Source organism: Anguilla anguilla, chromosome 10 (genome assembly GCF_013347855.1).
Source record: "Anguilla anguilla isolate fAngAng1 chromosome 10, fAngAng1.pri, whole genome shotgun sequence".
Taxonomy (NCBI): domain Eukaryota; kingdom Metazoa; phylum Chordata; class Actinopteri; order Anguilliformes; family Anguillidae; genus Anguilla; species Anguilla anguilla.
Window position 1 is genome coordinate 38,713,527 of NC_049210.1, and position 69,701 is coordinate 38,783,227.

Consider the following 69,701-nt stretch of genomic DNA (forward strand, 5'->3'; position numbering starts at 1 on the left):
TTCAATTCCTTCTTTCATCAAAAAGGTTTTGACTCCCTCTTGTGGCAGTGTGTGGGATTTCATTTGTGGTGAATGTATTTTTGGTGCACATACCAAAATGTCTGTTTGGGACGACTTCCTTTGTCTTTTGGTTTGTTGGCAACATTCCACTACAACTGAACTCACTGACAGAATGTAATTGGAACGACTTGTCTTATGTACTATGGGATATTTCATGATTAATTCAACATTTCATATTTTACATCACCGGTAAATGTATCCAGTTACAGAAACAGAAATACTTAGTGTCTTAAAATGGCCTTTGCTCTGATTGTAGATGGCACTATAACATGTTTGCTCTTTGCTAAAGCATGGCTGGGCATAACAGTAACAAACCCAGGACCGAGGGTTTATTCAATGATGAACTGTTGCCTTTCTTTTCTACTGTGCAACTGGCCATCAAACTATTCTGCTTTAATATACAGTAAATGTACGGCAGTGACAGAGACGTGCTGAGAACACTGAGGATTACAGAAGGTTAATGTTCGTAGAAGGGAAATACTGCTATTTATATTTACTATATGAAAGGTATACAAGAGAGGACAGGATCAGAAGATTAACTAGGATATTATCTTTTTGGGTTTTAATGGCAGATTGTATGCTGCAAAGCGTATTACTGCCACCTACAGGAGACTAAAATTTTCACCCTGCCAACACACAGTGCATTACACCTTCGTATGTAATCCAGTAGAGTACAAATAGGCCAAGACTATATATCCCTCTGCTGTTCTGCCAGAGCCAGCATATTTTTCTACCATCTATAGCTGGGACTCACACCTCACATCTCAATTGACAGACATAAGAAATGGATGAGCCTTTGACTGCCTTTCTTTAATACAAGTGCTGCTACCAAGCCTGAGCAGATCACCACTCGTTCGGGCCACATATCTTCCAAACACCCCAAAGCCCATCAAATCGCCTGGAATTCTGCAGTAAATACAGAAAATTATTCCCGAGACTTTCACCAAGTGTGACTCCATATTGAGGAATTAAAAACTGCATGGTTGGTTCTCCTGCTTTCTGGAGCCTTTGACCCATCTGTGTACACCGGGAGTGAACCTGGATATGCCATTCCCTGCCTCTTAATGCCAACATGTGCCACAGCTGCTCTCAATGACCAACTAGCCGCCAGTCTCCAAGACACTGATCAACAGGTGATCCACTGTTACGACCCCACTTCAAAAAGGCCATTACAAATTAGTTTACCAAAGAATTAAAAAGAAAAGCATAAAGAAAAAGGAAACCTGTGGTTGACTGTAGGGCACTAACATTCCAGTGTCCCCCCTTATATAGGGAGACAACCAGAGAGGTGAATTACAGGGTCTTTTATAGAGCCTACACCAGGTGTTCCTGAGCAGGAATCACCGCTGATTGGCCACACCGACATAAGCACACCTGAAATCTAAAACTAAGCGGGTGGAGTCAGACAAATCAGCCATGGACAAAATATCCACATTGCCCTATAATCAAGCGCTGAGTCAAAGGAATCTCGAATTGAGGGAGTTCCGAAATCAGGAAGAAATGTTGGAAATAAGCTGAAAGGAAAATATGTGCTGAAGGATACTAGCAAGCACCATAGGATAGGTGACTGCTAGAACCTCCAAATTAAATCTCACAAATAAACAGTTTGTTTTCTGAACGTAAAATTAGCTGGCTAAATTAAAATGCATGCCACCGCTATGTACTGTAAAAGAAAATGTTGAATAGTGTATGACAATTGGAGGTAGCATTTACCTCAAATTTTACCACAATTTATTATTATTATTATTATTATTATTATTATTATTGATGATAATAATAATAATAATAATAATCTATTTTGGGGATTTCACGGAATATAGTATGCACAACTATACTAATTTCCTCGTAGAAAATTATTTAATGGCTTAAAGTTAATTTGTTTGATTCCTGCCACAAGCATTTTTTCTCTATACTGTGGTCTGTCAATTGAAGCTTCATTATGACAACGATGTCCCTGTAGAGGCTATAGTTTTCATAAATTTTGGATCTGTAAAATGAGACATTTATTTTGATTTGTCCTTCAAATAGAGACCACCTTATCAGTTCATATTCATTGTAACCAAAATCAAAGTTTCTTAACATCTAAGCTCCTTAAAATGGTTATTTGGAGCATAGTGTACAACTCCGGTCCTAGGGTATAGATCTGTGTGCTGGTTTTCGTTCCAGCCTTAGTTTTAGTTTTCTGACAGCTCAGTAAACTTCGCTGGTTCACTCCTGTATGAGCACAGCAACGTCTTTAGGACACACTTGCAGTAAGCAGTTGTAGCTGGTGCTCATACAAGTGTCAGATCTGTGTCAGATGATACAGCTAGATATATAATCAAGATCAGAAGTTGGCACTAAATTCTGAAACGGACTCATCCTTGTAGTACCTTTAGTGGGTAAGCTATTATTGCACGTCCACATCACAGTTTTGCGTTCCACACTAACCAGCTGATTGTTCGGGGATCTCCGTTTCGGCCAGGGCTTCCGAATTTTACTGTTGTCACGTGATCAGTGCCCCTGTAGCAGTGCAGGATGGTCGCGGAAAGAAAATGGCGGATTTTGAGGAGCTAAGGGTAGGAAAAATACTATAATAGCCGATAGTCTTAAGCCTGGTTTATTATGTCAGCATCACAGTATAGAGTGTTCACACATTGTTTTCTTTTAAGCAATTATATTCACGGTTTCCATTTTTAATGATGAACCGGATGTGTACTAGATCGTTTTGGCCTCTGCTCCTATTGAAGTAGAACTGATTAAACTATACGTTTGTTAGCAAACTAAGCATAATGCCACTACTAGCAACCCAACGAATTAACGTTAACTGATGGTTGAATTTACCAGTGTGTTATTAATCAGCTTTAAACACAGTTTACTAGTTATATAACATTTCCATCAGCAATACAGTTCGACACCGTGAACTTTATTATAGGTTGTTTTGTTTGCCAAATAATCTGTTACACTTCGAAATTTCTACTTTTTTATGAGCAAGCTATATTGAAATTATTAGCATGTGAGCTAGCCGGGCAGATCATGTACTGTAGTCTGTCTGGCTAGGTGACTGGCTGAAACCATACGTGTCTTGCTGAAAGCTTATTCATATTTAACTTGATGAAGAAGGTCATTTTGTGTCATTGGAATCATTTAAAGTACGGAATGGGGTGGAATTGTGGAATGTTTAGTTATGACTTATGTGCCCTGTTTTGAATCTGTTTACTAGCTTGCTACTCTTTTGTTTATGCTGGCTAATTTATCCAGCTGTTGGTACAACTTAACGTCAGCGTGTCTAGTCTCGGTCTTGACTATAGTAGCATTGAGCTAGCTAAATTAATAGTATAGAAAAGAAAAACACTAATAATTAACTCTAGTCTAGCTGCAGATTAGCAAGCTAGTAAACGTTAATGCATACTGTACACCACTGTTCCACAATTCCTCGTTGTCCCACGGTAAAGTTTGCTGTTTTATTTTGTTTACGTCAAAAATAGCTAGCTAACGTTAACCATACCTCTTTAATAGCCAAGTTAGCTAGTCTAGCGAACGTGTTTTCTACATTGATCACATAACATACGTTTTGTCTACTGTGTTTGTTTTCCTCCGAGCTAGCTAATGGGTTTGGCATTATTCTTAACATTTTAGATGCATTACGGTCACATTTGGTAAGGATTTGTAAAGGAAAAAAAGGATAAACACGTAAGAACAATCAAGCATGGACCATATAATGAAGGGTCAGTCGGGGTTTTCTTACTTTTCTTCTGTGGGTTTCGGAATGGGTTTGATTGGGAGGGTCATGACTTCAGATACGATAGAGGGAAAGACTCAGTGCAGTCCTCTGTTCATGTCTCTAACTAATTGCAAACTATCTATGTCGTTAGATATATCTGGGTATAAGTGGGTTATATACTAATTAACTGAGTTAACTTGGATAGTTGTTTGGCTGGTCTTGTTCACCTCTGGATTGATACTGAGTAAAAAATGCTGATTGTTGCCATGCACACTCAGTAAGACTGAAAAATTATGTGTGACTATGCCATTGATTAATGGCATGGGAATGGAATTTTTGGGAATTGCATTAACGGGATCTGTTTAACTGCAAGCCTCTTGCCTTTTCTGCATTTTCATTGCTTTCATGAACAATTCCAGTTCTTGAAAATCCTGTGGCCTCAACGACAAAGAGGGAGGCCACAGGAAATTTTCATACGGTTCAATTTCTACCTCGGACACTTGAAAAAAAGATAAAATTGTGAGAACTGGAATTGTTCCATTTTGCCTGAGTCGGTTTTGGTGGGATGGATCTTCATTTTTTTGTTGCCATTCTTTTATGCCATTTGACTAATCAACTATATCAGTGCCATGTTTTTATGTGTCTGTCTATTTAATTTCCAGAATATGGTATCGAGTTTCCGAGTGTCAGAGCTACAGGTATTGTTGGGCTTTGCCGGACGGAACAAGAGCGGTCGCAAGCATGAGCTGCTCCTGCGGGCCTTGCATTTGCTAAAGAGCGGGTGCAGTCCGGCGGTGCAGATCAAAATCAAGGAGCTCTATCGACGGCGCTACCCCCGAACTGTAGACAGTCTTCCCCACCTGTCCTCTCTCAAGCCCTCCGTCTTTTCCCTGGAAGGCAGCCCCCCCGCCCTGGACCCGGAGCTCGCGCTCGGCGCCCGGCAGCCGCGGGGCTCCCTCCCCGCGCCGCAGCACCTGGTGGTAGCGGCCCGCGGCTCAGCGCTGCTGCACGACGCCAAGCCCGGCATGGACATGCAGCAGTCGGCGGCCCCCGTCCCCCCCGTCCACCCCGACGTCCAGATGAAGCCCCTCCCCTTCTACGACGTCCTGGACGTCCTGATCAAGCCTTCGAGCCTGGGTTAGTGGCCCTTGTATGGAGCATGCCCGAGAGTGCGTGGAAGCCCTCTTGCCCTGTGTTTTTTGGCCAGTGCGTTCAACAGCTTGGGCATGCCTGTGTTTACCTTCTGTATTTCAGCTCCACTGAAGTATAGAGACTGATGGTCCGGGGCCGTTGTGTCAGACTGATTATCGGAGATCCATATGGACATTTGCCCGAGCATGTTCAGCTCTCACATGACTGCAGAGGGCTTGGAAAACCTTGTAGAGAAAAGCAGGCAGCAGGTGTCCGATACTGTTAGGATTGTCTATTTTCCCAAGGAAGTGCCGTGTCAGAGGGTTCTTCGTGCCATCTTATTATGCTGGTCTGAGCTGGGAGCAAATATTAAATGAGGCCTCTCATCTGTTAGTGCTGAAAACCATTGTGCCCCACCAGCATTTTGGGTTTTTTAGAATGAATTGCATTTGCATAAATTCCTCTCACAAACACAAAGAGATTGTTTTCGACAGAGTTTTTGTTGAATGGTGGGAAGCTTACCTTGTGTGTAACACCTGCTGTGGAAATTTTAAAGGCATGGTCATCAAAGTTGTTCTGAGATGATGATAATAATAATAATTTTGATAATAATACTTATAGAAATGCATGTTTTTCATGAACTAGACCATTTCACAGTTTTGTGTGCGCTTTGAGTTACAAACTGCCTATGAAATGTACTTCATGAAGTTTTATTTTGCCACATAGTTGGCATTTAGGGAACATTGTTTTGATATCTCATGGCAGGGGCCAGTAGTATCCAGCGCTTTCAGGAGAAGCACTTCATCTTCGCCCTGACCCCACAACAGGTCAGAGAAGTCTGCATTTCCAGGTAAGGGTTCTCTTTCCTTAAAGCTCCTCAAGTAGTTCATTATTAGTTGGACACTACATAAAACATTTTTTTAAATTCTGTTGTCATAGGGATTTCCTCCCAGGTGGCAGAAGAGACTACATGGTCCAGATTCAGCTGAGGTAACACAAACTCCTACCACAGCACTGCCATGTAGAGACAGCAGGTGCACTGTAAGGATTAGAAATGTTGCATTGTTACCTACTGGGTGTTTCAATGTGCAACTTTTGTCACAGAAAATAAATTTTTACTTGATCGTTGAAAAACTTTAAATTTCTTCAGATAAACTATATTTTTGTTGCTGTCTCCCACAGGTATGCATCAGTTTGAGGCCATTTAAAAAATATATATTATTTTTATTTATTTATTTTTTGCTGTTCCAGTATGTATTTGTGTGTTCTCCAACTGTCTAATATATCTTCTTTGTTTGGTGTCAGGTTTTGCCTTGCAGAGACCAGTTGCCTTCAAGAAGACAATTACCCCAACAGTTTGTGCATTAAAGTGAACGGGAAGCTTTTCCCTCTGCCGGTATGTGACAACTGCCTCTATTTACTCAACATATTATTCAACTACACATTTAGTGTGAATACTGAGTTTTTGGCTTTGACGTCATTTACTAAAGTGCACAAAACATTGTGAATTCTTCAAATGGATCACTATGTAGAATTAAAAATGGTTTAATAGGTAAAAAGTAACTTGACTCCTGTTTTCTGGTACCTCTGCAAATGCGATTGAGTTATGAATGGTCCTTGCTTTTGCCGCAGGGTTATGCTCCTCCTCCAAAGAACGGAGTGGAACAGAAGAGACCGGGCAGGCCTCTCAACATCACTTCCCTGGTCAGGTTATCCTCTGCTGTGCCCAATCAGATTTCAATCACGTGGGCCCCTGAAATTGGAAAGGTAAGGTGCCATTTTATAGTTCTTTCCATTCAGGGTTTACTTCAGAGTAACCTCCAGCATGCTGGGCCTTCAAACGCCCCTCTCCCATGCATCCAAAGCCACGTAGACGTTTGGCCAGTTCAGAATGCTGAAGCGTATTGCTGATGAAATACCCTTCTCTTGCGCTTTCCTTGCAGACGTACTCCATTTCTGTGTACCTGGTGCGGCAGCTTACGTCTTCGCTGCTGCTGCAGAGGTTGAAAATGAAGGGCATCCGGAACCCCGATCACTCAAGGGCACTAAGTAATACGCTCAGTCAGCGCATCATAAAAATAAGTATTGCTATACTGATGGAAGAGTCTGTTTAATGCTAATGTTCGGATCACACATTTCAACTCTGGCTGATCTTTTGGCTATTAGTTGTTGGAGGAGTGTTGAATCACAAAGTACAACTCAACGTTTGTTCAAAAGTTTACCGTATTCTTTGCTACACAGTATCTGTTCAGCTGTTGGACTCACAGTGTTGAGTGCTGTTAAAGAGCTCTCCTCACTTCTTCCAGCAGGCTTTGAACCTCAGTGTCTTTCTCGTTTGTTTCAGTAAAAGAAAAGCTGACCGCAGACCCCGACAGTGAGGTAGCCACAACCAGTTTACGGGTCTCTCTTATGTGTCCGGTGAGTTTCCATCACTTAAAAAAAACCCCCATTGTAAAAGATGCGCTTTCAGCATGTGAAGTTGAACAGTTTTTGCGGTTTTGCAGCTGGGTAAAATGCGGCTGACGGTGCCGTGTCGAGCGGCCACCTGCTCGCACCTCCAGTGCTTCGACGCGGCGCTCTACCTGCAGATGAACGAGAAGAAGCCCACCTGGATCTGCCCCGTCTGCGACAAGAAGGCCGCCTACGAGACGCTCATCATCGATGGGTGAGCCGGAACCGCCGTCCGCTAACGCCGGCGCGCGGCGTTTCTAACGACGAGGGGCCCCTCCGCGTCTGAGCCCGTCTCGTTTCTCCCGTAGGCTCTTCATGGAGATCCTCAACAGCTGCTCGGACTTCGACGAGATCAAGTTCCAAGAAGACGGGTCCTGGTGCTCCATGAAACCCAAGAAGGAGGCCCTGAAGGTGTCGTCGCATTGTATCCCGAAAGTGGAAAGTAAGCACTGGATCAGAAGAGGCGGTTCTGGAAGTTTGTAATGCAGCATTTCCTGCAGGAAAGCTGCTAGCCAAGGTGCTAAGCCAGTGGCGCTCAAATCTGGACCTCAAGGCCAGTAGTGCTGTTACTGCTTCCCCTCTAATCAGCACTCATTTAAGCCTGGGACACCAGCTGAGTTAAACCTCTGGCCAATCAGTGGCATTAATAGTGTTAATGCAACGCTATTGCTACAGACACAGTCTGTTTGTCCAGCCATACGCTTGTTAAGGACGTATAAATACATCAGAAATGTGAAGGTATCGTGGTGTAGATTATGCATGTAGCAGAGGTCTGTATTTGAGGCATGGCTGTATTCAAGCAGACTCTTTAGGCTGCACTGCTGCTTGTCCTCAGGCTCCAGTCTGGTCAGACAGTGTGCCGTGGTGCCCCCCAGCGAGCCCAGCAGCGCCAAGAAGCCCGACATCATCGACCTCACTCTGGAGAGCTCTTCCGAGGAAGAGCCGGAGGAGGAAGACCCCCCACTCAAGAAGAGGTGCCTCTACATGGCGAAGCCTGAGGAGATTCATGGGAAGGGGTCAGTTACCACAGCTGACTTTTTCAGGCCCCATACTACCATATGGAAAGTGCTAGCATAGCTTAAATTGCCCGATACTTCATATGGAAAAGATAAACCTTTATTTGTGTTTCTTTTTTTTCCCACACATTTACTTCTTCAGGGTTTTGACCTACCAGCCATCAACGATGCGAGTGCCAAACATCCAGACCTTGGACACGTCCTACCTAGCGTCCTCACTGGCCGAATACGCAGTTCCATTCCACCACTCTACCTTATCCACAATTCCTGCAGACATGCAAAGTAAGACCTTTCAAGCTTTAAGCAATTTTTTTTCTGTTTCTGTTTCTGTGTATGCTAAGTGCAAAATTGATAGAACTATATCACACTGGAGGAATTACGTTTTCTAAGTGTACATGTCTGCATCACATGAAAAGTTTGCTACGTTATCTCTCCCGTGGCTGACACAACTTTTTTTTCCCCCAAATCTAGATTTTTTCTCGTTATTTCAAGGAGACCCACAGGTATGTAAAATACATCCACCCAAAATTTGACATCTGCAATTAGTGATTGACAGTGTAATCATACCATCATTAGCTCTGATGCTCAGTTAGCCTCCCTCTGTGCGAAGAAGCACAAGCGCTTGACCAGACTTTTCCTCCGTGTCCAGCAGCACTACCGCACACCGGTGTCTCTGGCCCCGCCCACCCTGCTGAGCCCCGCCTCCGGCGGAACCCTCATGCCCGCCTCGAGCCAGTACGACGGCCCCGCCCACAGCACCAGCTCCTCCCACAGCGAGACCGGGGTCATCACAGGAGGATGCGGGACCATCTCTGACATCATCTCCCTGGACTAAGCCACGCCCACGGAGCCTCCAACAGTTCACAGGGCTGTACGAATATGGGCAGTATGCTATCGGAACTCGGCTGTGCATTTACCCCCTCGCAGCGGCGAAAGATGGTTATTTTATATTTAAAAATAATAATTGTGTACATTGCCTTTTCACTGAAATGAAATTTCCAGGAGTTGGGTAAAGGAGGACAGCCTGTGGCCTGTTGAATGTTGAGCAGTTGTGTGTAAATGTATTTTGTTTCGACGGTCGGTTCCCAGAACGTGTGACGCAAGCACTCGGGGAGCCAGCTCAACTTTGACGTGATATTAACCGATTAATACGATGCAACTTTCGTTTCTCTTTGTCTAGGCCAAGTCTGTTATATAGCAATAAAATGAGCTTCCCGGACACGCGTGGCACACACGTGTTGGGGGGGGAAAGGCCTCTCTGTCTGCCTGAGGTCATCTGCGGAGAAAAGTTGTCGGTTGCTTGGATTGTACCAGCAGTTCAGCTCTTTGCACTTATATGGTTTGTTTGTTTGTTTGTTTGTTTGTAATGGGTATTACCGCATTGTGTCAGCAGTTAATTTTATAAAGGGACTTCAAGGACTGGACTTGTCTGTCCTCCAGTGGATTAAACATTTTCCCAGTTAATAGAAACTGCTGCGTCTGTGCTTGGTGCAATTGTGTCCTCAGCTGTCAATCATGCATATTCACCGTTTCCCAAATTAGGTAATCCAAGTGTCCCTTACAAAAGATGCAGTCATACAGTGCTGATTTTCTTTGCCTTGGATGAGTGTACATTGACAGCTACAATTGACAGGGAAATTCACTCATACACAAGTACTGTACGAGAGTTAACATAACACAAATGGGTTTATTGTGTGGAATCCTTTCCTTTTGTAAAGTAAGGCCTTTGTTATAAAACAGAAAGCGTCAAGTTTATGTGGGTCAGTCGGGGGGGGGGGGGGGGGGGGGGGGGGGGGGGGGGGGAGTTGTGCATTCCGGCTGTGGTTGTCATAGAAATATGAAACAAGCATTCTAATTTGATTTAACATTTTATCAGAGCGAAAAGAAAAGCACAAAGGCAGCGAGGTTTCGTTTTTTCTGTAAACGCCCACACGAAGCAAGCTGCTCATTTTTATTTGATAAGGTGACCGCACAGAAAAAGAGTGTTTCAATGGAGCTGTAGCCTGTTTTTTTTTTTTAGAATAGTTTTATCGTTTGCTTTATCTTCCCTTTTGTAGTGGTTTAGCGTTTATTACTCTGCAGCGCAGCGCAGTTTTTTTTTTTACATTTGAATCGGAGCGCTACGCTGCTAGCGCTACAGGGCTAGCGCGGCGGGGTCTGTGCAGCAGGGAGTTCCCGGCGCTCACAGCTTGTCCAGGTAGTTGTCGAGGGGCGGGATCCCCTCCTTCAGGCCCTTGCGCTTGCGGGTCTCGGCCACCACCTGGCTGGGCCGGCTGTTGTCGTCGTAGGGGTCGCCCGGCAGGATCTGCCAGTGGTCGAACACGCACTGAGGGAAGGCCTGACCGCCCGTGTTGGACCGCAGGTCCGCCGTGAAACCTGTTCGAGGCACGGCCTCCGTTAACAGCACTTGTATGAGGTCTCGAGCGTCAACATTACCAACCATTTTCTGGTCATTTACACAGAAAAAAAACAATTTGGAGTGACTGCAACCAACTTCACAGGAGTTGAACTTTAGTTTCAAACCCCTAAAGCACAGAACTGCTCCTTATCAGATCGGGTGTAGCTGCTGTAGTTTTCTGCAGTTCTCCAGCCTACTGGATCAAACACGACCTGCTTAGATGGTTGCAGTTGCCCCTTGTTCCGCTTTGAAAAAAGGCTTTTATGTTCAAAATGTTTTATTTTTAGTATTATTTGTGTGCGGAGTGTTGGTGAACTTACCAAATGATTCGTTGACGGGCAGGTATGCCTTCACCACAAATATGGGTGTTCCTGCAACCTGGGACTCTTCATAAACGTGGCCTCTTTTCCTGTTCAGGACACCGTAGATGCCTCCGACGACATGTTCTGGGCACTGTAAGGTAGGAGTTTTCCACAAAATTAAAGAATAAAATTATCTGAACCAAATTACATTATATTCTCCAATTGCTCCATACAAATGCACAAAAGAAGAAGGGGAAACTTCACCATTAATAACATTGCCTTGTGCCTTAAGATGAAATTTAGCTTTGGCTTGGTATGCATACTCCAAAGTATGGAACTATTTTCACACTGGAGAAGCCACCTTTCTCTACAGTGTGACGCACTGCTGTCAGTGCTTGCCATCCCGCCTCTCGAACGGATGAACAGTGACTCAACATCTGAACACAGGAGCCTTTGCAGATCAGTTTTAAACAAATTACTGCAACTACAGAACAGTTGTTAAATGATTAAATTTGCATGAATTCCCCTGGGAGAAAAGCAGAACTATTCTGCGTACTGAAAGAGAGTTTGAATGATACTGAATCTGAAATTGGTTACGAAACCAAGAAAAGCAAAATTGGCAGATGTTCCTGGTTATTAAAAAAAATTTTTCGGTACAGCCATAAGCGGTGTGAAGCTATAAGTCCCCTTCACTGTGCTTGTCCCTTATTTAAATGGCATTGTGATGGCACAGGATTGATGGCGTTCGATCACCTGGATCTCCACCAGGTAGATGGGCTCCATGAGCCGGGGCTGGGCAGTGAGCACCGAGGCGTACAGCACCCGGCGGGCCGTGGGGATGATCTGGCCCCCGCCCCGGTGGATGGCGTCGGCGTGGAGGGTGACGTCGTGGATGTCGAAGCGCACCGCCCGCATGTTCTCTTCGCACAGGGCGCCCTGAGGGAAAGAAGTGATGCGAAAAATGAAAATCATTTACCAAATTAGTACATCATGAATTTAGCAGCATTTACAGAGCTGCTTTTACCATTTAAAGGTGGCCTACAGTTAAAAAAAAACAAAACAATATGGAATACCAAATTATAATTCCCTCGCATTACAAAAATAACTGCGTCCAAGTCTTTCAGGAATTCTGTAATTGCAACATAATATTGAGCATCAAAACTACAAAAAATGTAAAAAAAACCAATGTCTTTATCTAGTCGTCCTCTTCAAAAAAAAATAAGGGCAGATAAGGATGTTTTTAAGCCCCCCCTCAGGAGATTCACCTCTTTGGTCGCCCACTGGAACCCGGCCACCACGCTGTCCTTGATCTCGTTCAGGTACTGCACTCCCTTGGTGATGTCCACCAGCATGTTGGGTCCCGACCCGTCGGGCCCGAAGCACCAGATCTTGCGGGCCTCGGCGACCTCCCACTCGTACTTCTCGGCCAGGTAGCGGGCGCGCTGCTTGAGCTCTTGCCTGGCGCTCACGTCGCCCTTGTCCACGTCCTCCGCCAGCCCATCTGGGAAGGGCCGCGCCTTCAGGTACAGCCGGTTGTGCTTGTTGGGAGACTTGGACAAGCACACCTGGTCCGACTCGTCGCTGACCGTTTCGCGGTAAGACACCACCGGGTCGGATTTCTGCGGAAACCAGAGGCCTCTGTGGTTTGTCACGAGTCACAAATTTGCATTTATAAACAGGGCTTGAACAAGACGTGCAGTATTTGCGTCAATCGTTTTTTAACGAGCCGAACGGAATACATTTCCAATGAAGACGCCAGAGAGAGATGCTCACCTTAAGGGGAATGCAAGCATGGTCCTCCTCCAGGTCTTTAAGACAGATTTCCAAATGAAGCTCTCCGGCACCAGCCACAATGTGCTCCCCTGACTCTTCAATGATACACTGTAGTGCACAGGTCAAACACACTGCGTCAACAAATGCTGGTAAAGGAAACCCAACTGCTCCTCCCATTTTTCACACCAATCGACCAATCGAGCAAGGGCAGAAGAAACCAAATATGTTTAGAGAAGTTCACGCCTACCTGGACCATGGGGTCAGACTTGGCCAGGCGTTTGAGGCCCTCCACCAGCTTGGGCAGGTCGGCGGGGTTCTTGGCCTCCACGGCGACGCGAACCACGGGGCTGACGCTGAACTTCATCACGCGCATGTTGTGGGCCTGCTCGTAGGTGGTGATAGTGCCCGTCTTCACCAGGAACTGGTCCACGCCCACCAGCCCCACGATGTTCCCACAGGGCACGTCCTCAATGGGCTCCACGTAGCGGCCCATCATCAGAATGGTCCTACGGTAGCGGGAGAGATCGATCCTCCATGTGAGAACCAGCCCGGTCATCTTCTGCACACCCATATACCCACGCAAGCAACAACAGTGTCACAATCTATGCAACATATAGCCCAAATAAAATTTAATATTAATTATAAACAAGGAAAAGAAAAAAAATCACTAAGTTAAACAGTTTTTACGAGACATTCATTACAATAGAACATATGTGTATACACAAAGTGAGTTGTGTTGGCCATAAGTCAAACGGACCTCTGGATAGGCTTCAGGTACAGGTCCTCCTTCTTCCCAGGAGTGTAGTTGGGGCCCATGATGCGCACCTTCTGCCCGGTGGCGACTATGCCGGAGAAGACGCGGCCGAACGCGTAGAAGCGGCCCTTGTCGGTGGTGGGAACCATCTTGGAGATGTACATCATGAGGGGAGCCTTGGGGTCGCAGTTCTTAACGCCTGCAGTAGGCCCACGAGAACGTCACTGAAGACGGTTGATGGGAGAGAAAGGGTGTTTGTGCATGTGTACGTGTGTGTGTGATAAAAGGCAGCTCGCTCACCCATAGCGGCCTCATCATCTCCCGGTCCCTCGTACAGCAGCTCGCAGCGGTACTTCTGGGCCGTGACGGGGGAGGGCAGGTGGATGGTGATCATCTGGAGCAGGGCTTCGCCCGCGGGCAGCCAGCGGCGCATCACAGCCTGAGTGACAGGGCACGCGGCGTTACCACGCTTACTGAACATCTTTATACTTACAGAGCCTCAGTACATACGACACAGCACTTACCAACACTCATCCTCAACATGCATCCATCACACGGAAATTAAATCAGTGACAAGAAAAAAACATTTACATTATTTACTTAGAAGATTACCTTATCGTTTGTATTTATTTTTTAGCATTTACACTTTATTTTCATGTCATGTACACACCTGGTTTCAAGATGTGTGTTGTTAAAGGGTAAAACAACAGTGCTCTAAGTGAACCAGCAACCTCTATTTCAGCCCTCAAAGCTAAATTTGCTGTGCTGCACCGACCATTAAACATAAAAAAAGAATTAGGATTTTTTTAGCAAATTAATCCTGAATCTATACATAATATAGATAAAGAGCAGGTTTATCGCCAAATCTTCTTGCCTGATCCCAAAAATGTTTTCACAGTTCTATTAAGACCACAATTAGCATGCAGTATAGATTCAATTTTTTTTATTCAGGATTTGTTAGACTTATCTAATGGTCCTCCATTTCAGCACACAGTACCTTCAACAGTGGCTTCCCCTCCTTCTCTTTGTCATCTGCATCCAGCTTAACGTCCAGCTTCTCAATCAGCTTCTGAGTCTCCTCCTTCTTGAAGTTCATGATGGCATCAAATACCTGTCACGAAGAGCACCCACAGTCAAAATACATTTGTCGCCTGTTAAAGAGTAGCTGGAGAACTGACATAAATACAAGAAAAGGAGAAACTATTTTTGCCTGGTAACACTAAATCATTCCAGAAAATCCTATAGGCTCCACTGGGCTTCTTTAAGGCCTGTCTAGCAAATGATCATGGCAAAGAAGATGTGTAATTTGAAGTAACACAGGCACCTTAAAGATGGGATCCAAAACAAGTTGGCAGAATGTTCTTGGGAGCTTAGCGCCCTCTGCATTAGTTGCCGTCTTGCTGAATTTTCCAGCTGCAGGATCAAAGTACCTGCAAGAATACACATCCCCACTGGATAAAAAACTGAGCCATTTGAAAATCATGCAGTTCTAATAATTAATGAAATGTTATATAACATTTTCCTACAAACATTGCCAGCAAATGTCATAGACTTATGGAACCATAACCATTATGGAAACATTACCATGATTTACAAGGTTTTAGGAGGTTCCCCATTACTAAACAAAACATTTGTCCAGACCAGGAGTCTATAGCCTTGGACCTGAACAGGATCTGTTGGTTTTTGTATTCACCTTAAATTCAGAAACCAATTTAGACAGAGGAAAGCAGATGAGGTGATTTCAGCTGCTTTAATGGATCAATGAACCTGATCGACAGCTAAAAACCAGCTGACCCTGCAGCTCTCCAGCACTAGTCCAGGTGAAAGAACTCACTTGTCTCCCCATAGCTTCTTCATCATGTCCTCCACTTTCCTGGCACGCTCTGCTGGGGGCAGATCCGCCTTCTTCTCACCCTTGGCGGTGAACTTCGCAACGTACATCTCGGCAAACTGCTTCAGGGTGAAGGCCCAGCCGTGGAGGCCCGACCCGAATCCGACGGTGCCGACCACTGGGTCCACCTGGATTCCACGCAGGAGCAGAGAGTCACGCCAGGATTTCGGGGGGCTGAACGACACTCTCCCACCCCTGTTTTCAGCCCTGGCTTGTGAGACTCACCATGATGTTGCCCATTGGTCCGTGCTCCCCTTCTCCGTAGGTAGAGATGATGACGTTGACGTTCTCCACGATCCGCTGGAAGGTCTGGAATAGCTCGTCGGGCTTCAGCTGAAGCTCCAGCAGTGCCCGGTCCATCTTGTTCATCATCAGGACCGGCTTGATCCTCTCGGCGATGGCTTGCCTCAACACGGTCTCCGTCTGCACACACACACCTGGAGTGACAGACACACACTCACGATGTCACTCATTCCCTAATGTTCCGTCGTGCTTAATTCCACACTGACTTTTTCACAGGAAGTGAGGTCATGCTGCGTTTTTACTATTTCACGAGGGAAATTTACTGCATCGTAAAAATACAGCTCACTCTCTAAACGCATTAAAATTAAAGAAATATGTTTCAGGCCTTGCGTTGCTGCAGTAGAAGCAATGTTGAAAAGAGGTCAAGGCTATGGAAAACAGCTGACCTGGTTGAACTTCTACAATTACTGTCATTTGAGATCATGAAATGTTCTCAAACTAATGATGAAGGGGCAACAGCACCAGCATGAACCGTGATATCAGGTGTCCCACAAAACAAGACAAATGTACTGTTTATTCCCAAGAGTGAGTGATTTTGTTACTTCAACTAATAACTCAAGCAATTAAACCTGCAATGCACAGATATAACTGTACTCCCAGATCTGAAAACCTTACATTGAACGAATAACATTAATGTTTCAACATTATGTCTAATATGCAATAAACTGTACATTTATGCACAATGTAACTGTTGAGAGAAAAGCATAAGCCCTGATGTTTTCTATTAAACTGTTTATGCAAGAATAAAAATGTTTTGTCTGTTCTATTTGCATTCACATTAAGGAACACTATATACACACTGAAAAAGAATTGCATATCTCCATATAATCCATCTTTCATATTTACATTCACCTGCAACGGAAATAATGCTTTATTTAGCCTAACAGGCGCACCTGTTGTGTTCATGCAGCAGCCAAGGATATTTGATGCATGGTACTCTGTGTAACAGGTGGAAAAGTATTTCAGCTTGATCTGAAGCCAAGTACTGTCGTACCTGATACACAGTCTACTACTACAAGTGCACCATCTGTGACCCGCAGTGCAGCAGTCACTTCGGAGGAGAAATCGACGTGACCAGGAGAGTCAATCAGGTTTATGAGGAAACCAGAGCCATCCTTGCATTGTTTGATGAAGGCCAAGTCATTGTCTTTGAGCTCATAGTACAGAGAAATAGCTCTGTAAGGAAGGCGACACATAACAACACCGTTAACTGCAAGGGGAAGTCCACAGGCCACACATTCCCTACACAGTGAAATGCATTAGCTGCTGTTTAAAGCATTTTGTGAGCTGGCACTACTGTGAAGCTTGGCAAACTTGCGTTAATGGAAACGACTTAAATTCCACTTTTAAACAATCTAATAAGAGGTGTGCGACCCATGTAAGGTGAAAAAAATATGCCGTTTGTTTGTTCTTTACCACGGCCCAGTGCATGACCTGTGAATCTGTTTCACCTTACATGCGTTTACAACCTTGGTGCCGTTTTGCGAAGTAACCGGCAACTCCACCATCTTGGCTGTAGTTACAAACAACAGAAAGTAAAATACCCAAAAATATGTACGCACCAAATACCTGGATATCTGAAGTGCATTACCTTACGAGTAATCAAACAGTTAATAGACAGTATTTTGGAGACTACTAATGCACTAATCAAACTATTGTGCAATCAGTACATCCATTTATGAATATACTTTTCTTGTTATTGCCAACAGTGGTAATAGGTTGGTTTGAGATAAAAATGCTGGGCTCTGATTCAATAACATTCAACACCAATGCACACAAATTCCGGTCACCTAAAGGAATACCTACGTTGACTTTATGGTGATGCATCTTTCTTGCTCGTCTTTCCTTGTGTCAGTGAATCTGGTCTCTCCAGCACGCGAAGAGGCAATAATGCCTGCCTTGCACACCAAAGAGTCTGTCAAAGTAGACTTTCCATGATCTACATGGGCAATCACAGACATATTCCGAATATTGGACTTCTTGTCCATGATCGCCCGGATCTGGTCAACTGTAAAGTTCACCTATTAGGAAGAAATTAAAAAAAAAAAAAAAAAAAACATGCATTGTTTACAAAAAGTCAGCAAAATGTACAGCTGAAAAACATTAGCATTTTGGTGGTGGTGGTGTGTGTGTGTTTTTGGGGGGCGAGTTATTACAAAGTCATGCTATTGCTGCACTGCACTGTTATCCTATGTTTAGGTACTAGGGGAAGGGGAGGGGAGTATAAAAGATTACGCAGGCCCTGTTGCAATACTGCACACCGCCGGTAATTTTTTTTACAGTTATGGCATTCTGCAATACAACAAGATGCCACCTTCTAAAGACTGTTTTAAAGGAAAATATATTACACTTGTTTGAAAATGTGAGTACATAGGAGGAACTACTGAGATGTATTTCATACAAAATAACATTTGCCGCAGTAACACAGCCACCATCATCCCACAATGAAGGCTAACTGCAGAAGTACACCGTCCCTCGCCATACTCGGCACGACAGCAACACCGCACTGTAGCATGCAACGTTATTTAAGATGAATTCTAGAAAAAACTAATAATAACGTGATTAAAATGAAAATATGTCCTATTATGTTCCAGAAGCTTCGCTATCTCAACATATAACAACATGCAAATAAAGTTAGCTACGATTGACGCGAGGAGAAGTGGGTGGGCACTCGCTATTTATAACAGGGGGGTAACATTATTCCAATTTCTTTATACCCCTACAGGGACACAAGATACTCCAAAAATAACTGCACACAAATCTAAACACTGTTTAAAATAAAACTGGAAACACCGAGACACAACGTGTTAAAATCACCGAATGAGTTAGTTCATTTCTATATAGTTATTTATTAATTTAATATTTTAGCCAAGAAGAACAACGTTGACTAATAATATGGAAATATTTTATTAGGCTATCTACTGAACTAGCAATCTAGTGTGTGCTCTAAACGTGTCCTTGTTGCTGTATTTTCTACTTTTGAAAAACATCCCCAACGAAAATGGTTACCGATAAAATTCAAATGATTGTGTTTCTTTTAATATTGAACATCAGCTCTAGTTCTTGCACTTGCCATAGTTATTACGTCATCGAAAACACAATTTATATAAACGCCCAAAATCGTATAAAGCAGCCCATTATGCTTCAACCACACGACATAATGGTATTCGGAGTTGTGTCGTGATAACAAATTACATGGCTAAATAGAAATACTCACCATTTTGGCGAATAACTCCCCAATTCGAGATTCGGCCTTCGGTTGCAGATACGGGTTGCACCTCTCCGCTGGAGGACTTCGGGGAAAAGAGGGTGAATATGACGTAGAATCTTAGTTTATGCTGCGGCACCCCGTACAGTGGAGGTCATGTGGAAAAAGTCATATGGACCGATATGACCCAGATATCCGACCGATAACTGTCTCCCGTCAGAATAAAAACTACGCGGTTTTGCCCGTCTGTGGAAGCGATGCGCAGGTCCACCTACTAGCGGTAGACAAATCCTAGCGTTTTAAACAACGCTCGAGGAGCCTCATGCGTTCATACAAGCACAAAAGACATATACGTTTAACAAACCTTTTCATTTAATCACATTTACATTTACTGAAATATATAAAATATAAATATATACACCATATGTGCGCCCACGCACAGTTAAATGCAAAAGAATTGGGACAGTCATGACACATTTCTTTACTAATCATATTTGTATCAGACGAGGGAAAATTCAGAATGTCTACATTTATTTCATGATTTTTGTTTAACTAATTAACTATATTACAACAGTACCATTGACAATATACAGTAGCCTACCCTCTTTCAAGTCAGTACTGGGACAAAGGAAGTTTTTATAAATTTATTAACTTGCAAGGTCATTATTTCATTGCATACTTCTTACATGACTGCACCAAGTCGGGGGCTCTTGGACAACACTAGATGCATGGTGTGATCATCTGAGATGCTCTGCCAAGCTTTTACCGCTACCTCATTCAGTTCTATGTGTTTGCTTGGGTTTTGGACAGATTCCTTTTGAACAACTGAAAAGCATGTTCAATGGGGTTTAAATCTGGCGACTGACTTTGCTGTGTTTAACACTTTCACCTTTTCTTCCTGATAAGCTACTTTGTTGAGTTTGTTTTATGTTTTGGGCTATTGTCTTGGTGCATCATAAGCGTCCTTCCAATTAATTTGGTGGCATTTCTCTGAATATTGGTGGACCACGATTCTGTAATTCTACTGCAACCATCAGTGGCTACATCATCAATAAAGATGCAGATGCAGCCATACAGGCCCAAGCCATCACACTGCCTCCACCATGCTTGACAATAATATGCCAAGGGTCTAGGGCAGTCCCCAAATTTCTCCAAACTTTCACATTCCCATCACTCTGGCAATGTTTTATATCTGTCTCATCTGTCCTTGAGACCTGTTTCCAAAAATCATCAGGCTCATCTGTTTTTTTTCTTGCAAATTCCAATCTCGCCTTCCTATTCTTGGTGCTGATGTGAGGTTTCACCCTCAATGTATGGAGAGCATGAGCGATTACTATTTTTTTTTTCTTCTCCACAGCTCTTACAATCATCCTGTCATAACTTTCTGATGTTTTCTTCAGACGGACCGATTGCTAGTGATTCCTAAGTCCTCCAGTAGTTTGTTTCTTATTTAGGACATTCTGTTGTCTTTGGAATGCACAAACAATCTGCAATAGCAATAAATTATGTATTTATTTTCTTTCATTTATTTTCTTGGTTGTCATACTCAGCCCTCATCTGCAGTTTTCACGAGGGACGTAAAAATACAGCATATTACACTGACACAGTGTGCATAAACGTTTCTGATTGGCGGAAAGAAAGGTCGGAGTTCCTGAAGCCAATGAGGAGAACGGTTCAAAGGACACAGAGAAGGCGGGTGTTTATGATTCGAAGTGGTTTGGGGTTCAGCTATTAAGTATACAGATAGATATTAGCACTGGAGAAAATTCACGTTACATGTGAGGCTAGATAGCAAGTTTTATGTAATTTGGGGATGCCATCAGGATTTTGTTGCAACTTCAGCTCACACTTGCTGAATAATCTTAGTTGCACTGACTGAACAAGTAACGCCAACTGTCCTTCCCTGGTAAATCCCAGCTAGCTACAGTTAGTTAGCTATGGTATATTTACACCATGGATCGGGGAATTCGCAGCAGTAATTGCTTGGACATTTGGACTGAGGAGAACAACGATATTATCAAGAAGTGGAAGGTATACTGTTTACTAGTGAGTCGTTAACTAGTAAGCTAGCTACCTAGCTGAATTTGTCAAAACTGAATGTACACAACTAAACGATGTTAAGAAAGCATACGTTACAGTAGCTAAAGGTAGTTAGCTAAAACTAGAATACTATGATACGGACAACTAGCTTTCAAGTTAGCGAACTAATTTAAATGGTAGATAATCGTTAACCTTCTGTTTTAGCGTAATGAAAGAGGCCAGGAAACACAACACGACGCACGTAAACGTTACTACTCAGAAATCCACAAGTTACTTCAGAAAATACAAGGTAATCATCGTCGTGTCTCTCACATAAAACAATTCTGCAAAAGAACACTAACATTTGGCCTTATCTAGCTAGCAGTGTTAGCTAACGTTAGTTACATTTTCTGTACAACAGGTGTCCCATGTGTCCCTGCTAGCGTCCGACTTGAGCTGACTATCCGTTACAACACATTACTCTTCGCACTCAGCCTGTCGGAGTTCACCGAAACGCGAGTGCTTCTTACGCAGGGCCTTGTTAGAGGTAAGTGAACTACTAGCGTTACTTCCGGAAGTACAGAACTGTATTAGTTAATGCTGTTTTGCACAGTTACAAGTTATGTTCCAGTTAAGTCAGATGACACTGTCATATTACGACATTGATAGGGTTACAGTTTGGAATGTAGTTGGACAGGTTATCAGAAATACTGTACTTATACTTATAGTTATGCCAGAACAGTGTGGACCAGGGTGGGGTAAATCCAGTTTTTGGAGTTAACAAGGTTTTTGTTCTACCTGATCTCATAATTGGTTCATTGACGTCATAAATTGGACAGGAAATGACCTCACCATATTTACCACGGTTCTGTGTAATGTGTCTTGCTTCCTTCTTTCCTGAAGCACTTGAAGCCAACGGCTGTCAGCCCCCCGGCTCTGAACTGATACTTCTGTGGCAAACCGCGCTGCAAAGCTTTGCTGGCACAGACCTCCTGTCCTGTCTTCACCAGCTCCTCTGTGTGCAGTGGGCCCTGTGGCTCTGTACTGACCAGCTAGAGGAACTTCAGATACTTCTGTCTGGCCCTCAGGTGTGTGTGTGTGGAACATCAGCTTTCAGTGTTAACTTTGTTTCAGCTGATCCAGTCTGCTGGATGCTGGGTATTTGCACTGAATTGTCATCTATTTGCATTGTGTGGTCAAGTCACCATTTAATAAGTGATTGCTAATGATTAAAACTGTCTTAAGGATACATTACTAGTATGATTGTGCATCTGGTTTGATGAATGACAGAAAAGCAAAAGAAACTATTATTTCGGTTTGTACTGTATGAGTTGGGTAGCGATATCAGCATTTGAGATATGAGCCTGATGATCCCCTGTCCAGTGTCCACAGGACCTGGGTTTTCCGACCATGGGATAATTGTCTCTTTTGGTTAAAGGGTTGACTGGTTGAGCTACCTCAACTTAAACCACAGTTATGTACTTTCTTGGATTGGAATGTCATATTGCAGATGTTAGACTAGGCCATTGCAGATATCAGTAACTACGAAAACAATTTTGATATCAGAACTGCATTAAACGCTTTGTACATTTTAGTTAGTAAACACATTGGAGTGCTTGGACTTCACTAGCCATTGTGATGCAATAATTCACAGGAAATTAGGTCAGAAAACAATGGGGCCTTTGTCTTTGTCTATAGACCAAATCTGAATAGATCAGTATCGGAATTATAGCTTGCTAGGTATGTCAAGACATGGGTGGTTTACACCTGGAATAGTGGAAATAAAAACAATGTTTTAATTGGTGGTGTAAGTAATTACGAGTCCGATCCAAATAGCAGCTCCTATTTTCTGCTAGCTGTTGTAGTCTGCTAGCTGCTTTTGTTTTTGTGCTGGGTGGGCCAGAGTTTTCATGCATTTCAGCTGTAGGTGTCAGTTACTGTTACCCACGACAGTTACAGTTACTCTTACCCACAGTTAACAGTTACAGTTACTGTTACCCACTGTGCAGAAGCCTTCATCAGCTGTATAATCTTATAAGCAGCTTCTCAGCAATGCTAAGTGGGAGTTCTCTTGGGGAAATGCCCTGTGTCCTTGTGACAGCAATACTAATGACTGTCCTCGATTGTGCTCTCTGTCACAGGCTAATTCTCTTCAGAGTCATGGCTTTAAAAAAAAAAAAAGAAACTTCCAGTAGTGAAATTGCTATCATATGTGTACAGTATATTAGAACTATGTACTATATTCTCTGCACCATAAACAAGAAGGTCATAACCAAAGTTTTCATCGACAGGGGCTTTGTTTCCTTAGAAATATCACAATATGTACAAAGAATATGTACTCTATTTATCTTATCTTACTCTATTTATCTTATTTTATGTTCACTGTTACGCACCACCTGACCAAAACAAATTCCTTGTATGTGTAAACCTACTTGGCAATAAACCCGATTCTGATTCTGATTCTGATTCTGATTCTGATTCTGATTCTGAAGAGCATATTAATGTGCTGGGAGATCTAGTCAGGTGCCATGTAGGGTTCATTTTTGAGAGGGAAGGACATTTTATTTGTAAAAGAGTATTCTTTTGGGTCTCCTTTTTTTGCAACAGGGCTTAGTTTTTATCTTTTTCCTTTCAGAAAGAGATAGCTGCAGCCCCAGGAGATCTGCTTGCAGTAATTGGAGACCTCAGGTTTTCCATTGAAGGGAATCCCTCCCTCTTGGTTGCCATGGCACCTGGGGAGTTAAAGGAGCTTGTACACATATGCACGGTCACAACAAAGGGTAAGAGCTTTATATAACGCTGTCCATATGGACAAGCCAGAGGAAACCTCTGACTTTGCCATCTGTAAATAAAATTACACTTGAAACGGTACAACAAATAACCATTTAAAAAAAAATTATTTCTATGAGTGTACAGTATATTAGAAAATAAACAATAGTATCTTGCATGAAGATAAAGTATTTTGCAGATGAAAGACATCGACTGCAACATAGATAGGTTTTAGATCATTTGTTAGATGTAGTCCTTTTTGGTTTCATGACAGCTGGAACAGGTTGGCTCTTGCTAGGACCTTGTAATCGATGCCCGTCGCGCACGCCCATTCTCAACTGTCCTTCCCTTGCAGGTATTGGAGAGATGGAGGAGGGGAAGGACTCTGAGGCCCTTCTGACTTTTCAGGAAGCCCTCTCTCAGCCTGCTCCCAGGACACTTCTGGCACAGCTCCACACATTGGCTGGCATCTGTTTAGCTAAGCTGGTGAGGATCCTGTTAGAGGATACTGTTAATTTAGCTTGGCTGTATGAACTTTTCTCTGTCACTTTGAATGAGAGTCTGCCAAGTGCATGCAAATGCGTGCATGCTAGGATTTCTTTAATGAGTCAGTACTATTTACATATGTAAGTAGTACTGACGTTTAGCTTCTCGTAATTTCTCATGGAAACAGAATGCTGAGTTACAACCATATTTTTATGGTGACCATGCTGATTGAGACCTTTGTGTTGTTTCTGTTGGTGCTGGAGTAATAAGCCTCAGGGTTGTAATGAGTAGCCTCAGGGTTGTGCTGATTGGTTCATGCAGTGCTTCCTCTTCTCAGGCCCAGCCCCAGAGTGCCATGCAGTGCTTCAGGAAGGCGCTGGAGGTGGACTTCGGCTGTCGGAGCGCGCTGTATCAGAGCTCGCTGCTGTACGGGCGGCTGGGGAACGTCCAGGCCGAAATGGAGGCCCTCCATCTGCTCCATGCGGTGAGTGACCCAATCCACATCCCCCCCAACCCCCCCACCCCCCCCCCCCCCCCCCCCCCCCCCCCCCCCCCCCCCCCCCCCCCCCCCCCCCCCCCCCCCCCCCCCCCCCCCCCCCCCCCCCCCCCCCCCCCCCCCCCCCCCCCCCCCCCCCCCCCCCCCCCCCCCAGCTCCCCCCGTTCATCTGCCCTCCCTTAGGCACTTGCTGTGTCTGCTGCTCTCAATTAAACCACATTAGAAAATCAATGAACACTTCCCTCAAAAGCACTATGCTGAATGAATCAGAATTACACAGGAAATGCTTTTAAGAAGTGCGGCTACCTGTGGTAGACGCTTAGCCAGGGGAAATGAAACCTTTGGCAGTAGTGGAGTGTGACTGTTTGGCCTGACCCTGATCAGGCCGTGACCCTGTCTGGCTGTGGAGACTCTGCCAGGGACCAGGCACCACTGCTGTCTGCCGAATCACTGCTCCGCAGCCCCACCCTCGCCTGCTTCCTCGCCACTCCCTCCCCACCTGGCATCCAGCACGCCCTGGCGCACAGGTGCCTGCAGAGCCACAGGTAACTCTAGAAAGATCTAAAGAGGTGACTACAAAGATCTGAAGAGGTAACTCTACAAAGATCTAAAGAGGTGACTACAAAGATCTAGAGGTAACTCTACAAAGATCTAAAGAGGTCACTCTACAAAGATCTGTATCCTAACATCTACTCAGCCTATTCTCCTTTAGTTTCAGTTTGTTACATTTTCTGGGTTGGATTTTTCAAATAGAGAAAGCGCTCTGATCCCGTAATACATCATTTATTTCCTGTAGAATACCAGAAGCTGTAGAGCACTTCCTTGACTTGCTTACTTCCTTACAAGCAGACGGAAAGCTGTTGGTAGGTTGTGAGTATTCATTTTATTTTTGTCACAATTTATTGATAAAATCATCTAAATGTATTTGAGAAGCACACGTGAAGCAAATAATAGCTGCCCTGTTCTTCAGTCACTACATAAATGTCATCTTGTAGATGTATCACTAATGAAAGAGCTCTGTGGTTAGACCAGCACAAACAAATGAATTCCATTCATGTAATGCTAGTCGGAGCTGTTGTACATCAGGCTACAAGCTTTCTGTCAATCGAACTTGAATAATAACCGTTGGCCACACAAGAATGTCACATTTTGATCAATACAACTCAGGTAAATACGAGTGGCAGTCCAAGTCTTCCCAGAGTTCCTGAAATCTACCTTGAGGCAGCGTTCACCATGTTGAAGGCCAAGAGATACTGGGACTGTGTTGCAATCTGTGAAGAAGTAATCAGTAAGACGGTAGACCTTGTTCCTGAGAGGCTAGCGCTGGAACTGCCCATTGAAGGACACCAGGAGCCTGAATCTATGATGCAGCCAGCTCCTCTCACTGGGAGGAAGACTGAGAACGTGGAGGAGAGGCTGAACTTTGTGCTGTGGGCTGGAGCGGCCTACCTCCTTCAGGGCCTGACCTATGGCCACATTAAGGACAATGCAGAGGCTTTAACAAATTTCACCAGGTAAAAAGGCTCACCGTTACTTGAAATTCTGGTGTCGTGTTTCTGGGTCATGCCTTATCGCGTAGTTTTGTCTCCTAGTCTTTTCCAGAAAGAATGAAAAATCTGTTTGAGTCTACACCAATCTTGTTTTCTCTTTTGGCCTGGTTTTACTGTCATTTATAGATAGCCTTATGTATGAAGGCATAGCAAACAAGCTTTTGAATGCATGCTTTGTAGTGTTTACACTGTAATAGTTTGGGTTGCCTTTGTTCCTTTCAATGTAAAAGTGAATTTCGAGCATAGAATTTCATTTGACAGGCAAGCAGCAGTAGTCTCTCATTGTTCTCCTGCTTCAGTGAAACTTTCTTTCATTTCAGATCAATAAATGTGCTCCTAAAGGTGCTTGTTAAAAATAAAGGTAAGCATTTCTGGAAGAGGGCAGGGCACTTACTTGAGAGCAGTGCTTGATTGATCTGTTCTGTATGCGTCGCTCACACCCACATTTATACATTGTGAGTGCATTAGATAAATGGCATAAATGGTGAGGCACACCTGTGTATCACAGATGGCCAGTTCATGGATCCAGGAGACGGGCAGGCAGCTGGCATTAAGCTGCAGACCCTGCAGAGGCTGAAGGGCCTGGCACTGGCTGGCAGAGGGGTCTGCTTCATGCACGCTAGAAAGCAGAAGGAGGCCCTTCAGGACTTCCAGCTGAGTCTACAAGCTTCTCCAGGTACTGAGTACCTTCAGAGTTTAGCACATTCAGGTGTTAGGGGTTGTATCTTTAAAATTGGTGGATTTTTACATTTTGTTTTTTAACTGTCAACTTGAACTTCTTAATACGTTTTTAGTAAAGCAATTCTAAAAAAATATTGAAATGTGTGCATTTCTGATGCATTTTATCTCCTTGATAAAAATTAGCCTTGTTGCCTTATCAAATGCATACGCAGTAGACTTGGTGATGTCATAGGCTCATCCTGTCTCCTTCATGTTATTCTCAAGGGTGGAGCACATAGTGATGTCATAAGAGGCTCATCTGGTCTCGTCCATGTTACTCTTAGGGAGCGAGCATGCAGATCTGTGGCTGGTGGAGGCTCTGTGGCAGCTGGAGCGGAAGGAGGAAGCACTGTCCCACTGGAGAAGCAGGAGTCGAAGCTCCGCCCAGAGACCCGCGCCACTGGAGAACACACCAGGGTGAGAGGCAATATCATGCAGAGTGGAACTCTACCCTTATCAGGGTTGACAGATTTCCTCACTAGGTTGAGCTCGCAATTCAATGCAGTTCAACCTGTTACAGATGTTATTGAATACAGGATACTACTATAGTAGTTATGAGTGGAAAAATTATACCTGAGAAAAACTGCATTTTCTTAACCATCCTTTTGAGGCAACTGTTGTGACAGGGCAGACCATGCTTGCTGAAGTATATTTTGTGGTCATGCAATATTTAGTCATTTGCAGTCACATTTCATGTTGTACTTGTTTGACCCAAGGCAAGTGTCGACTGAAGGTAATGCGCTTTGTTGGTGTTAATATGATGTATTGTGAATGAAAATTGTTTCTATAAAATGTATCTTGTTGTAGAGGTCTGCCACTGTATCTACACTACAACCTTCAAGATGGGATATCTTTTGAGCCTGAGGGCCTGAAGAAGAAGATGGAAGACCTTATTCACAGTAGAGGAGTTCCAACATGCGAAGATATTTGATTACCAGTGGCATTTTGGGGAATCTTATCCCATGTGGGATTGCTTCTGGGAACTACATATTGGCTTTTAAACCTTAAGTCTTCTGCCACTGCCACTCAGCTCTCCTGGACACTTTTACATCTGAGGAGTGCCGTGAAAAGCTATATAAAATCTGTGCTGTCCAAAATGACGCATCGTTGCACTATTATGAGAAGCCATGAAAAGTATAATGACTGTGACTGGACAGTTTGCACTTAGTGGCTATTTACCATAAGAATTGTGTAAGCTGTAATTAATAAAAATGTATTTCTATCATTTTATCACTTCCTCTTTACTTTCTGACCTGCAGTACTATCATTAATGTGCACATTTTTAGAGGAAATTTTAAACTCAGAATGTGAAATTAGGACAGTCAAGAACTAAAAACAGAACATAAACTCTCCAACCACAGTACTGAGTAGAAACATTGTTAAGCGGTACACACAATTTTTTTTATTTTTATGGTGACTATAAGTTATCCTACATGATATATTTTTGACCATAGTGGCTGGAATGCAGTTCACCCAAAATGATATTGTCTGAGGTGACTTCCTACTTGTGTAACCCAATCATTTGCATGTTAAATTTTTAATTTTAAAGAGAATATCCATTCCACCTGAAAAAAATGGAATACTTGTTTGGAAAAGACATTTATTTTATTGGAGTAGTGCTATTCAAAGCATCCAGTTAGAAAACTGGTATTTGTATACCTCCATTCCACAAAAGCTATTTTAAATCTGAAAGAGTATGGAATTGAGTATGCATGGAAATTGAGAAACACTATACTTACACTGTACTTTTCTGGACTTGGGTAACTGATCCATTACTTAACTGCTTGTTGTGACCAAGCCACTTGTTTTCAAAGGGACAGAAAGTGCTTGAACATAAATAGAACGCTCCCGATTGCTCTGGAAGGGGGGGAGTAAGGAAATCATATGAAGGTGTTTTTTTTTTTCCTAGGGGGAGGAGAGTAAGTCCATAATTGGGTGGGATATTATAACGGTAATAGATATACCTGAATAATTACAGGTTTCGTTATTTTATATTACTACTTTATCATTATATTACTATACAAATACGCAGATCCACATAGCTATCCAAGCTTCAAACTGGTCAAAATCGGATAATCAATATTTTCCAATACTTACCTAGCATGTAAATATGATAAGTTACTGGACCAATTAGGTGGAGCCATGTCGCTTTAGGGCGTCCGCTAAGGTCATACCAAAATAAAAAACGTAAAATAATTTAACCAATGAGATGTGTGTTGCTTGGTAGAAAAGGTTTCCGCAGCCTTGGTTGAATATGCGATTGGTAAATGTTTTACAGCGTTTCCAGAGAATTGGCCAATTACATAGCCGTTTCTAGGCAGAAAGCAACAATAACATTTTTATGATTGGTACTTCGTCCCGTCTGCTCAAACTGTTTCTCCGCAGCTTTGATGCTAACGAGCACAGCGGCCTTGAATTCAGTTTATGAAGAAAAGAACTGACGGGAGGTTGAAGACAATTAACAAAGCAATATTCACTAGGCATAAGTATTATTTATCAAATAGTTCAGGAGGAGCAACATGGCTTCGGGAGGAGAGTAAGTAGTACCAGCCAAATATATTATAACCTGGTCGAAATCGCATTTATTTTTTTAGTTTCGTGAAATTGCATTTTTAATGAATCATCGTCGATGAGGATATTTTACCTCAACAAACAGAAAACGTGTATTCAAACGTTATCGCCCGAATCAAATTTAGGACACGGTATCTGAAAGTAATAATACCTTGTATACCTAGTTATCTGGCCTGCTATTTATCGTTAATTGTTAAAAATGTGACTTCGGCCGGTGAATAACGTTAGCTAGATAGAATGCTGGTTGGCAGTCTAACGTTGCAGCGCTAGGTAACTGTTCAGCAAACCGCTAGCTAATAATTGTTGAATTCGTTTTTAGCAAACCTTTTGTCCTAGCGCATGAAATTAGTGATTATAGAATAAATCCAGTTCGCTAGTCTATCCACAGACTAAAGTTACAATTTAGGTGCTAGCTGTCTAGCTAGGCTGTTGGCCTACCGGCACAGTGTAAAGACAAGTGTAAACCGACAAAACGACTGACACTTCATGTTAACGTAGTTGCTAGACATAGTTTATTGACGTCAAGAAACAATTGGCGTTAATGTACCACTGACCACAAAGGTGGATAATTAGGCGAAGTGCTGTTGGAAAAAATATATAGCGGGCTAATCGTAAACGCTAGACTAGCATTATTTAAGTGGGAGAGTTAGCAGTCTAGCTCTGTGCCATTGGAAATTCTACCTCGCTAGCCAACGTTAGCTAATTGAGACATTTGTGACATCAATACGCGAGTTAACAATATCACCGTTTGCTAACTAACAAACAGTCCTGTTTAACACAAGTGCTAGATACCACTCTACTGTGTTTATTTAGGAAGGTTTCGTTAAGACACATTCCTCAGCATGTTAGTTTGCTGCTGTTAGCTAACTAGTTTTGGTTTTTGTTTAGATGATTGGCTACGTAGCATTAGCTATTTAGGCTAGCTACCGTAGCAATATGAGCTGACTGACGTAAGCTTGCTAGCAATTAGCTAGCAAACCATATTAAAATTCAAAGTGTGTTTTTGTTAGTGCTAGACTGATACATTGAATTTTACAAGTATCGTCTTATTGGGAACAATTTAGTAACCCAGTGTAACATTGGCGTAATTGTGTTTTGTCGCACTTTCGTATCTTTTATTGCTGTGTCATCCGGGCCTGAACTCTCGTGTCATGAATACGATGTTCACGAGCAACATGCTAGCCATTTGTGCTCCGAATAAGCTAACGTTGGTAATATTCAGCTTCGGTTAGCTAACCATTTATGATTAGTTACATTTTTCACATGCTGTAGGTAGCTAGGTAATGTAGGTTCGTTACCTAGATGGCTAACATGCCGGGCTTCAAAGCCTGTAACTTAGCTACACACGGTTTAGCTTTGCTGCCTAGCTTTGCTGTCATCACATCCTCATTGTTTGATGAGTAATTGCCGTGCTGACTTTCAAGTCACCGGTCTAACTTAAGGAGAAATATTTAACTTGCACGACCTGGTTGTGAAAACGAAACCATTCTTTGCAACGTTGGACAGCTTGGTTTCCATAACTGATAGGGTTTGGGTACACTGAAATTACACGCAAGCACCTGATATGTATTTTCTCCCAAGCATCCGCTTCGGGGTGAAACATTTAAAACATTTGTCCAACATTGATCTTGAGAAAGCTCGACCACTGTAAGGAATGATGGGTGTACTATATTTAGCTTAACACAAGTCAGCCCTAGGTGGTCTGAGTCATGAACAAGTCAGTTGACTAAATTACTCCTCAAAATCATGTGTCTGTCTGAATATTTGAATTTCAGTAGTTGCATGTATGTACATTAATATTCTAGCACAAGTCTGTTGTGTTAAAGGTCACTATCCATATCATGGAAAGAAAGGACAAAGAAAAAAAATCATGAAGTTGTTTATTTGGTAGTACTCAGTGATAAAATATAGATGTATATTTGCATAACACTTGATCTATTTTTCCCTAAACAGATCCAAAAATGATGATCTATCAACTGCAATTTTAAAGCAAAAGAATAGACCAAACCGATTGATTGTGGATGAATCGATCAATGAGGATAACAGTGTGGTCTCCCTTTCACAGGTACGCTTTTACCTTTGCCCTCTTGACCTCTTAGTATATGCGATCAGTTTAATGGGGAAATTCTCTCCATTAAATGTCAGGTGTTGAGTAGCAGCCTCTGATGTTCTGTTCAAATAAAAAAATATTTACAACGGTCTTTCAAATGCCAGTACATTCAGCACTATGAGATCATTGTTCGCATTCCCACAGCTGGAATGTATTGAGCTATGCCCATTTTCAACCCGGGCTGTGACCTGTTTCTAGTGGCCAAGAATTTCCAGATGACCCCTGCAGAGTTCCAGAGGACATAAGGCTGTGTGGTGTGCATGTATGGGCTACATCATGGGCAAGGGTGTTCCTATCAAAATTCTTTCAGGCAGAGAATAACTTGGCAGTGTGACGTTTGAAAGAGACCAAACTGGACACAGTGATGCAGCCATTCTAAATGAAGCTGTACTCAGTAGATCGTTCTCCCTCTTGGACTGTGTTATGATGTTTACCCCCCTGTAGGCCAAGATGGACGAGCTGCAGCTCTTCAGGGGCGATACAGTCCTTCTGAAGGGGAAGAAGAGGAGGGAGACTGTGTGCATCGTGCTCTCCGACGACACCTGCTCCGATGAGAAAGTGCGCATGAACAGGGTCGTCCGCAACAACCTGCGCGTGCGCCTGGGAGACGTGGTCAGGTGAGGAGCTACTGTTGCCGTTAGTCTAGTAGTGGTGGCAGTGTAGTGTAATGGGTAAGGAACTGGTCTTGTAACCTAAAGGTCACAGGTTCAATTCCCAGGTAGGACAGTTGTACCCTTGAGCAAGGTTCTTAACCTGCATTGCTTCAGTATATGTCCAGCTGTATAAACGGATGCAATGTAAAAAGGTTCTGTAAAAAGTCTGCTAAGTGCTTGTAATGTAATGTAGTCAGCATTCACATAGGTTCAGTCCTCAAGGTGTATTTTACTGCCAACATTGTCCTTATAGATGGTTATAAAGTTCACATTCAATATTATATTTGTTTTGTTTTAGGAGGGCTTGTAACTATTGTAATAACCTAGATGACCAAACTTTTTGCCTGGGGGATTTCCACAGCATAGTAGTGTATATGAGTCAACAGGGCATATTTATTAAAACTGGTAGTTATAATGGGAAGGTAAGACCATTTTTTTGTCCCGTTGCAGTATCCAGCCCTGCCCAGACGTGAAGTACGGAAAGCGCATTCATGTGCTGCCCATTGATGACACAGTGGAGGGGATCACTGGAAACCTGTTCGAGGTGTATCTCAAGCCATACTTCCTGGAAGCCTATAGGCCAATCAGGAAAGGTAAATATCAGTCGAAGGTCATACCCGTGGACTAAATGCACTCTTGCTTAGAGCTCAGTAACTGGGCAGTTTCTGTTGAGCGTTTGCAAGATTTTAGCCATATAGTCCGGGCTTGTCTGTCTTGAGCGCTTACGCTCATTGGTTGTCTCAACGAGGTTCATCGCTGCCCTTTTTGTAGGAGATATTTTCCTGGTCAGAGGAGGGATGCGGGCCGTGGAGTTCAAAGTGGTGGAGACAGACCCCAGCCCGTACTGCATAGTGGCCCCGGACACAGTCATCCACTGCGAGGGCGAGCCCATCAAGCGAGAGGTGGGTTACTCGTTGCACAGTGTTAGCAAACCAGCCTGTAGGGTAGGGAAGCCGGGCGCGTAAACGTGCTCTTTTTTTCTGCCAAGGACGAGGAAGAGTCTCTGAACGAGGTGGGCTACGATGACATTGGAGGCGTTCGCAAGCAGCTGGCCCAGATCAAGGAGATGGTGGAGCTCCCCCTCAGGCACCCGGCCCTCTTCAAAGCCATCGGCGTGAAGGCAAGTCGAGCGTGGCCTGAGGGCTAAGATCATTTACCGTTTAAAACGCTCAGACGCTCAACCTTATGCATCAGAGAAAACCTGAAAAGAAAATTAATACTTTGAGAGAATGAAGTCTAATCAGTGCTTTTTGTGTTGCACGTAGCCTCCACGTGGCATTCTCCTGTACGGACCCCCTGGAACTGGAAAGACCCTTATCGCGCGTGCTGTAGCCAATGAAACTGGAGCTTTCTTCTTCCTCATCAACGGTGAGCGCCTCGCTTGACTCCGGTACGTCTGTTGGTAAAACTTTCAGGAAGCGTTACCGTTTCTAACGTTTGTGAACCGCGGACGTCACCAGGCCCGGAGATCATGAGCAAGCTCGCTGGAGAGTCCGAGAGCAACCTGAGGAAAGCCTTCGAAGAAGCCGAGAAGAACGCCCCTGCCATCATCTTCATCGACGAGCTCGACGCAATTGCACCAAAAAGAGAGAAGGTGAGCAGAAAGTTCTGGAACATTATGGACCTTACTCAGTTTGTACTCTGGTTTAAGGTGTCAGTTGGGTTAATCGGGCCTTTGACTGGAGCTTGTAGTGAGTGCCGTAGCCTCACAGCTGTGATGTTCCCCTCAGACTCACGGAGAGGTGGAGAGGCGCATCGTGTCTCAGCTGCTCACCCTGATGGACGGGCTGAAACAGAGGGCACACGTCATCGTCATGGCAGCCACAAACAGACCCAACAGCATCGACCCAGCACTCAGGCGATTCGGTTGGTTCCGTCGCCACTATAAAATTTATCATTATTTTTTTAAGTTTCTGAATACTGTGGAGGACGCATTTTGGTAACTATGGCCATAAAATATTTATGCTCTTCAGTATAGTACTGTAATCAGTTTCCTCCATGCGAGTCACTGAGGAACTGCAGAATTATTTTGTTTGATTATTGCTGAAGTGCATCAGATTTGGGCTCAGTTGTATGTTTGTGTGTTCAGAATTCAGACAATTTCTATGCTTTGTTCAGGTTTACTGATTATCACAATACTTGACACTTCTAAGCTGATCAGTTTCAGGTAGTTCAACTATGAAGTATATGTATAGGCATATTTGCAAAGGCTTTTAACGGTTTAATTTATTTGTTTCAAGGTCGCTTTGATAGGGAGGTGGACATTGGGCATCCCTGACGCGACAGGTTCGACTTGAAATCCTCCAGATTCACACCAAGAACATGAAACTGGCTGACGATGTTGATCTGGAACAGGTCTGTTCCCCCATGTCTTTAGAAGTGTTCTGCAAAGTGCTGATGTGACTGTCAAATCTAATCTCAGTCACATTAGAGCCTGAATCTTCCATTTGCAGATAGATTCTGTGTTGGTTTTGTATTTTTCCCTGCACACGCTTGTGTATTTTTGGGGTTTTGGAACTGCTTGAATATAAGGGTGGGAGGGTGGGGGGAGATGGCTCCCGCTGAGCAAACAGCTGCTGACGGTTTGCGGATTCCCGCTGTTCCAGGTGGCCAACGAGACTCACGGCCACGTGGGAGCCGACTTGGCCGCCCTGTGCTCAGAAGCCGCCCTACAGGCCATCCGGAAGAAGATGGACCTCATCGACCTGGAGGACGAGACCATCGACGCCGAGGTCATGAACTCCCTGGCCGTCACCATGGACGACTTCAGGGTGAGGACGACGTATATGTTAATTGCCAAGTTTTTGTTCAAGATTTTGTGCCTGTGTTATTGGCAGACTGAACATGACTTAAAATGGAGGATATTGATCTAAATTGTGGTCGTCGGTTTGTGAATTGACATGCTGTGGGTTGTGGAGTAGCAGAGGTGTAGATTCCCTTTGCCAGCCTGTGACCCTGTACTGTTTGGGGTTGTGTCTGCTAGTGGGCCCTGAGTCAGAGCAACCCTTCAGCCCTGAGGGAGACTGTGGTAGAAGTGCCTAACATCACCTGGGAGGATATCGGTGGACTGGAGGATGTCAAGAGAGAACTGCAGGAACTTGTACAGGTACGCATGTAGACTGTAGTCATTCAGCATGTAAACCAGGGACTTCCACAGAGAGGAGGCGTGAAGTTATGTTACTGGAACTGAACCGTTTACTTGCTCTTTTTCAGTACCCAGTGGAGCACCCAGACAAATTCCTGAAGTTTGGCATGACCCCTTCCAAGGGGGTGCTGTTCTACGGGCCACCCGGTTGCGGTAAAACTCTGCTGGCAAAGGCCATCGCCAACGAGTGCCAGGCTAACTTCATCTCCATCAAGGGCCCAGAGCTGCTCACCATGTGGTTCGGAGAGTCCGAGGCCAACGTCCGGGAGATCTTTGACAAGGTAAGACGTGAACCGCCAACCAAGAGAAATCTTGTCATTGCTCAGATCAGAGTTGGGAGTGATATTTTAACCGTTGTGCAATTTGAAGCGAATGGGGCCTTTTGGGAGCTAAGTCATCCGTGTGCTATGCTGTCCTTCCCCAGGCACGCCAGGCCGCCCCCTGCGTCCTGTTCTTCGACGAGCTGGACTCCATCGCCAAGGCCCGCGGCGGCAACGTCGGCGACGGAGGCGGAGCCGCCGACAGGGTCATCAACCAGATCCTGACGGAGATGGACGGCATGTCCAGCAAGAAGAACGTCTTCATCATCGGCGCCACCAACCGGCCGGACATCATCGACCCCGCCATCCTGCGACCCGGCAGGCTCGACCAGCTCATCTACATCCCCCTGCCCGACGAGAAGTCCCGCATGTCCATCCTGAAAGCCAACCTCCGGAAGTCCCCCATCTCCAAGGTCAGGCACAGTGCCGGGCTGCATGGTTACTGCTGCTCGTTACTTCCTCTGAGTCAAGGCCAGAATGTTTCTGCTGAGTGAATAACCCTTCCCTTGGCCTCCATCCTGCCATAGGACGTGGACTTGGATTTCCTGGCTAAGATGACTAACGGCTTCTCTGGAGCCGACTTGACGGAGATCTGCCAGAGAGCTTGTAAACTGGCCATCAGAGAGTCCATTGAGAACGAGATCAGGAGGGAACGCGAGAGACAGACCAACCCCTCAGCCATGGTGAGACTGTTTTTTTTTTTTTTGTTTTTTTACATAAATCATTTTGGAAGTGCTATATGACAAATGAAGAATGAGCAGCTGTAAGGTAATGTCACAATATATCATGCCAGCAGCCATAACACCTTGTACTCAGTTTGTTGGAAAATTTTAACTTGCTGCTGGAAGTTGTGTTGGTTGGCTGGGGAGGGGCAGATGTGGTGGCCATCCCTGTGTGCCAAATTACCCCAGTGCCCGGGGAAGTGATGGGGACACTGTCCTGCAGGAGGTTCACAAAGAGTAGGGGGTTCCTGGCAAAATGCTCAACCTAGCTCTCATCCTGGTGCCTAATGTCCCGCAGTATAAGTGGCTCAGCAATTTCCCTCCTCCGCATTAGCCGACGTGTGGATCGCTGTTGCCACAGTCATCCCTGCGGCTGCTGCACATTAGTGGTTGTTAAATCACCGTGAAGTGTTTTGAGGTGATTAAATGCACTGTATAAATAAATCAGCCTGGAAAGGTATTAACGCTGGCCGCCGCTTGTGTGCAGGAGGTTGAAGAGGACGACCCCGTTCCCGAGATCCGCAAGGACCACTTTGAAGAGGCCATGCGCTTCGCTCGCCGCTCGGTCAGCGACAACGACATCCGCAAATACGAGATGTTCGCACAGACCCTGCAACAGAGCCGAGGCTTCGGCAGCTTCAGGTAAGGGGAACATGGCTAGTGTTAGCCACTCGTGCTAGCTGTGGATTTGCATTTTAAACAGTGCTGCTTTGATTAAGTTGTGTTATAATTTGCATCACAGTAGTGCATTTTAGCATCGCAGGAAGTCAGCCTTTCGAGAGACTTCATCCATATGCTCTCTCCTCTTGAACTTTTTGGTTTCCCCATTTCTCAAGTGCAAGTTCTCAAATGTGTGGAGAATATGTGAAGTGAATGACGGGTCCTCGATTCTGCATGGAACTGAATGTTGAACGCCCCGTCTGGTCCGTTGCAGATTCCCATCCAGTAGCCAGGGTGGCAGCGGACCAAGCCAGGGCTCGACCTGGGGGCAACGGGGGCAACTTCTTCAACGAGGACAACGACGACGACCTCTACGGTTAGAAACCGAACCAGGGGTGGTGGACCAAAACAATCCATCCAACCAGGCCACAATGTACAAAACACCAACCATATTTCACATTTCCAGGACTCTCTTACGCTTCTTAATGTGTTTATTTTTCAAAATGCCCCCTTTTTTTCTTTTCTCTCCCCACGAATGTTGGAGAAGCATGTAGCTGCTTGTCTTTGCTGTGGTTTGCGAGAAGGTGATTATTCCAGAACATACTGGTCATAACCAGCGGGGGTGGGGGGTGGGGGATTTCAGTGAATATATGCACAAGTAGAGTGGCTTCCCTCTCAAACGTTGTAATTCACAGCCTTTGTGAGCAGCTTTAGCAACGGGTACAGTGCTAGCCTTTACGAAGAAAAAAAAAAAATTGAAATTGCTAATGACTTCATTTTTTTTATGAACGTAGCATATAATGTATTACAAAGTTTGAAAATGTTGTTAAAAATAAAATCTCACGAAACGAAACTAGCCGGTGAGTTTCTGTCAGAGATGATTTTTTACTCTGTGATAAGTGTGCCCTTCCTGGTGTGTGTAGTTTGTTACTTTGTAACAAAAGTAGAATCAGTTCTCCAGTCACCCCTGGGAACAACTTGGCACAAATGTTCATTATTATACACAGCAAAATAAAATAAATTCTTTCTTAAAAAGCTCTTTATTTTCTTCTTTACCTGTAGACCTGTTTTGACACTAGTTGCTGCATACAAGAATGTTTCTATGTTGCCTTGTATTTGTGCAACACAGCATAATTTAAATGTTCAGTTACAGTAAAGAAATTGCACTTTGGTTTATATATGTAGTTAGCTGCAGTGTTGGGTGGGCAATCGCATCTAGATAAAAACTGAACTGAACGTCACAGTAGTTCTCTGGTTTATTTGATTTTCTAGGCATAATTGCCAGCTTCTGAAGCAAAGCGTCATTTCAATCATAGCTAAATTGATTTTAATCGTATTCTGCGTAACCGGAAGAGTAGAATCTAAAAATGGATGCTGGCCTAATAAACGGTTGCTTGGTGAAGTCGTGCCCGCGTACGGTTTTCTCTCAATCCCTTTGATAATAAGAACAGACACAAATGTGAGATGGGAAATGTAGTGAATGCAGCGGAGAATGCTCATTGTACCAGTCTGTTTCCTGTTTTACAGGAAATGGGCCGTTAATGCATTCCTTGATTTAATCCGTGAGAGAAATCACTAATGTATTTTAATTTTTAATGTTTTTTTTTTTGCTGGGGTGAAAGCAAATGTCTGCTTCTGAAATGCATTAACAAAACACCTGTTTATTCATGGTCAAACTGCAGTGTGTTTTGCTGGAGTCTAAACCTCTAGATCATATTTTGACTGGAACTGCTATCCTGTAGATTAGCTGTTCCAGTTGTAATTCAGTTCTGAGTTTTGAACACCAGCAAAGCACTGCAACAGACCCTGTGATGTTTGCCTTTACTCTGGTCTGCTATGTGTGGGAAAGAAACCAAATATTGTAAGAAGCAAACTTTATTTAACGGGGTATAATATCAGTTCTTCACTCAAGTCTGACAAGCAATCCTACTACCCTTTACATGTTGCAGTTTTACAGTGATCTTGTCCATGAGAAGTAATGTAACTGGTTGTTGGAGAGGTTGAGCTTTGTCAGTAGGGGTCATGAAAGGGGAAATGAGGGTGGACTGCATCTCTCCACACTTTCTGTCCATCTCTCTGTTGGGAGAACAAACAGCAGGTGGCAATCAGTATCATGCATTTGAACCCAAAAGAAAATCCTCCTCTTGGCATTAAGCATAAGGGAACTGTGTAACAGGCAGACATACTCACTTCTATAGTGGGTATTATTAGCCTCTCGTCTCTGTTAAAGGATTCAATCTGCTTCATATCTTCATCTGACAACTTGAAGTCAAATACCTGTTTGGCAATGGCAAAACAAATACTGTTTAGCATTTTCCATTTCACTATTTTCACACCACGAAAATGTATTTTTGGTCCATTTCATCAAGTGATGTAATATGTTTATCCTGATGTTGAAGAGCCAGTCCGCTTCCTTGAGATATTTCACTATGAACACCACATCACAACGTGTAAAATTATTTTTTTTAGCTTGGCAGGACAGCATTTTATGTATTACCTAAAGTGCATTAAACCTTTTGCATTCCAATTACATAATGAAGTGGTACATATTTGGTTAGTTTTAAATTATAATTAATATTCAGTTGAATGGTCAAGAAAGGTATTGACTAAGATCAGAAAAGGCACGTGGGTCCAGTCGTTTCGTGCAGCAGACACACCGGCGCCCTCCAGTGGAGCATATGTGAACCATACCTGAATGTTCTGCTGGATTCTAGAAGGAGTAATGCTTTTAGGGATGCAGACAACTCCTCTTTGCACCTGCCACCTGTTCAAAAAGCAATTTACACAGGAAATGTAATGAATGACAACTGACGTTGAAGTTAAACACTGATTTGCTGTCTTTTTTTTTTTGGTAATGCAAATTAATTCTGTTTGCTGTTGTAATGGCTGGTTTTAGGAGAGAGAGTTTGTAGTTATGTTCTACAATGAACGGGCAGGTGTTCTGATATAAAGTCCACAGAGTGCACCAACTTGGCTTTAGATTTAGAGGTATCGTTCTTTAAATTTTATTTGGAATAATAATGTTGATACTTGTGCAGCACCCATTGTACAGGGTGTTTGACAAAGTGCTTAAAAGAACAGTGTGGTAAGTTACATCATGAGAGTCAGTCTCCAGTCCTGGAGGCCTAAAAATATCTGCTGATAGAAAATAAGAGAAAAAAAAGAAACCTGCACACACAGTGGCCATACTTGGGCTTAAAACCCCTGAATGACATCATTGTCCTCACTTGCGGCTGAACGTATCAGATCACAAGGAATGTGTGTAAATGAGACCTTACAGCACATTACAGTGGCAGCTACATGCAGCGAATTCGCCGCGCTCGTAGATGAGGTCACCCTACGCCGTCGCCTCACGGACCTGATGATGACCTGGGCGGGAGTCTTCCCGTAGCGGCGGGCGAGGTCCAGCACGCGCGGGTCGTCCAGCAGCGGGGGCTCCCCGGGCGTGGCCCAGGGGCGGTCGGGAGAGCCCAGAGGGCTGGTAGGCCGTCACCACCACACCCCCGGTCCCCGCAGTGGGCCAGCAGCCGGGCCTGGATCAGGTACGGGTGGCACTCCACCTGCAGGGGAACCCGAGCTCCAGGTCATCTCTCAGCACTGACAGCCCGTTAACGGCACTGACATAACCTAAACGTGCTATTCCTCCATGGCTATACCTGGTTCACTGCCGGCTTGTGTTCGGCAATGCTGAGGACATCGTCGACCTGCCTGGCGTTGAAGTTGGACAGCCCTATGGCCCTCGCCAGCCCCAGGTCCACCAGCGCCTCCATGGCCTTCCAGGTGTCCCGGTAGTGGGTGTCCGCGTAGCGGATGGAGCCGTCGGCGTTCCTCGGCATCACCTCGGCCCCCCCTCCTGAAAGCACACACTAGGGTGACGCGTTCCGCTCCGAACGCGGTTTCTGGTCACGTGACGCGGTGTACTCACTGGAAGGCCATGGCCAGTGCATGAGGTACAGGTCCAGATAGTCCAGGCCCAGGTCGGTGAGGCTCTTCCGGCAGGCCGGCTCCACATCGTCGGGGTGGGTGCTGGGGTTCCACAGCTTGGACGTCACGAACACGTCCTCTCTTTGGAGAGCCTGAGTTTGAGGGGAAAAGGCACAGCAGAGGTGGTCTAACTGACACCTGACTGGTATGTATTTTCACCATGGAATTTGGGCATGGTTGCTTGTTTTACCTTCAAAATGTTGACATTTTGCCCAAAATTATGTCCTAATAATGATTAAGTAATCCATTTTCTTATACACATCAGTACAACACTGTGGTGAGTAAATCAATTTCTACCAAAAAACAGAATTCAATTCACATACTAAAAAATCAGTTTCTGTAAAAGAATCACTCTAAACTGCAGAAATCTGGTAGCACCACACATTGTGATTGCATTTACCACTTAATTCAGTTCATCAATTTGGTTTTAAACTTGAAACTCTGGCTTCAATCAAGCCATTTGTGCTTGTCAAGTGTTTGGATTGCAAACAGAGCTGCTATTTCTTGTGTTTCACAAACAAAATATTGTAATGGTAACTCCATAAAATGAAGGCGATGCCTCATGTAATCATATTATTGAATGCTTTTTTTTTTTTTTTTTTAATAAAGATGGGGAGATTTGTAATCTGTGATCATTTTGAAGTAAAGATCGGCTGATTGTGAGTGCTGTTGTAAGTGAAAGCCGACCCACCTTGCCAAGCCCCACCCTCTCTCTCAAGGCCTCGCCCACTTCCTGCTCGTTGCCATACGCGGCCGCGCAGTCAATGTGCCTGTAACCACAGTCCAGAGCGCTCAGCACCGCCTGCATCACCTGCGAGATCAGACACCACAGCCTGTGAAGCACCTCCAGCCCATCATTAGCATTGATATATACCAAAACACCTCTGCCCCTGCTCATTCTCTACTTTATAGCTATCTACTGTTGTGCAGACAATATGATTCACTTCAATCACATTTCATGAGGTGTCTGGTGGTAAGATGACTGTTTCCTGCGGCTGGGATTGACCTCTGACCTGTCCTGGGGCACTTTTCCAGGTCCCCAGTCCCACCAGGGGCATCTTCTGCCCCGTGGAGAGGGTGACACAAGGGCAGCTCATAGTTCCACAGATAGCAGTCCACTAGCTTTCACTAAGAGGGAGAAGACAGCCAAAGAATTAGCACACTGAGCAGTGATGTACATGGATATGTTCAATCTAACTGGAAAGCTCTTTCGTCTGCACTGCTTACACGTTTTGTCTTAGACATTGTGCACCTGCAGCTGCTGACACTAACAAAACACGTTGCAGCAGAATTTGAAGGAGTAATATTAAACTAATGCGCTCAAATGTACTCAATGCCTTGGGAAAATCTACTCAATCCACAATCAGCAGAGTACATTGTAATCACTCTCTCAGCACAAAAAGGGCAAAATCACAGGAAGCATCTGTGTGCAATCCAGTTAGTCAGCACACCACATGCTCCATGTAGGAAAGTAACTACTGGACACATACTGACACGAACCCGTGTTACAGTTCACATATTATATTGGTAATTCATTCATCCACAGCATGTCTCCCAGTGGCAATAAGAATTCATTAACTGGGTATAATTTCAAACCTGCAATAAGATGGGTCTGACTCCCTGTGGTCACCTTTGGAGCCACATTAACACATTTGAAAATGGCAGCTGCCTTTTTTTTTGCACTGTTTTCAAATAAAGGATTGGATAGCTGCAAGCTGAACTTCATCTGAACTCCCCTAAACTCCAGTGCAATGAGATTGTATTAGTCAAGCCTTTCAACGCCGAGGCTGGATATTCAGCAAAGCTCAGGAGGAAATGGCTTAGCTTGCCGCTTCCACTATTTTACAGGAGCTTCCCCAGAAAACAGCCCATTCACTTGTACTCATGAAAAAAAAGTATTCTATTGTAATGCTTTTTAAGTTCTCCTGAATGAGGAAGGCCACAAAATATTAGAATTGTGGTAATGATAATGATTATGACAGATGCAACACACACAATAACAATAGCAATCAAACAATGCAATATTTTATCCATGCCAATTTTCCCACTGATTACTGGTATGAAAAAGCTCCATTCTTCTCATTAAATTAATGATACTGCTTCGGTGACCAGTAAAAATCAGTAATGTTATATAAATGTCTTTGAATTGTAGGGGTAGACACAAATAACATAATTAGCAGAGGTAAAAATTGAACAGGCATATGAATACAAGGATCTGCTTTTTAAAATGATGTGCCATTAAAGCTTGTTTTTATATTATAAATCCAGTCTTAAACTATATAATAAAGAAGGAGAAAAGCTGATTTTCTTACCGTTACAATTGCTTTTAGCACGCAGTCAACACTGATCGGTCCTACAAGAGTAATTTTGAACAGGCAGAGGTCAAAGTCTTGGCTTATCTATTACCCAAAAGAACAGAAAAAGTCCAAAACTGAACTGTAACACCAGTGAACAGAGAACTGCACTATAGGGGAGTCACAGGGTCCTCTGTCTACCTTTGAAATCAACCCTGCTGACAGCCGCTCTTAAAGGCAGTGTACCTGCACCCCAAAAACGTGAACTCAAGACTACAGTGTGACTCTCCCTCACGTGAGCCACCATTTCCTGAAACCTGGAACTACGGAAGGGCCACAGAGGGGATGTTTGCTTAACCTTAAATATAAGGTTAGGCAGACATAGAAACTGTGATTACATTGGAGGGAAAATACCAATGCGCAAACTTCTGGAAAAATACAAATGATGGGATTATGACAATATCACTTGTAATACCACCCCGTCCCTTCCATTACCTGGTAAGAGTAATTTGCCTACTGAGCAAATATGCAAGGTAACAACCAGGTCAGTTTGGGTTGTGTTGGACAAGCAGAATTGGGCCCTGTCAAAAATAAAAATAGAAATAATGTTTAAGGATGAGAACCATTATCCCTAAACCCCAGCTGATCTGGATGGAGTTTGAATGCTAGTTCCAACCATAGATGTAAGGAAAGGATAACTGTATATAATAAAAATAAAGATATATTAAATACCTCTTTTTTATATATATATATATATATATATATATATATATATATAAATGAGCAAATATCTCTTCAGTTTAAAAGAGAACAAAATTATTTGAGCCCTGTTTGAGCCCAATAGTTAGGCTTCCCAATCCTCTTACAGCTTACCTGTGAGGTGGTGGCACCTCACTCTGATTTCTGCGGGTTAATTGACCCTGACGAGGGGCAGGTGTGTGAGTGCTATGGTGAGGTGATGGCACCTCACAGGCATTTGCTCTGAGCTAATTGTCCCTGATGAGGGTCAGGTGTGGGAGGCCTATATCTAGCCCCTGATTTCTGGGGTTCTGTGCAGACTCATTGTTTGTCAGACTCTTGGTGTGTAGGGGTGTGAGAATCGGCAGAAGTTACCGTGTTGATCCTATCTGCCAGATTTGATCACTGTTTAGTTTCTTCTCGAGCTGTTTATCTCTTCGCGCTGTGGAGGACATTTTGCCCTCGTCTCTTTAGTTTTCCTTTTGTTTTCTACCCGCCAGGCTGCGAATATCCTTTTTCTTTTGTAAGTGACCCCACTCTGTTTTTCTAGTGGGGGTTTTCTTTCTGGGTAGCTACGCTGCAGCGGTGTTTCATTTCTTTTAGTTTTCTGAGCCTGCTGACAGAAGTTTCAGTGAGTGGAGGGAGCGATTACTTGGCTCTTTATTATTTGGTTTTCCCCTTCCCTTTCTATCGCTTGGCGATTTTGTGGTTACCCCTCAGGGTTAACTTTTAGATCCCCTCGGTCCGCAATTGCGTCCCACCCTCCTCAACCGTGGCATTACCATCTATAGGTCTGACAAGAAAACCAATGAAAATCGCAACCAAAAAGACCTGAAAGACCAGTCAGGTTCCAAGCTAAAATAAAGCCATTTCCCACCCTCATTGGACAGGAGAAAATGTACCACAGCTGCTCTCAATGACCAATGAACTGCCGGTCGCCAGGACATTGATCAACAGCCGATCTACATAGCCCTGTAATCAAGTGCCGAGTCAAAGGAATCTCAAATTGAGTGAGTTATGAAACCAAGATTGCAAAATCAAGAAGAAATAATCAAACTAATTGAAATAAACGCAACCAAAAAAAGAAAACATGCAGTGAAGCAACAAAGAAATAATGTTTCTAATTGTTCACATTTAAAGATATTCCCTATAGGTTATTGAATGGATATTCACATGCTTGTATATCCTTGTTGTGATGTGAGACAAAATAATGGAAACTATCACAGGAAACACAGCATGCTGTTGGGTGCGATGTCAGAGCAGTCAGGACGAGGCCCATCTGCCAGTTTTCCTTATGTGGTCAGGAACATTTACTTAGTCATTCCTTCAAACATTTTACAGCACCAGAAAAGCATCTGAGCGCGAGCACTGGTGCTGGAGCCAGGTCAGACGGCTGTGTTTTCTCAGCGATGATGCTGTCACGCTCTTAAGGACTGGCTAGGTCCCTGTTTGTTTCTTTTTCTCATCACAACGGTAGGCTATTCAGTTAGAGGCCCATCTCAGCGTGGACAAGAAGGTGTTTCTGGCCATTATGAATCACAGACATCTTGGGTCAACACAACTGATTGCATTTTTTAAAAAGATCTTCCTTTGGTCATAGGTTTTTTGGATAGGCCAGTTCAACTACATCATTTAAACTGGAGATTTAAATCCAAACAAGAACAAGATGGTATGCTGGCTGGCTATTCTAACCCTGTGTCAGAAAGGAATCTGTTTTGCCATTTACCTCTTACATTGCCAAGGAAGGTCAAAAAAACAGATTGTGCTGAAAATGGCTTGGGGACGTAGGCGGTCAAATTGTCAGTGCACTTTGCGTGACGGGTTATTTCTAGTGACAGCGAGTGGGAAGATCTCAGGAACATTAGGAGTGTTTAGCGTCTCAAGGCTTATTTGGTGTCTTCGCACATTTGACAAGCCGAGTGTGAAAGCAATGGGGAATACGTTTGCTCAACAGACCATGTGAGGGATTAAAATAAACCGCCAATGATCACTGAGTGCCTGGACATCTTTCAGTCACTGTGAAAAGATTTGACTGTTCTATTCAATGAAGACAGTGTACAATTTGTTTCTGTCATCAACAGCTGATTACATGCTTTGGCTGTTGAATAATCTTTTACCCCGCATAGCAATCAGAAGACGACAGCTTTGATATTTCTGGAATATTCCTGATAAACAAAACATGACAAATGACTCAGTTTAGGCTTGATATAGGCCGTTATATATAGGCTACGGCTACACACACACACTTTCACTGGAATGCATATTAAGTGTGTGTGTGTGTGTGTGTGTGTATACATTCTGAAACATAGATAGTACAGTTCATCATGTATGTGGATAATAATGCACTTATGGAAATATTCATTTATGAGGTTTGCCTCATGCCCATCAGATGTCAGTAGTGAGCAAAATAATAAATGCCTTCACTAATTAGTAATGCATCCCATAGGGATTACACCATCCAGATCTGGTCCACTTTGAAAGCAACAATGGTATTGTTTCATATCATTTTCCCTCAATGGAAAGATTACTAAAGATGGTGGTTTATCTGTTGTCTGTCTGGATATCTGTCTGTCTGACTAACTGACTGCCTCAACAGAGTATCTATCTTTGTCTATATGTCAGTCCATATGTCTATATGGCTAAGGTTCATTTAAAGATAGAAAACTATGACATGCTCAATGCAGCCACGTGCTGTTTTCATTCAGCTCTTCAGTTGAGTGCTGACTTGCTCAACACTATTGCCTAAAAAAGAAATGGCACCATTTTGTGTATTCGTGTACAGTCAAAGGCTAAAACAGGGTGAGTGATGGCCAACCAGAAAAATGTTCAGGTAGAGAGAAGACTGTGAGAGTTATCTGAGCATCTCGCAATCTGAAGGTCAGCAAATCTTCAAATCCAGAGAGATTATCAGACTGATTAATATGCAGAACAGGTCCATTTCTGTTTGTCTAAAAGCTCTCAAACATTTAGCAATACTACCTTGCTAAATTGTTGCTAAATAGTGTAGCACCACAAATATTTATTATGCCTGCACTTCAGGTGTACTTAACTCATTTTCACATTAACCTCGTTCAGACAGCCTGCAAAAAAGAACAAAAGTACTTCAGAACAAAAGTCTAAGTGTTTTGATAATGTTTTGAAAAAGCAACAGATCACGTGTATGAGGTCACGGTAACTTCTTGATTAGCACTGGCACTGTAATAACAATAGCAAATGTAGTTAATTTTACATTTAGCAGAATTTGGCTGGAATGTCATAACTGCAGCAAAGAAGTGGCCTTCTACGGTCTCCTCATGTCCTTTACCAATCAGGTTTTCTCAACAGGCAGTGACCTGTTGGCTTTACGATGCTTGATTACACTTTCAGCTCGACTGTAAAACAGTGGATAGTTTAGCTCTGCCTTTTGTCCCCCTGGCACAGATTCACAATAACTGAACAATAATGTTTATATTAGTTTTTAAATATAAATCTGCCCTGTCCTTCATGCTGTACAAATTCCACATTCCTGAAGTTAAGGGCTAGGATGAGTGAACGCTAGGGGGTTAGTAATTTATTAGATTGGACAAAATTTTAAAAATAATAAATGAACACTTACATGCCACACACTCATAATGCAGGGTGGCAGGTATCATTGTGTAACTGACTGTTTAATCATCACAATTACAGCTACAACAGTACAAACATGTTTCAGATCTTCAATAAGCTTGATTATTAACCATTAACCATTGCTGTGTTCAAATAAAACAAAGCCGTATGAAGAACAATACACTTCTTGATTTAAGTTAAAATATTAGTCTTGAACAGAGTGAATACTGACTCCATATTAAGTGCAAGCATTATGCTAAATATAAATGGATAATTCATTCTGCAGGAAAGCACCAAGCGCCTCTTTCTGTATGCGCAAGTGTAGAAAACACATTCATAATGTGTGCTGGGAGAGGCCCTATGAGAATAACTCATTTAAGATATTTATGGGACAAATATATCACACTAGCAGTGTTCTGCTGCAAATAGATCCTGCTGCATCAGACATCTGGATGACTTAAGCAGTGATAGGGGAACTCCTGACTCAACGTTCCATTAAGTCTTTGGCTTTGATTTCTTTTTTTTTCCGGATAATCAAACAGCTGGGATATTTAATAATATTTCTTTTATTATATACTGTCATACGCAGCGCAATAAATGTCAGTTCAATTTCGGAGAATCATTCGGACCGATACATTTGTCTAGTTGCCGAGGAGGATCCGTCTGGCTGACGAATCACCCAAGAGGCCTTTTCTGAAGATGCTGTCCATTCTGACTGCAAGGGAGATCGCAGCAGATTTAAAGATAAGTGTGACGAGTGTACCTGAACTTTAAAACAAGAAAAAGGCAGAACATTAAGTCTGAACTCATTGTCACATTTATTGGTTTAGCATCTTTTTACACATTCTGCTACTTGCTCATCAATCAGTGTTCAGCACAGGATTCAATCCTGCAACCCCAGAGTCCAGTGCAGAAACCATGGCATTGCACAATGTCCTGTAGTCAAATACATAGTACATCCCCTCTGCTGAACAATATGCAAAGAGGAAGTGGAACGGCAGACTTTAGGGTTCTTTGTCATCGTCACATGGCAAAAACAAAACAGAATACAATCAAAGGTGAATAAACAAAGCAAGGCTTTTTGAAACATTGTGATAAGCGTCTCCTGAGAGTGCCTCATGAAATGACTGGGTTTGGATTTTTTCAAACAGCTGCTAATGTGCACCTATATCTCAAGTGGTGTCTGAACAAGCAGGCGTTATGAAAGGGGGGGGGCTGATTATGCAAGATAGATAAAATTACATTTATTTACTTTTAATCTTAAGTCAATTTATGCTTGTACCTACTCCATACAAGGTGCAAGTTTAAAAGCTTCAATGTTGAAACATACAGAGCGCATCCTTGCTTTTTCATTAGCCTTAATATCACACAACAGTTTTAAACATTTATATACAGAGAATAAGAAAATGCTGTCTCATACAAATGAATGCCTTTTGTTACACCAAGTTTTTTTTCCCCAAATATCATGTAGATGTTATTCTATTTGTCAAGAGCCACTGACAAAGGAGGTAGGCTAGTGTTATCTGAATTTGCTTTTTAGGCTGGTTGAAGTTAAGAACCATTAACCTGTTTTTCTGCCATCAACACTAAACAGAACCACTAAAATCTGGGACCCAGGGTCAGTATACATTGATGTGCCACCATGCTATAACGGTGTAATAACATCATTCTTCGTGTTTCTGAGCACTTCCTCATGACTGTTAAAACGGGAAGGAAACCTGAAGACTACCTTCTGAAGACAGCTGCTGGTTTGAGCCAAATTAAGGCACTCAAAATGTCTGTGATTTAGACGCTTGGTTGTATGCGCCAAGGACAGTTTAAGGCAGTTTTGTACACTGGTGTTTCCATTCCTTAATACATTGAAACCATGGAGAGAAAGCACCTCTTGAGTAAGCCTTGTCTGTGCTGTATGGGGTAAAAGGTAGATATAAATAGCTGTTGGGATAGCAACACGGTAAATAGTTCAGAATTATATAACTCCAACATTCAACTGTGGCAGAGTTCATAAGACTCCACCAGTGATTAAATGTACTCTATTAGAGTTAATAATAAGCTCTCAGAATTGATTTAAAACTGAACATTTTGCCACGGAACGTCTAATGTCATGAGTGTACAGCAAGCGGCCTCTCAATGTAATGACCCAGAGTTTTTATTGCACAAACAGATGAACACTGGAAATTGGCTCTTGTCTATCTGGGACAAACAAAGGTAACAAAGGACTGCACATCAGTCCCTTAGCTTCCTCTAGATAGAGTTTACCATCCAATTTCAAGCTCCCTTTGGAAAATTCAAATGGAGCCTAAATTATCTTTTTTTTTTTTCTTCTTATAAATAAGGATTTTGCCTTTGACCCGACCCTCAAATAACAGAGCAGGGGGAAAACAGTCCTTATAAAACAGAGCATAAGAAAATATGTCCTGGGTGAAAAAGCAGAAGCTCAACAATAGAGCCACCCCCCCAAACCCACACCCCTCCCCACCAACCCCCCCACCTCCCATCCCCGCCCCAGCCCCGAGAGTCCGTCCACAGAGACCAGTCCACACGTCCGCACTTCCTCGCGTGTGTAAAAAAAGGAACATCTTTACATGAAAGATAATAAAACAAAACTCTTGTGGCACTTTATTTTCCTTTATAATTCTGATTAAATATTGGCATCCAGAAAATTAGCATGATAAAAAAGAGAGAGAGAGAGAGAGAGAGGGAGAGAAATCCCAGGGTTTCAGTCCGCTGGCAGTCCTACGACACGGGCAGGTGCTGTTTGATGATTTCCCTGGACTGTGGGGGTATCCTGTCGGGGAAGCGCACCTGGAACTCCACTATCAAGTCACCGCGCTGGGAGGGGGTCTTTGGGTAGGGGAGCCCCTCCCCTCTCAGTCTCTTGACTGTGCCCGGCTTGACGACCTCCCCGCAGGGAAGCGGTATCACTCGGTTGTCCATGGTGGGAATGTTCACTGTGCAGCCACAGAGAGCCTGTGAGGAAACAGAGCCGTCCTGGTTAGCGCCTGTGTAAGCTGGTCCTTCACAGACACAACACCAAATTAGGTCACTTGGAACAGCAGTCAGACACTGTTTAATATTGCTGCAGTTTAAATGCTTTGAAACTTGCTTTGAAGCACACAAAAAAAAATTGCTTTACCGAGACAAATACCTAAGGTGATATGCAACCTTGCTTAAGCTCTCTAAAGATCTCTAAGTCCCAACTAGCGTTGAGATATACAAATCCTCAGTTTCACAAACCAGTAGCCTGAACTGTTACTCTACATTAGTACGCTGTATCATTTACATAAGACCGCCTCAACGGCACTCTCCCTGACAGGAAGTCGCTAACGTGACCACTAGGGATTTCAGTGCTAACTGAAGGGGCTCTGGTGATACAGGGGAATTCACCAGCTTCAGAGCTGACTGATGAGAGATGATCTAGAACATTCCTATCCAACATTACAGGGGTATGCAGAGCGGTTTTTCCATCTGGGAACAAGACTTGGCAAGTGCTTCAGGCAGGAAGTATGACATCACTTCTCTCAGCTTGTAATTCGAAATGAAAATTTTGAAACCTTTCCTGACTCAATGCCTGCTGGGAAGAGTATTATATTGGAGCATTAGTCTGTGCTGTGTGGATGGTCTGTGTGGAGTATTAGTCTGTGCTGTGTGGACAGTCTGTGTGGAACTTTAGTCTGTGCTGTATTGATGGTCTGTATGAAGCATTGGTCTGTGCTGTATGGACGGCCTGCATGGACCATTGCAGCACAGACCAATGGTCTGCAGCCTGAGCTGTATGGATCAGTGCTGTCCAGCTGACTGTGATTGGCTCCTCTACACGTGGGAGTGTGAGTGTAAGCGTGCGTGGGAGAGCCGGTTTAAATGTGAATGCATTCGCATGTCGTGGGAGAGCGAGCGGAACTCTGTGACAATGCGGATGAGCTCACCGCGACTCTGACTGCGTGGGAGTGTGTGCGCGAGCGTCTGTGTGCTCGCAGACGCACTCCTGGCACAGATCGCCGTGTGGGTGTGTGTGTGTGCGCGAGTGAATGCGGGGGCTGGGGGGGAGAAGGGGAGGGGAGGGGAGGCGCTGCAGGAGGGACCTAATTTTAGCAGCTGTCCTCATTTCGTAGCGCTGACGAGGTAGCCGGAGAAAAGGCTGAGGTGGTAAATTTTTGGTGTGTTTGTCAGGCGGGCCGGGACCGCGGTGGGCCTAGCGGGGGCGACGGAGGAGCCGGGAGAGGCTCGGGAAGCGGAGAGCGCCACGGCCTACAGGCAGGGGGCGCAGTCACATGACTCAGACCTTTCTCCCGACACTGTCCGAGCTTGTTCATTACACCGAATGAAAACAAGGGGACAGACTAAAACTGGAGAAAATGCGCAAATAAAAATATTTACAAGTCTAGGAAGGCAGTAATGATTGTGATATAGCGGAGGAAGACGGTTTCTGTGGGCGTTCTCTAGGGGGACCTGTTTCAATCGTGAGTCGTGACCGCGTTTCCACGGTAGCGCACGCATGGAAGATGCAGCGTTCCTCCAGATTAAATTCCCCCGTGACAAAATTCCCTTTATGTCAAAAAGTCTGTGGAGCGGTTTTACTGGGCCGAGTTTCTGTGAAACAGTATAAATACACTCAGACGGGCCAGAGCAGCTGCCTCGGGACACAGGGGGGGGATTCACTACCACTGACATCAGCTCCTTCCTAAAGTACCGCCATCGGAGCATTAACGGAAAGATACGGCTGGCTAATACTCACACACATTTGGGGCTAGCCATAAACAGCAGCTTCTCCTCTACCCAGATATTGAACAGAGGAAATGAAGACCAGCGAGAAATCCTTTCAATCTGATAAGTGATGTGGGAATCTTGGAAATGGAAATGGGCTTCTGATCACGAGGACAATGTAGTCCAGGGCTCTGAGGTAACCGTGCACTCTCTGAGCCGGGACCTGCTTATCGTACGTACGACTGTGTCCTGACAAAACCGTTCCCGAAAACAAAGCTAGTAGGGGACATTTAACGCATAACAGACACCCACAAGGAGTCACGATCTGGCCTCCAAGACTCGCCCCTCCCAAACCCCCCCCCCCCCCAGTACACTGTTCTCAAATTGAACAGAGGACAGAGTCCTGCCAAACTACTTCTGGAAGCATCCCAAAAAGCATTCAATCCGAGGACACATTCACACCGTACTGACAGACGGCGATTTACAAGAAGAACAACTCGGACCGCTAAAGAGCAGCCAGTTTTCCAAGCGCATTATTGCCTTGGGTGATGACTTAAAAGTGCCTTATTCTGTTGCAAATGGGATTTAATTGGCCAGATGAAGCTCGGAGATATCCACGCCCCCTCATCCCCGCAGTTTTTTGCTTACCCACCACAGAAGCGATTAATTGTCAAAACAAACCCACACACACTTTTCTACCTCACTGGTTCTCAGGGGAATGGTTCTCTCGGATCTGGCTTTAATTGCGCACCACCTAAGATGGGGAGTCCTATAATCTGGAGTCTAAATAAAGCTGGAAAGAGCTGACTTCCCCATCTAGTTACCAAGGTGTGGCACACAGAAGGTCAGTCAGGAACAGCCAGTCACTTATAATGTATTCCAAGTCTGGAGAAGCATCTAATTTTATTCATTGCATGTAAGACAGTACCTCTCCAATAACAAACCCCAAGGTCAGTCCCGATTGACATGTGACCATTTTAGGCAATGGCTGCTCGGGAAATTCTCTGAAGAGATGTCTGGACTCTCCTGTCTGGGTCACCAGTTTAATAAAGCAACCCATGTAATTACATTAAGCAGTTAGGGTTAACTAAATGTACTTTGTTTAATAGATAAAGTACATCTTACATGACCCGAAATGCAATACCAGACCTGCCCCAACAACATAATAAATTAATATTAATTGGGCTGGGATATGGGAAAAGGGGGTCCCTGAGATTGGTCAAAGAACAGTCCTCCCACACTCACCAGTAATTGGAAATGTGAGGTTATAATGAAAAATAAATTGATTGACAGCTTCATACTAGTGTAGTGTGTACAAAGCAGTCGCATTTATCTTGAGACGTTCTTTGACTTCAACCATTATTTGAATAAATCAAAACTGTTTAACATTTTAGACAGTTGCTAAGCCTTACATAATGGACCTGACATGTGAAAATGTCACTTTCCTTTTCAAAGGGAAGCTTCAAAAGATCACGCCACCGGCGTTCAAAGAGAAGCCGCCACGAAGCCGCGTCCTTTCAAAGCCGCGTGTTTTCTGGCCGGCGGCCACGCCGTTTTTTCCTTTTGATTCCCGCGGGGCCCCGCCGTTCCAGTTTATATAAATCACTGATATAAATCTCCCATGAGAAGCGAAGGCCCCTGCCACGGCCCCGGCCGCTAGCGTGTGAGATCACGGAAATAGCATTGCGGTGTGTAAGTACCTGCGCCTGGACCGAGGTGTTAACACGGCCTTAACTCCGGCATCATGCTCTGCAGTGCGGTGTGTCACACAAGTCTGGGACCGACAGTCACGGTCTTAACTTAACTGGACGTTATGAGGACGCAAACAAAAAATAGCTTCCGATGAAGTCGAAGAGGGCGCGACGTTGACCCTGCGAATCTAGTGCGCATCGTTAGCGTGTAGAGCAGTCGCAGGCCGCAAACCGTCGTTGAGAAGCAGCCACATGGCCAGCGCTCTCTCACTTAACCGCTACACGAATAACGCTGTTTTGACAAGCGAAATATAAACCTCTGCTGGGTGGAAAGGATCCAAACACTCTGACATGCTACCCTTTGAAAATCCAGCTCTCTCTTCCAAGAAGGCACTGGCAAAAACAACAGTAATTTAATCAGCTGGAGGTATACCGAGTCGAGGGCGGACTCTGGACGAATGCCGGCTTTTGCTTGGGGGGCTGTGTGTGGCGCAAATCCCAAAGGAAATGCTAAACCTGATCCATGTCAGACAACCAAACCATGAGGTAGCCAGGTAGCCAGCTGTAGGCTATCAGATGTTTTAAAAACTATTCACATTTCATATATTCCCAGAATATTCACATTTCTGTCTAATAATACTAATTTAATAATTTAAAAGTACTGCTAAGTATATTGCACATGCCTACTGTAAAGCACTAGCTGCTGTAGTTTTGAGTTTAATGTATATTTTGAGTTTGTACATATTTTAAAATATGTTAAGATTTTTCCAAGGGGTAGCCAGCGCAGTGCCAAGAAACTGTCTTGAACTTGTAACAGAGAAACAGTTCCAAAGGCACAGCTAAAAATATTCTTCAAAAAGGAGTTTCCAATTAAGCAAGCGGCATAAAATGTACTGCCTTTGGCTGTTACCGCCCTAGCTTGAGATATTGCCTGCACAGCTCTATAGTGCTGGCATAGGCTTTTCGGAGGGCGGTCGCTGCAAATTAGCGGATGACACATGGGCACGAGATTCTTGGGCGCTCGCACGCCCATGGGAAACGGCCATTTACCGCCGGCACCCCCGCTTTCGGTCCGAAGGGTGTGTGTGGCCAGGCAGGACGCAGACCCATCAACAGTCCCCCGCCAACAGCTCGTGGTGATTCAGCCATTTCGTCCCTGAGGTAAGGCCTCTCTATCGAAGAAATACGTCTGCTACCTACAGCAAGGGACTTGATTGGCCTAGCATTAACAACCAGCTGTGACACTTTACAGACAGATTCCCCTTCCTCCCCCTGTTGTGTGGACCTTCAATGTGAAAGACTTGGCTCCCAGGTACTCTCTCTGTCTATCCCTCTCTATCTCAGCCTGAGAAGTGAATCTCTCTCACTCTCACTCTCTCCATCTCCCTCACCCCCCCCCCCCCCGTCAATGTGAGGAGTGAAGCTTGCCTGGTCTGGTGACCGATGGATCAGTCACACAAATGACCACCTGGTCACAGCTGAATCCACAGGACGGTGTCTCTGCTCTCACACCGTGCTTGACCATTTCAAACAGTGCCCTGGGCTTTCTGAGAGGTTATGTATGCCAAGTGGATGATTACTCTGTACTTTACAGCTGCCTATAGGGCTTTGGGAGCTGGGATTTAAAGATATGTTTCTATCCCCACACACATTAGGCACTCAGCAAGTCAATCAAGCTGAATCTGGATAACTGCAAACAACTGAGCAAATTCTGGACTGGAAAACTACTTGATGGGCACCCCCGGATTAAGAGTTCCAATACGACTAATACATACGAAAGGCACAGCCTTGGGGAAGCACTGGTCGACTAATTAAATGCTATGTACGTCACCGCCCCTTCAGAACTGAGCACAGAAACGTGCAGAACGCCTCTGCACCATCACTCCTGAACAATGGCTGTTCATCTAAAATCTGAGCAGAAGTGCTCTGGCTGAGTGTTAAAGCACTATGGCATTTCCACTGTGTGAGCTCACAAGTTCCCACAGGCTGGGAGCTGTCAGAACACGACTCTGAGGGGGAAGGGGGGGGGGGGGGGGTATGAGGTGGGTGACTGTGAGACAAAAGCCAGTCTCTGGTTGAGGATTTCAACCGGGGGGTCGCAATGCATCCAAATGATGTATCACCATCTGCCAGTTCAGAAATTAATAGTGTTTCACCATTAGAGAATAATATTTATAGTTTTGTCTAGCAGGTGAGGAGAAACAATCACTTTGATGTCCTTTTCCACATGGCTCAATCATCTTTGCCACTTTCAGATAGCGAGGGAGGTACATAATCCTAATAAATTATTTTGTAATAGTTCAAGGAATGAGCTAAAATTTCACCTCTATATTGCAGAACTCATTTCGCAAAGATGGAAAAAGATAAGGACATTTTGACCTTGCGGTAGATTGATGGTGATTTAATGACAACACTGAGCACAGACTGTCTGGGCTTTGTCCATCTGACAGGGGTAACAACTGGCCAAACAGTGCAATAATCCCATCAGTTTACACGCCAAGTGAAAAGCTCTAGCTCAAGTTTTAGTTTCTAGCTCCACTGCTTTCCCATGGAAATGCGATTTGTGGATTCAACCCAGGATGGGTGTCCCACTGAATGGGCTCAACAAAGATTAGAAAAATGAAGCCAAACCGTCTTACTGCATTCATTTTATCATCATAAGAGCTCGTTGTGGATTTGTGAAGTTCTATACGTCGTATAAGATGCACTGAATTATTTTTGGCCCTGAGATATAGCAACAGTCACAATGTATAGACTTGATCAAAGTCATCTATTCTTAGTTTAACTCGGTTGGGTTCATGAATCACATTTGGAGCGGCTTAGTCTATATGAACTGAAAATGGTCCCATCATACAGTATGCATAATTGCTCCATATTGACCTCAGAAAGTATGTAATTATTCAGTCTGAATGAGTCTCCTAAATGTAATTTCACATTAAGATCCCTACTCAGAGACCACTCAAAGGTTCATGGTCTTAGTGGAGCCATATTCTCACAGTAGTGATCATGCATTCCTTAATAAGACTCACAGTAATGGAAACTTGCATATGAGAAAAGAATAAATACCTTAAGGATGTACAATATCCTAGTACCAATATTTACTAAAAGAAATCCATGTTCACTGTAAACTTATAAATTATGCAGGACAAAGTGCTCCTTGGTTTTGGTAGCTTCTACAGATTACAACAATGACAAGTCCTTCAGTAATATCTCAAGATTTAATAGGCTAACGACAGTTAAAAGAGTATGAAAAATGCTCCCTTCCTCAACCTCCCCCTGTTTTATGTTGGGTGAAATGTACCTCTTTAAGACTGATCCTAGCAGTGTAGATGATGTTGGCGCCATCCCTCTTGAAGTGCGGGTGTCCTTTGTCCTTGAGCACGAAGGCGATGTCGGCGGGGATGTTCTCCGGCGTCTCGTCGCCCTCCTTGGGGAAGGTGATCTTGGTTCCCTCCTTCCAGCCCCTCTTGATGACGATGTTGAGGATCTTGTCTTCGGTGCGCAGGGTCCTGCCGTCGGGGTTGACCCTCCGGCGGGTGATCTTCATGCGCTTGGTGCAGCCGTGGAAGATCTCCTCCAGGGAGACGCGCAGCTCGTGCACCACCGGCGGGTCCTGGACCTTGCGCCGGCTGCGCTGGGCCTCCGAGTGCAGCCGGCGGCCCCCCCGCCCCGCCGTGGTGGAACCCGTTGATGGCGTTGAAGCCGAAGCGGGCGAAGGGGCTGAAGGGGTCGTCGTCGCCGTCCAGGTCGATGTCCATGTCGTGGTCCCCGTGGTCCCCAAAGCCGTTGGTGGTCCCTCGGGAGCGGCTGTGGCCGAAGAACATGTCGAAAGGGTTGGAGCCCCCGAAGAAGGAGGCGAAGGTGGCGTGAGGGTCCCCATGGAAAGTGTAGTGGTAGGTGTTTCCCTGCCCTCCGGTGGTTCCCCCTCCACCAGTTTTCAGACCTGTGAGATGAAGGACGAAGACGTTTATGAAGTGAAGAACCTCATCGGGGATCCACTCAATCACAATCCTACTTGATTTCATTCAGTTGGTGCTCAGAATAAAAAACAAAATGCTAAACCAGGGCCGCCCAACTCAGTTCCTGGAGATTTACAGTACATCCTGTAGGTTTTCATTTCAACCCCAATTTGGCACACCTGATTCTACTAATTAGCGGTAATTCCAGGAGCAGGGTTGGGCAGTCCTGGGCTTAACTAAGTTACCGTCAACTGGATATCAGGCCTTTGTTTTTCTCTACCCAAAAATGAGCTTGGAGAACATCCCTGAAGTGAACATCTCTTCATTTCCAGATGAAGCCTGTCAGTACATACTGTAGCCACCACACTTGATTTTTCAAGTCAATTATACCTTAGATATGTGGGTAATTACTCCAAGTGGGAGTCGCAATTTAGCAGGAGCTTTTGCAATCTGCGGTTAGTTCTTTGTATTAACGATGAGATAATCATTTTATATCTTGTGATTCTCACACCGTGTACTCTTCAGAATGTCAGCTAACAGGTAATACGTTGAGCTCAGGAGCATGCTGTGACAATCAGGTAAAAATCGGCCTCCTGCTGACAAGCCCTTTTACGAGCAAAGTAACATCCTGTCGCCAGCGCACATTCTAAGCCTGGGAAAATGTGAAATAATCTTTGGGGTTAAAATGAGGCCATGTCAGATTTAATGTGTGTGGATTCAGAGTCTAAGTGGAGAAGATAGGCATTCTCAGTTTCATGAACCGTATCTATGGAGAACCAGTGTGCATTCTTATAAATGCAAAACACTCCATCGGAAGACCTGCACTTTAATGAACTCACAACAGCAAGTAAGAATCGGATTATTTAGCAAGCGAATTTCACAGTTTAAGTGAAAGACACAAAGAGGATTTTGTATGTGGTCAATAGAAAGAAGACCACTTATATGGGGGGGCTACAGTGAAGATGCATAGGTTACTACAGAAGCATACACATTACAGTCACAAAGTGTAAGCTATATTAGTTCAGACTATATGCAAGGGGCATTCACGCCCCTAACGCTTTATTTTAATGTAAAAACACAGAGGAGGAGGAGATCCTGATCTATTATTAAACACTGCAGTGGGCTCAGCAGACACCATATACATTTTTAATCAATCTGGCTTCGGTCCTGGAATCCCTGTTCGATACGATTTTGACCGATAGCCCGGAGCTCGTTAAGGACGGACACCGCTGCCAGAGCATTAGCTTGCAGGATCACGTTTCCACGGAGGCGGCGGCGGCGCTGATCGGCGTTCGCCCCAGTGGAGATTAGAAAGCTCGGAACAAAGGGATGCGCGCAGCGGTCTATCGTCACCCCGACCCCCTTAGCGCAAGCCACACCGCGCACAGAAATGAGCTCGCGGCTGGTAGCCGAGATCAGAAATCGGGACAGAGGGCTTTTCTGACAGTCGCCCTGTCCGGCCATTTTTAACTTGATCGTGCCGAGAATTCATCCACAGACAGGCACTAGCTAAAAAATTAATAAAATCTGAGCCAGCAGTGACCTAAGTCTGTTCGGTACGAGCTACCTGTTTTCGCACAAGTGTGTTTGCATAAAAAATAGTTGAGCGGTTTTTGTTGGTCTGATTGGAGAGCACTCAACAGATTGTCACTGTTACATTCTCACTGCCCTGAAGAAGCAAGCTGCAGCAGAAACTGTCCACACCATGTGCTATTCTTAACCCGGGGTGGCTCAATTTAGCATGGTTTGGCCTTTAGAAAAATATAGTCACATGTGGGAAAGAACCTGTCAGTCAATTAAAGATGAATTATAGGCGACCTCATTCTCAGGGTATTGTTAATAGGCTAAATTGGTTCTCGCTCCAAGTGTGACTGATTAGAGTTGAACCCTTGGATCAGACAGATGTATACTATAGTATGTTTGCCTGTGAAGGCTTTTTCAATGTGACAGCACCCTTAAAAAAGCTTTAGAGAGATAAATAACAAAAACATTTACGGAGCATACAAAACAAAGAACGGTTTCCATCAGTGATTTCAATTGGCTCTCATTTGTGAAGAAACACACACCAAGTAACATGACTTCACAAGAACTTCATTGTCAGGGACGTTTATGTCTTCTGGACAATGAAAAAGGTTGACCGTATAGGTGCTTCGGGAAATCACCAAAGCACTGGCAAGTCATCACTTTGTAAGGAAAAAAAAACTTTTCTTCCGAACATTGTGCCAAAACAAGCAGGGATGTGGGCTTGTGTCATGGTAGGTTTATAATATTTCCATGCCAGGGTAAACATGTGCAGTGGAGAAGTACGATGCTATCAGTATGCATTTAGAACACAGTTTTAAAAATAAGCCCTTTGAGTGTCTGGATCTAAAAATAGATATCTAGCCTTGCAGCCAAAACAAAGGAAATGGTGGCCTGGAAAATGGCACAAAAAGTCAATTAAAGGGATCATTTCTACTTTGTGTGGTCTAAAATAGCTCTCAGATGAGAGAGGCTCTTACATGGATATCGTAAACTATGCCAGTTTAACAACTCACCATAGAGTAATTCATTATTAGCACATCTACTGAGATATTTATTGAATAGTTCATGTTCGTGGAAACCCCTGGCATTGAACAGGGGTGGGGGGGGGGGGTGGAGTCTGTTGCCGGCTGAGGGAGAGGGAGGAGCAGACTGCAGATTTGGCCGCCACATAAAAACCTGCCCAGTGCTGGACATTGGAGGAAAACCTGGCAACACATTCTGAGGGACATCAAATCCTTCCTGGGTGCCTCGTGCCCTGTGTTCGGCGCTGTAAAGCTGTGAAGCCGAAGCCACATTATTTCTAAAGATAGATAAATCACGCTGGCACGTTGCCCGGCACAGAGGAACTCTGAATCACAGAGCGTGACATTGACTGAATCCACAATCCGCTGCCATCTCACTCTTATTTTTGGGTTAGCGCTACACACTACCACCATTTTATACCTCCTTGCTTTCATCATGTCCTTTTATAAAATAGCTTCATAAACCTGACTGGCATCTCAGGAAGTGAGGACACGGCTTAGAGCTTCTTTTTTTACATGGAGAATCTCTACTGTGGGGGTTTTCCTGATGCTGTTGCCAGAGAACACATAGTTTTAGACAGACTGGTATTGCTCACAAACAGCAGTAGCTTATGTAATGCGGGTACTTCAATAACAACCCACCTCTGCCCGTCTAAGTTATTTCTGTTTGGTTAGCAGTGATTAGATGAAGTGGTCTTGGAGCTCAGATCATTCTGCTATCTGAGTATATATACATATAATAACAAGCAATCTCATTAACCAATTCACTTGACATTATGTAAAGGCTTAGCTAACCTTATCCAGGGTGATGTTTACTTTAACCATGTACAGATTAAAATATTTACTCCAACATTCTGTTGATGTACCTTGCTTAAGGGTGCAACCTGGAATTTGAGCCTAGCAGCCACACCGATCTCGAACCAGAATGCTCAACCTGCACTTCATGTTACCAGACTGGCCTGCCACTCACCCTCCTCGCCATACTGGTCGTATATCACCCTCTTCTTTGGGTCACTCAGCACCTCGTACGCCTCCGCGATCTCCTTGAACTTCTCCTCGGCGTTGGGGTCCTTGTTTTTGTCGGGGTGGAACTTGAGGGCCATTTTCCTGTAGGCCTTTTTGATCTCATCCTCGTTGGAGCCTGACTGGATCCCCAAGATCTTATAGTAGTCCTTCCCCATGGCCGTGATGGACAGACAGTGCACTTCCGGGACCACTCGTGCTTGCTGGCAAAACCAGGGTCACATTATTAGCCAGTCACAAAGGCGTCTGGACTGCACAGAAGGCGAAAATACATATAGCAGGGGAGAAGGGAGTCTGGTCTCATTGCAAACTTCATCGGTGGAGAACGAGGCTACTTGCTCAAAATGTGCATGAAATTCTGTTGTTTTTTTATAAATGACCAATTTGCCTTTGAGTGTCAATTAGTAAAATTTAGACCAGACTCTCTTGCCACCTTCATTGCAGGCATAAGAAAAAAAGAAGAAAAGAAAAAAAACACGGGAGGAATGCAAGCTGATATTGTCAAGATGATTGATGCAAGGCATGTATGGACACATCAGGAACGGACAGATGTTGAGGGATTTTCGACTGGATGGGGTGTTGGCAGCCGTTGCATTGAAAAAACAAGAGGATTGCGTTCACACAGAGCTGTGCTATTAAGACCGCAAGAGTCCCACTTTGGACACAGCGTACCTTGTAGTGTCACCTCAACAGCCGTAGAGCTTCGAGTAATTTGCCACATGGTTCTACAAATACTCAGCGCCTCTATAAAACTACCCCGGCAGCGAATAGAAAATGACTCAGATAAACTTTGCGATGAAAATCTCATACACTTGGCAAATGCTGAGAAACTGAAAAGTGCGGCAAATCTTACTGCCATTCAGATAGAATGCTTCATTTCTCAACACGACTGAAAATGACATCGAGTGCCACTGGATTTGTACTGCAGAGTGCAAGTCGGGGATTCTTAACACCCGGCACTTCCATCCCTTAAAGGAACCGTTTGTTTCTGAAAATGTGCTTAGAGTTCATACAACTGCAATCACTCCAACCAGAAAACAAAATTAAGCAGCTGACATGCATTTAAGAGAACGTTAATAGCTTGAGTTGATAACTCTGCATAACATGCATATCTGAAATGCCATAGATATTCAGATAGGATACACTATGAAAACTGTATGTGGTTGATAGTCTACAGCTTTGTGCCGCATGAATTTAGGCTACAATAAACTGAAAAAGCAAATCAAATGCTCGCAAAAGACGTCTATTTTTCATTTCATTGTAAAGAGATACAAATGATTGTAAACTGTGAACGAAAATACAATCAGCCATCACGCTAGAAACAAAAGCCAACCCTATAAGCTACAATACAATATCCACGTTTTGGAACCGCAGCTTTAAATAAAGTGTTTACAATATTGTTAGTGTTAATGTAACACTTTACAAGCAAATACGTGAAAATTCCGAATGCACTAAACAAAGAAATCTTTCAAGATTTGCCTGCTGTGAAACCACTGTCGCTCTCTTTAAAATGGAACACATTGGATACAAATTACGACCAAAACCTGAAACAAATTCGAACATTGCTAGTGCAATGATGACAAAATGAACATTTTCCTCTAATAAATGGTAGTCATGTAAGCGACTAAATATGAACGGACGCTACGATAATGCGGCAACTCCCGTGTAGCTCGGAATCCACCGCGTGTAACTGAGCTAACAATAAAGAATAGAAGACGAAAAAAATCTGTCCACTCCCATTAGAGCGATTAGCCTAAAGGGAGACAATAGACACGCAGGATGTATACCAACATACCTTAACCATAAACTTTATGCTTTCAAATCACTCCGAACTGTCCTTCTGAACATGCTGGCATAAAGCCGACTGAACTGTTTGTCACAGTCAGTCAGAGTCTGACATTAGCCTACTGTTCGGCTGACGTCAGTGTTTCCCCTAGTTTATCAGAACCCCGGATTACCGGGGATATTTCAAAACCAGATGAACACTTAAAATCCCCCCAAATGCAAACCAAACACTGTAATGTGAAATAATAATAATAATAATAATAATAATAATAATAATAATAATAATATATTCCTTATGCAGGCTACTTTTTCTAGAAGCAATGTAATGTTAGTAATGTAACATTTCCTTGGTTTGTAGCCTATGCACAACATGAAATGATAGATCGCAGTTTTAAATTAAGACATTGAAACCGCTTATATCTTATTTAGAAACAGCAAGAGGAAATCGTATCCACACATTAACCTATTTGTAGACATAACTACATCCACTTCTCAGCGAATACACAGCAAAATTAGAGATTAGAGACCCCACAGCGCCTGTCGCAAACGTTTAAACTCCTGTCCGAAGAGGCGAACTTCACGATGCCGGCTGCGAACAAAGTTCTTAGGAACTACCTTGCAACTCAGGGTGAAATGAGAATAATGGAATAAATAAATAAATCTTTACATCGGAAGTAACGAAACACACAGCTGGATACAGTCATACAAATGGAATTTTAAGTGATTATTGTGGAAAAAATGTGTAAATCTTACCCCCATTATCCAGCTGTCATTGCTGTGTATAACCCGAACCTTACACTTAAGGTTTTTGTGTTTCAAACCAAACTGAGTCCAAATCAACACCATGTTTCAAGTTAAGCAAATCTATGTGTGCAGCCGTATTTTATATAAAACTCTGGGATCTTACCGTTTACGCGTACCGGTTTGCTGACTGCCAGCTCCGCTCCGGTTGTCAACCTACTGTATTCCGTGAACTCCGCCCACACAGCACGATCGTGCATCCCCGGGACCGCCCCCTCAGCACGCAGAAGGGGGGATACCGCGCTATTCGTTGCTCCGGCACATCCACTGCTTCGCTTACGATTCCCATAGCAAAGTCTCCGCCTACTTGGCTTTGGGTCTCCTTGTTGCCGGTATTGTTTTGTCATTGGTCTATTAATATGCTTTTGTCGTATTGGTTTGTTACTTTGTCTTTCTCTGTACTGGCATCGTGTCCTCTTATCCGAATGGATCAAATTGGTCATTCTAGTGCCTTTTAATTCAGATGATCAGTTTTTATTTATTTGTTTTTGCAGACCCTTCCCAGTTAACATTTGCTTTTGCTTTAATTTAAACTGATGCGGAATCCCGTTAGATCTGGTTGGCATGGGAATTCTACCAGAAAAAAGAAGTCACGACATTTACACTGCAAAATCAGTACAAATTGTTCTGATACACGCCCGGGCTGGTTTCGTGTCTATTTTTAACTCTGCCCCATAGACAGCAGAATGAACACAAGTCTCATTTACAATAGCTAATGTATAAAGTGTGTTAAATAGACATTAATATTTGGAGGCATAAATTGATCTCGTCAGATACATTAAATGTGTAAAAATTTCTATAAACATATCATGTCAATGTAATAATCAAACCAAAAATGAATAACGTACACGTATTTAATTCCGTGTCTAATTAGACACTTCATTGACATTTATTAATGAGTTTTCCGGCGTGAAACGGAAACCGTGGTTTCCTACGTGGTGTAAATGCTCATATGTATCATATTCAGCCGGTTACATTACGGCATCTGATACAGAACAGTGTGAGAATTCCTGCGGACATACAAGGATGTGCTTCCTGTTCTATGATTCAACCAATACGATGAGAGTAGTACTCAAGGATTCTCCACAGAAAGAGGAAACATGGACAAATTTGGTATGGCTTTTGCACATTCAAAGACAAGCGAAATCCCGGTAGCTCCCCGATGCCGGAGAGTGGATAAAAGAAGATATCTCGAATGCGATGTGGGAATTTTGCCAGTACAGATGTTTTGCTGCTCTCATTCTGTCCTCACGAAGAGCTATTGCACAATTAAAACCACAGCATGCGATTGAACAGATCACAGTAATTAACGTTCATCAATTCCCCTTAAGATTTTTATTTATTTATTTATGAGTGTACAGACTGCCCGATAAAAGTGTAGTTTTTATGACTGCCAAGAATGGTAATTTTGCCAGGATTGAGCTTGGTAGAGAGACCGCACTGACCTCTTTATGGATTAAGGTCTGTGTTAAGACATGTCCAGCATGAAGGGCAGAGTAGGTGGATTGAGAGAAACTGACTGGTTTAAAAAATAAAATGCCTTGTGGTAACATTGCCTGTGTTGAAATTTGGCTCTATACCCTGAGATTTTATAAATGGTTGATTTTATCTATGCTTTTCGGCAAGTCCTGGTCTATCCTCAACACAGCAGCTTTCCCATCATTTTTTTAAGGGTGAAACAAGCAAAACAACTTTTCAAGAAAGTATTTGTTTTTCTTTCAGTTGTTGTGTAGCAACTATTGCCATTTAATTGCGACTGAGAGGGAAAGTATCAAATCCCAACAGAACAGAAAATTACTGTGCATTGCTATTTCAATAATTACTGAGACTTCAGAGGGAAAAGCCTGCGAACACCTACAACTGAATTATCTGAAAACAAGAACAATTCTGCCAAAACTTGACATTTCAAAACAAATGAGCTGCACTTGAAAAACCACAGAGCTACATTTTTATGTTAGGTTATGGCATGCCATTTCATCCATGAATACAAATGTGTACACTGGCCATCTGTTATTTCTTGGTGAGTCCCAATGATGACTAAGATTATTATGAGGGGTGACAATGTCATTTTGAAATTAAGAACAGAGCATAAGGTTTATTTTCATTAGGTTAATACGTGAAGCTGAGTGCCATAACTGTATACTACAAAAATCATGGCTCCTAACAAGTAGATCGTCAACTGATGAAAGAGAATTTCATTTCATTGGAGTCTCAATGTTCCAATGGGTCTTTGCAAAGGTACTGTACTGTACTTTAAGAAAACACAGGAACTTTGTTGGTCATAACGGCCTCAATTTTTCACAAAACATTGAAATCGTTACATCTCTTGAAAACCTCCAAAACAAAATTTTTTGAGAAAAAAAACAACAACAAAAAAAAGCAATAATTTTGAGAGAACTGTTGACAACTCTCTTGAATCACTCATACCTTAAAATCCTATTTTATTTTGCTTTCATATGTCTGAACATAGCACCAAATTGTATGTGAACCTTTTAGTGTAGGAAGGGCATTTCCTCTATGCTGGAATTCTTCAATTTAATTGAGATTTTCGTTTCCCCAAAAGAGTGGAGAATTTAAAAATGTTGTCTTAGCGGTGCCATTCGTTCAACTCATTTGAACTTTACCTCTGAACATTCTCCTCACCACACACTGTTCTTAACTGCAGTTTACTTCATTGTGCTTAAATCATTTCGATTGCTGGAGTCCGAACTCAATGGAGTAATGAAAAGATTTATTTTAAGCAGGGTTTATATAGATTGTTTTGTTACGAAAATAATTCTCCTCCACAAACAAAACCTGTGGGATACAAGTGCCCAACTTAGCCCCAGAAATGAGCAGAGTATTTTCAGACATAAACACAGGTAAACAATAACCCCGAAACCCCTCTCAGTGGGAAGTGGAAGATGTTGTGGGTTTGAGGAACAGTCTGACATTGCCATGGCGCCGGCTTGAAAACAATGGTTAGCAATGGATGTAAGACATACTGGTAGCTAGTTAATAGCTTCTATTGTGGTGTAATCTGGCCTTGTAGGTGGAACTGAGCTCCACCGCATTCTCCATGCCAAGCATAACCAGCAATTATGTGTTTTGTCTTTTCATAATAATTGCAGCGGCATGTCAGTGTCTTATGTAACATTTTACGCTTTGACATGTGTGTCAACGCTAGACACAAGGACACTCTTGTCAAGTGATTGCCGTTCACACACTGAAATTATAGTTACATACCACAAGATACGGGCTGCTTCGAGCAGACAACCAAGTTATCATGATTGTTCATTTATAATTAATCGTGTATTATTAAGCCTACATAAAAATCTTTTAGCATACAAATACACGCCACAAATGATACAACATTTGTGTCACATTTTGCTCCATTGTTCCCCTAATGCCATGAAAATGACTGTCAACTCCTAAAATCCTGTAGACCCCCCGCTCCAGTGTCACCCTGCTTAGCGCCGAATGTCATTTTAAAGTTTAGGCTTTGGGAATGTTGTTGGAAAGCGTGACTCATTCCAATCAAACTGTCAGCTAACATTTGATTGTGGCACCATGTGGTGGCACTCTCTGCATCTGGCCTTTTCACTTACCGAGCGCCATTTGTGGCAATTAAATTAAACACTCGTGAGCCCTGACACGCTATTTTATGCAATTTCATGCAGATAAATGATCGTTTATGTACTAGAAACTGAATGGCAACAGAAACGTTGATTGGAATATAACAGTTTAAAAAAAATGAACTTGTATTGTAGGGTTGCGATTGTTATCACTAAAATGCTGACTTGTATTTCCCTCCATATACAAACAAATTGCTTAAAGATGTTCATACTAACCATCTCACAATGTGTATGGGTGTTTGTGTTAAATAATGTTGCAGTATACATGCACTTGTATTGAACTTAGACAACTAGCATAGGAAGTGTCCTGCACCTGAATGTATGTAATGGATTTATGGTCACTGATGTCTGATCTCTACTTTAGCTCTGGGCCCTGCAGAAGGGCACTGGACCATGACATAAGAGAGCAGGGAGACAACACATCCCCTATACCCTCTTACACACAGGCACTAGCTCTCAACAATCTACCTCTGGTGTACAGACAACATGAACATGAACGCACACACGAATGCACACATTGAACTATTCTTCTACGAGACAAAACTGGGAAGCCATTACAGGAGTCCTGTTTCTCAACACAATCTTCGACAGCTCAAGTTCTTCTCAGCAAAAGGGAAATATCAACAAATGACATAGTCGGTCTCTAATCACATACTCCATTTTATTGCATAACACACTGATGGTCATGCTTTAAAATGACTGATTTTACTTACTTCTTTTATGAGCATATAAGTGCATGTTGTCATGCCACACTGTAAAAAACACACAGTGTTAATTCAACTCTAACACTGTTAATTCAACTCTTAACAGATAACATTTGATCCCGCATTCCAGAGTGGGACTAAATGTTATTTGTTAAGAGTTGCAGTACTACTGGATATTTTGCTGTGGCCTTCTGAACACACACAGCTTTTAGGACACAAGTGCATTGCCAGTTTCACAGAATCTGTTCCTATCTCCACCACAAGCAATATTATCAAGCTCTTTGTTGCACCGAAAGGCAAACGTGACTGATACGAGTAATTAAAAAGCAGAAGAAATGAAAGGCAATAATCATAACACGGCTCCCGCAGGCATTGCACTGTACAGCATAATCAAGCGCAAGTAGATTTCAATAAAGAGTTGTGCCTCTGCTTCATCTGCTTGATTACCGGCTATATTGCTCCCATTACTCATTCAAACAGCTGGATTTTAATTGTAACCCAAGCTCTGTGTGTTTCTGTGGGTCACGACAGAATGCTCCACTGATTTGAATCCATGGTCCTCCAGGCAGGTGTGGAGGTCCCGTCCGCTAATCTGTGCTCATGCTGGAACAGAACGTGCGTGACTGATGAGACCTCACCATGGTAAATGGTTGTGGTGTGGGGATGGCTGGTTCAAGCAGCCACACCTGCCCTGGGTCAAGTTGATTAGACCTGGCTAATTAGATAATTAGCCAGGCTAATCGGATCCGGGAACAGGGGTGGCTGCACCTGTGCGTAGTGAGGTAATCAGTGTGCACAGGTTAAATCTGCCATCCCCACCCACACAAGGGAGAGCCTCTCTGTCATGACAGTGTTTGACATCTGCTCCTTGGTTGTAACATCTTGGCAACCTCACAATTAAATGTGGGTTTGTTTGAACGTCGTCTCCCTGTGTCTCTGTGCTGGAGGGCCCCTTGGAAAGCAAATTCGGTGGCCTGTGGCAGGCGCGTTTGCCACAACGGTAAATGTAAAGCGCTTTTATCCGAAGTGCTTAACAATTGATGCCTCTCATTCATCCATTCA

The 69,701-nt window shown here is 43.7% G+C and overlaps 6 protein-coding genes across 17 annotated transcripts; 3 read left to right on the forward strand and 3 right to left on the reverse strand.

Annotated features, from left to right (window-relative positions):
- The first annotated feature begins 2,486 nt into the window (after positions 1–2,486).
- pias2 (protein inhibitor of activated STAT, 2) lies at positions 2,487–9,831 on the forward strand. Of its 9 annotated transcripts, none has more exons than XM_035436392.1 (15): positions 2,487–2,618; positions 3,679–3,767; positions 4,661–4,900; positions 5,660–5,744; positions 5,834–5,884; positions 6,200–6,290; positions 6,527–6,661; positions 6,838–6,943; positions 7,239–7,312; positions 7,399–7,559; positions 7,654–7,787; positions 8,181–8,361; positions 8,504–8,643; positions 8,833–8,864; positions 9,011–9,831. In XM_035436392.1, the coding sequence occupies exons 2-15, from the start codon at positions 3,749–3,751 to the stop codon at positions 9,194–9,196; spliced, it is 1,635 nt and encodes a 544-aa protein (XP_035292283.1). In that variant the 5' UTR covers positions 2,487–2,618; positions 3,679–3,748; the 3' UTR covers positions 9,197–9,831. The 9 variants fall into 9 exon arrangements, with proteins under 9 accessions (XP_035292283.1, XP_035292288.1, XP_035292281.1 ...); XM_035436391.1 differs by having other exon boundaries at positions 2,565–2,618; positions 4,426–4,900; XM_035436397.1 differs by lacking the exon at positions 3,679–3,767 and having other exon boundaries at positions 2,517–2,618; positions 4,426–4,900; positions 9,014–9,831.
- Positions 9,832–10,267: 436 nt separating this feature from the next.
- eef2l2 (eukaryotic translation elongation factor 2, like 2) lies at positions 10,268–19,279 on the reverse strand. Of its 3 annotated transcripts, XM_035436381.1 has the most exons (15): positions 19,000–19,279; positions 17,589–17,803; positions 16,777–16,958; positions 15,705–15,916; positions 15,423–15,607; positions 14,913–15,018; positions 14,586–14,699; positions 13,889–14,027; positions 13,592–13,787; positions 13,082–13,340; positions 12,835–12,942; positions 12,327–12,680; positions 11,815–11,997; positions 11,080–11,212; positions 10,268–10,737 (listed from the first exon to the last, which is right to left on the reverse strand). In XM_035436381.1, the coding sequence occupies exons 1-15, from the start codon at positions 19,000–19,002 to the stop codon at positions 10,544–10,546; spliced, it is 2,583 nt and encodes an 860-aa protein (XP_035292272.1). In that variant the 5' UTR covers positions 19,003–19,279; the 3' UTR covers positions 10,268–10,543. The 3 variants fall into 3 exon arrangements, with proteins under 3 accessions (XP_035292272.1, XP_035292274.1, XP_035292273.1); XM_035436383.1 differs by lacking the exons at positions 16,777–16,958; positions 19,000–19,279 and having other exon boundaries at positions 10,544–10,737; positions 17,589–17,723; XM_035436382.1 differs by lacking the exons at positions 16,777–16,958; positions 17,589–17,803; positions 19,000–19,279 and adding an exon at positions 16,676–16,703 and having other exon boundaries at positions 10,544–10,737.
- Positions 19,280–20,599: 1,320 nt separating this feature from the next.
- fancg (FA complementation group G) lies at positions 20,600–28,260 on the forward strand. 2 transcript variants are annotated; one of them, XM_035436385.1, is made up of 14 exons: positions 20,600–21,036; positions 21,235–21,319; positions 21,431–21,556; positions 21,913–22,097; positions 23,645–23,789; positions 24,134–24,264; positions 24,602–24,748; positions 25,145–25,305; positions 25,557–25,623; positions 25,928–26,274; positions 26,631–26,671; positions 26,819–26,986; positions 27,315–27,447; positions 27,838–28,260. In XM_035436385.1, exons 1-14 carry the CDS (start codon positions 20,944–20,946, stop codon positions 27,959–27,961), a joined length of 1,953 nt encoding a protein of 650 aa, XP_035292276.1. In that variant the 5' UTR covers positions 20,600–20,943; the 3' UTR covers positions 27,962–28,260. The 2 variants fall into 2 exon arrangements, with proteins under 2 accessions (XP_035292276.1, XP_035292277.1); XM_035436386.1 differs by having other exon boundaries at positions 20,618–21,021.
- Positions 28,261–29,408: 1,148 nt separating this feature from the next.
- Positions 29,409–38,067, forward strand: vcp (valosin containing protein). Its single transcript, XM_035379365.1, is given in 20 exon segments — positions 29,409–29,566; positions 31,555–31,666; positions 32,156–32,328; positions 32,815–32,957; positions 33,136–33,266; positions 33,353–33,484; positions 33,630–33,732; positions 33,825–33,958; positions 34,095–34,230; positions 34,605–34,630; positions 34,632–34,652; positions 34,654–34,719; positions 34,971–35,135; positions 35,348–35,470; positions 35,578–35,790; positions 35,934–36,242; positions 36,357–36,512; positions 37,039–37,193; positions 37,486–37,531; positions 37,533–38,067. Coding segments are annotated over 20 exon segments (2,421 nt in total). The 5' UTR covers positions 29,409–29,549; the 3' UTR covers positions 37,593–38,067.
- Positions 38,068–39,068: 1,001 nt separating this feature from the next.
- On the reverse strand, positions 39,069–43,807 carry akr1a1a (aldo-keto reductase family 1, member A1a (aldehyde reductase)). The gene is given in 11 exon segments (XM_035379366.1): positions 39,069–39,287; positions 39,402–39,488; positions 39,903–39,975; positions 40,570–40,691; positions 40,693–40,713; positions 40,715–40,771; positions 40,868–41,064; positions 41,137–41,287; positions 41,887–42,006; positions 42,209–42,323; positions 43,508–43,807. Coding segments are annotated over 10 exon segments (978 nt in total). The 5' UTR covers positions 42,293–42,323; positions 43,508–43,807; the 3' UTR covers positions 39,069–39,221.
- Positions 43,808–50,316: 6,509 nt separating this feature from the next.
- dnajb5 (DnaJ heat shock protein family (Hsp40) member B5) lies at positions 50,317–64,421 on the reverse strand. The gene is given in 5 exon segments (XM_035435587.1): positions 50,317–50,782; positions 57,509–57,871; positions 57,873–58,150; positions 61,683–61,938; positions 64,274–64,421. Coding segments are annotated over 5 exon segments (1,224 nt in total). The 5' UTR covers positions 64,367–64,421; the 3' UTR covers positions 50,317–50,548.
- Positions 64,422–69,701: the final 5,280 nt, after the last annotated feature.

Bases quoted from the DNA above. Each gene is read 5' to 3' on its own strand.
- pias2 (XM_035436388.1), top strand. From the start codon at position 4,393: ATGTTTTTATGTGTCTGTCTATTTAATTTCCAGAATATGGTATCGAGT. The intron at 4,901-5,659 runs GTTAGTGGCCCT...ATCTCATGGCAG, and splicing joins GATCAAGCCTTCGAGCCTGG to GGGCCAGTAGTATCCAGCGC. The intron at 8,362-8,503 runs GTCAGTTACCAC...TTACTTCTTCAG, and splicing joins GAGGAGATTCATGGGAAGGG to GGTTTTGACCTACCAGCCAT.
- fancg (XM_035436385.1), top strand. From the start codon at position 20,944: ATGGATCGGGGAATTCGCAGCAGTAATTGCTTGGACATTTGGACTGAG. The intron at 21,557-21,912 runs GTAAGTGAACTA...TCTTTCCTGAAG, and splicing joins TACGCAGGGCCTTGTTAGAG to CACTTGAAGCCAACGGCTGT. The intron at 27,448-27,837 runs GTGAGAGGCAAT...ATCTTGTTGTAG, and splicing joins CCACTGGAGAACACACCAGG to AGGTCTGCCACTGTATCTAC.
- eef2l2 (XM_035436381.1), bottom strand. The intron at 16,959-17,588 runs GTAGGTATTCCT...CCTTCCTTACAG, and splicing joins TGCATCACCATAAAGTCAAC to AGCTATTTCTCTGTACTATG. The intron at 11,213-11,814 runs GTGATCGAACGC...CCTACCTTACAG, and splicing joins TCTACCTGGTGGAGATCCAG to TGCCCAGAACATGTCGTCGG.